Source organism: Talpa europaea (genome assembly GCF_964194135.1).
Source record: "Talpa europaea genome assembly, chromosome: 11".
Classification (NCBI taxonomy): domain Eukaryota; kingdom Metazoa; phylum Chordata; class Mammalia; order Eulipotyphla; family Talpidae; genus Talpa; species Talpa europaea.
In genome coordinates this window covers 42,018,125-42,090,213 of record NC_140078.1, presented here as the reverse complement: position 1 = coordinate 42,090,213, position 72,089 = coordinate 42,018,125, and the positions used below count along the sequence as shown (strand labels likewise).

General features: G+C 36.5%; 1 protein-coding gene across 3 annotated transcripts; it reads left to right on the top strand.

Annotated features, from left to right (window-relative positions):
- Nucleotides 1-21,420: 21,420 nt before the first annotated feature.
- Nucleotides 21,421-48,272, top strand: VSTM2A (V-set and transmembrane domain containing 2A; the record flags this gene model as incomplete). Of its 3 annotated transcripts, none has more annotated exons than XM_084248248.1 (5): nt 21,421-21,499; nt 23,341-23,507; nt 24,865-24,915; nt 29,555-29,891; nt 48,184-48,272. In XM_084248248.1, the coding sequence occupies 5 exons, from the start codon at nt 21,421-21,423 to the stop codon at nt 48,270-48,272; spliced, it is 723 nt and encodes a 240-aa protein (XP_084104374.1). The 3 variants fall into 3 exon arrangements, with proteins under 3 accessions (XP_084104374.1, XP_084104375.1, XP_084104376.1); XM_084248249.1 differs by lacking the exon at nt 48,184-48,272 and adding an exon at nt 48,062-48,138; XM_084248250.1 differs by lacking the exon at nt 48,184-48,272 and adding an exon at nt 47,924-47,970.
- Between the last annotated feature and the right edge of the window lie 23,817 nt (nt 48,273-72,089).

Sequence of the window (72,089 nt, the reverse complement as noted above, 5' to 3'; positions counted from 1 at the left end):
AATTCAATCTTTGTGGTTTTATTGACAGTTGTTTTGTGACCCAAGATGTGGTCTATTCTTGAAGATGATATATGTGCCTTTGAAAAACAAAATGGGTTTGCAGCTCTGAGTAAAGTGTTCAATAGTTGTCTACTAGACCTATTTGATGTAGCTGCTCTTTATAGTTGTTGATTATTTATACTTTGTCTTACTGATATTTCCTTTGTTGATAGTGAGGTATTAAGGTCCCCTTGTAAAACTGTGTTGTTATCAATATTACTTTTGTGCTCTGTTATTGACTTATGTAACTTTGGCATATTCACTCATTGCATATATATATATATATATATATATATATATATATATATATATATTTGTAAGTGTCATCCCTTCATGATGTATTAGACCTTTAATTATAATATAGTGTCTTTATGTATTTTTTTATGTTTCTTAATTAGAGACCTATTTTACCAGATTTAACTTTAGCTGTTTCTGATATATTTTTATTGCCATTTGCTTGTATAAAATTGGATTTCAACTTTTAATTCTATGTGTGGCTTTTTTGGTAAGGTTTTTTTAAACATCAAAAAGTTGAGCTTTGTTTGAAATTTATTCAGAGACTCTATATCTTTTGAGAGGTAAGTTCAAGTCATTTACATTTAAGGTGATTCTTGAAGTATGTGTTATTTTTTTGTTTTGTTTTGGGTTTGGTTTGTCTTGACTTTATTTGAGGTTGTCTTATATTTTGGTTAGGTTCAATTTCTCATGTCTTATTCATTTCTTGTTGAAGTTAGAATATGATGGAATATTTGCATGACCCAATGGACAGTCTGGCCTTTAGATAGTTCTGATGGGTCACATTGTTACATTCCTCCAACTCCTACTCCACATTAAATATTTTAGATTTAGATATTCTTTAAATTCTTCCCAAAATATCTGTAGTTTTCTGCACAGAAATACTGCACATTTTTCATCAGGTTATTCCTGGGTATTTGATAATTTTATTCTATTTTGAAGACACCATATATTATTAATAATGTGATCTTTGTTTCCAAAATCTGTAATACAATTGACTACATTGACTTCATCTCAAAAAGTTTTCCCAAAATTTGCTTATAAATTCTGATAACTCGTCTTCACTACTTTGTATTTTCTCCACATACAATCATATTAACTGCATATATTGATAGTTTTGTTTCAATTATTTTTATCCTTACATATGTTATTCATTTATTTTGATTTAATAAGTTAGTAATTCCAGTATAATGGGTAGTAGTAAAGATTAAGACCATCTATTTATAAATCTCAAACTCAGAAGCACATATATTCAGCTTGCTGTTAAATATGATATATAGGGGCATCCACAGCCAGGGCAACCACGGGCGCAGGAAAGTGCATTTCCAACTTGCCATTTTAGAATAGGGAATTTCACTTCAATAAAGACTGCTGGAAACTGGGAGAAAGCTCACCATACAGCCAGATGTGAGCTGGGAAGCACCCCCATACCAGCCCCACTCTGGCCAGCTGTCTGAGCCCAGAGGGGAAGCAGGCATCCATGGCCAGGGCAGACCACAGGTACAGGAAAGTGTGTTTCTGACTCATCATTTAAAATAGGGACCTTTGCTTCAACCAGGCTGCTTGGAAATGGGAGAGGGTTGCCCCCACAGCCAAAGGTGAGCTGAAGGCCCCCACAAGTCAGGTCCTGCTGGCAGGGAGTTGGAGCCCAGAAAGGGATCCAGCGATTTGGAGCCCTGTGAGCAATCCAGCCACCCCAATCCAGGGCAGTCTGTGGGACTTCAAGACACACCTTTGGAATTAAACAAACACAGAAGGAGGAGATATTCTGTGACAGCAACCATTAACATACTCATAGTACCACTGCCTCACTGGACTTCCAGCATAACAGTGTTTGACTTGATTGCACCACAAGTTTCTGAAATCCCAGAAAGAGCACACCAAAAACATGCCAGCCAGTACCAGTGACACAGTGTTCCAACACATAGGGCGTTTTAGAAAACAAGCAGCAGAGAGAGGAAAAACTACAAGCAACCTAGCAAGTCCTGAAGAAAAAGACACACCACAAAAAGAAAACCGCCCACCAGACTGCAATAACAGTGACTTGCAAGAACTTCTGAGCCTTCCAGAAAGAGAATTTAAAATTGCTGTGATTAAAAAATTGACAGAAATCATTAAGGAAAACAATGATCAGAAGAATGAAATTGAGTCCCTACAGAGGGAAGTGAAGGAAATGCAAGAGATCAAAGGATTAATGGAAGAGCTAAAGAACTCTGGGAAAAGCATGGTAACAGAATAGATGAAATGGAACAACAAATAAGTACTCTTGAAGACACAGACATAAAAAGAACCAAAACAGAATAGGAAAGAGAAGTACAAAGGAAAAAGAATGAAGAAAGACTTCGGGAACTATCTGACTCCATGAGGAAAGGAAATATAAGAGTTATAGGAGTTCCAGAATGAGAGGAGAGTGACATAGGAACAGAGAAAATATTCAAGGAAATAATTGAAGAGAACTTCCCAAACATGAAGAAGGACATGGAAATAGACATACAAGAAACATGAAGAATACCAAATTTCCATGATGAAAGGAAAAATACAGCAAGACACATAAGAGTAAAGCTACCAAGAATCCAAGACAAGGAAAAAATAATGAAGATGGCAAGAGGGAAGAAACAGATAACATACAAAGGAAAACCAACCAGGCTGACATCATACTTCTTCGCAGAAACACTATGGGCAAGGAGAGAGTGGATGGACATAGTCAACAGACTCGTTGACAACAAATGCCAACCAAGAATACTGTATCCCGCAAAGCTTTCCTTCCTCTATGAAGAAAGAATAAGGACCTTCCCAGACAAACAGAAACTCCAGAAATTCATTACAACTAAACCCCCACTCCAAAAAATACTACAAGGAATCCTAAAGTCAGAACCAACAGAGGGATGAAACAAGACATATATATTATATATATATACATATATATATAAAACAAAATAAATAAATAAATAACACCTGCGAAAACTCAAACAAAAAGGCAAATACAGATGCTAACGTATCAATATTAACCCTAATGTAAGTGGACAAAACTCTGCATTAAAAAAAACACAGAGTCACAGGCTGGATTAAGAAACAAAACCCAACCTTTCACTTTCTCCAGGAAACTCACTTAACTACAAAAGATAAAAATAGACTGAAAGCAAAAGGATGGAAAGCAATCCTACAAGCAAACAGGCCAAAAAAGAAGGCAGGAACAGCTATACTTATATCAGATAAAACAGATTTCAAACTCAAAAAGGTAAAAAGAGACCCAGAAGGTCACTACATTATGATCAAGGGAACAATATTCAAGAAGAAATAACACTCATTAACATATACTCACCAAATGAAGGAGCACCAAAATGTATCAACTATTATCATCTCTGAAAACAGACATCAGAGAAAACACACACATATTAGGAGACTTTAACACAACACTATCAACAATGGATAGATCAACAAGACAAAAAATAAGTAAGGACATTAAACCTCTAAATAAGGAACTAGAGCTCATGGGCTTAACAGACATCTATAGAACACTAAACCCAGAAAAATCTGAGTACACCTTTTTCTCAAGTGCTCCCAGATCATTCTCCAGGATCCATCACATACTGGGACACAAGACAAACATCAACAGATACACCAAGATTGAAATCATACCAACCATATTCTCTGACCGTGAAAACATCAGACTAGAAATAAAACATAAAAAGAAGGCAAGGAACTCTCGTACCTCATGGAGACTGAAACCCACACTACTAGAAGACCACTGGACTAATGTGGAGATCAAAGAAGAAATTAAAAATTAGTTTTACTTAAATGACAGAGAAGACACCAATTTCCTAAATGTATGGGATGCAGCAAAAGCAGTAATTAGGGGAAAATATATAGCAATAGAGGCTCACATCAAGAAACAAGAAAGTACTCAAAGAAACAACCTAATCTCTAAGCTCTAAGAACTAGAAAAAGCACAACAACAAAACCCCAAAACCAGTAGAATAAAAGAAATAATAAAAATCAAATCAGAAATAAATGAAATAGAAACTAAAAAAAAAAAAAAATTCCAAAAGATCAATGAAACCAAAAGCTGGTTCTTTGAAAAGATAAATAAAATAGATAAACCCCTAGCCAGGCTCACAAAGGAAAAATGGGAGAAGACACAAATAAATAAAATCAAAAATGAAAGAGAGGAAATCTTAACAGACACAGCAGAAATCAAAAGAATAATCAGAAACTACTATGAACAGTTATATGCAAATAAACTTAACAATCTAGAACAGATGGACAAATTCCTACAACTCTATATTCACCCAAACCTAGATAAAGAAGATACAGAACACCTAACCACCCCAATTACAAGCAGTGAAATTGAAATGGTAATCAAAACCCTTCCCAAAAACAAAAGCCCAGGACCAGACAGATTTACCAATGAATTCTACCAAACATTCAGAAATGAAGTAGTGTCTGTACTTTACAAACTCTTTCAAAATATTGAGAAGGAAGGAACAATACCAAACATGTTCTATGAAGCCAACATTACACTAACACCAAAACCAAACAGGACAACACAAAAAAAAGAAAACTACAGGCTAATGAACATGGATGCAAAAATCCTCAATAAAATTTTAGCTATCAGAATCCAACAATGTATCCATAAGATAATTTACCACGACCAAGTAGGATTTATTCCAGGGACACAAGGATGATTCAACATCTGAAAATCAATCAATGTAATCCAACACATTAACAAAAAGAAATATAAAAACCATATGATAATATCAATAGATGCTGAGACAGCTTTCAACAAAGTACAACACCCATTCATGATAAAGGCCCTTGAAATTGTCGGGATACAAGGAACACACCTCAACATTATAAAGGCCATATATGACAAGCCCAAGGCCAACATCATTCTCAATGGTGAAAAGCTGAACGCATTTCAATTAAGTTCTGGAAGAAGACAAGAATGTCCTTTCTCACCACTTCTTTTCAATATAATACTGGAAGTCTTAGCCAGAGCAATAAGACAAGAGAAAGATGTATAAGAAATCCAAATAGGCAAGGAAGAAGTCAAACTGTCACTATTTGCAGATGATATGATAATATACATAGAGAACCCCAAAAAGTCCACAGAAAAAATAATTTAACTAATCAATCAGTTTAGTAAAGTGGCAGGATACAAAATCAATGCACAAAAATCAGTAGCCTTCCTGTATACAAACAATAAATCTGAAGAAGAAGAAATTTTTTAAAAAACACCCCTTTTATTATTGAAACAAAAAAAAATATCAAATACTTGGGAATAAACCTAACAAAAGAAGTAAAGGGTCAATACAAAGAAAAATATAAAACACTGTTAAAAGAAATAGAAGAAGACATAAAGAAATGGAAAATCATGCCCTGCTCATGGATTGGAAGAATTAATATTATCAAAATGACCATCCTACCAAAAGCAATCTACAGATTCAATGCTATTCCAATAAAAATTTCAATGTCATTCTACAAAGAAATAGAACAAATATTGATGAAATTCATATGGAACCACCAAAAACCCCAAATAGCCAAAAACCCCTTGGAAAAAAAAGAAGGGAATGGAGGCCTCACTTGCCAGGATTTCAAACTATACTACAAAGCTATAATAATCAAAACTGCATGGTATTGGAACAAGACTAGACACATGGACCAATGGAACCAAATAGAAATTCCAGAAATAAACCCACAGATTTATGGTCAACTAATAAGCAAAGAAAGTTTGTTCCACAAATGTTGCTGGGAGAACTGGGTCACTACATGCAAAAGAATGAAACTTGACTACTACCTCGCACCATGCACAAAAACCAATTCAAAATGGATCAAAGAACTAGATATAAGACCTGAAACCATAAAATATATAGAAGGGAATATAGGCGAAACACTACATGACATACACCGCAAAGACATCTTTACAGACACATCACCCAAAGCAGTGATAGTGAAGGCAAAGATAAACAGCTGGGACTACATCAAATTAAAGAGCTGCTGTACAGCAAAAGAGATAATAACCAAAATGAGGAGAAACCCCACCCACTGGGAGAAAATTTTTGCACACCATACTAATGATAAAGGACTGATCACAAAAATCTACAGAGCAGATGAGACTCAACAAAAACAAAGAAAATAATCCAGTGAAAAATAGGGAAGAAGAACTAAAAAGAAACTTCTCTGAAGAGGAAATGCAAATGGTCAACAGGCATGTGATAAAATGTTCAACATCACTTGTAATCAGGGAAATGCAAATCAAAACTACAGTGAGATACCATCTTACACCAGTGAGAATGGCACATATTAAAATAATTAGAAACAACAAATGCTGGTGAGGATGTGGAGAAAAAGGAACTCTCCTGCACTGCTGGTGGGAGTGAAAACTGGTCAAACCACTATGTGTGGAGATTTCTTAACCTACTAAACATCGAGCTTCCATATGATCCAGCAATTCCACTCCTAGGTATTTACCCACAGGACACAGAAACATCAATTCCAAAGAGCACCTGCACCCCTATTTAATAGCAGCACTGTTTACAATAGCTAAGCTTTGGAAACAACCCAAATGCCCAAAAATAGATGACTGGATCAAAAAGACGTGGTACATATACACCATGGAATATTACTCAGCATTCAAAAAAGATAAACACATGCAATTTGCAGCAACATGGATGGAGCTGGAAGGGATCATGCTCAGCGAAATAAGTCAGAAAGAAAAAGAAAAATATTGGATGGTCTCACGCATATGTTTAGAAAACTTAAATAAGGGACCAGGAAAAAGACTAATTGCAATAAAGTGAAAATCAAAATCAACAAGCAACTATAGACCAGAGACACACTACTGGGGGCAGGGATGGGGAGAGGAGGGATTGGAGTCAAAATAAGTGGGGTACAATTTTATGGGAAATATAATCAAAATTAAAATGCATACATTGTACAAAAATGAAAAATGATGTAAGAAATATATAAAAAAATTTAAAAATTAAAAAAGAGGAAAGCAAAAGAGAAAAAAATATGATATATAATACAGAAATTTAATAGATGTCTTTATAAAATTAATGAAGTTGTCTTATATTCTTTCTGTACTGAGGGATTTTTTCAATAAAAGTGAATTAATATTTTATTTTATCACACTCATTAATTTATCAAGATTGCTTAATAATTAAGATTCAGGATTTAAGACAATGACTTATAAATTGAAAGTGACCTTAAGCATTCACTCCAGTAACTAAAACTTAAATTTAAAGATGGCCTGCTTTAAGAAATATTGAAATTTATGTGACTACAAAAGCAACCATAAGCTAAAAGGAAAGAAATGGAAGTATGATTCCTGACTTCAAACTTTACTATAAAGCAGCAGTCTTAAAAACAATGTGGATTTGACACCAAAAGACATACATGGACCAATGGAACAGAATCAAAAGTCAGAAATAAACCTATGCATATACCAATACCTAATCTATGAGAAAACATCCATGACAATAAAATGTGGAGAAGAAAAATGTGGTTTTACTGGAAAAGACCATAAAGCAGTACTGGGAAAATCAGTAAGCTATGCATAAAAAAATAAAGTTGGATTATTTCTTAATAACATACACAAAAACAATTTCCAAATGGATTAAAGATTTAGATATAAGACCTGCAACAATAAAAGACATAGAAGAAACTTTGGTGATACCTCCCATGATATTAATAACAGAAGGTAATTTGGGTGATTCAAACTCCATGGCAAGGGAATTAAAACCAAAAATAAATGATTATAATTACCTTAAGTTAATTTTTTTCTGTGTAACCAGCAAAGAAAAATATAAAATGATTAAATAGACACCCTTTTGAATGGAAAAAAAAAATATTTACACAATATATAACGGATAAGGTATTTATGTCCAAGATACAATAAAAAGAAACACAAAATTAAAAAAGGCCAATTAACAAATGGGCAGCAGATATGAACAGATAATTCAAATAAAGAGGGCATCTATAGGGCCAAAAAGCATATGAAAAAAAAATGTTCATTATCACTTCTAATAAGAGAGATGTAAATAAAAACTACACCCATAGGACCTCCCCAGTGGCGCAGCGGTTGAGCACTGGGTTGCGAAGCTGCCCGCGGCCTCTGTGGCGCCGGTTCGATCCCCGGCTGCTCCCTGGCCACCGGAGGAGGGTCCCACATGGCGCGCAGACCTCTCCTGCCGCCCGCTGCTCCCCTCAGCAGTGTACTTCGGTCCTTCTGCCTGTTCTGCTCCCTGCTCTGGCTCTGGTGAATTCTCTCACCCTCCCGCACTTCTGACTGTACCCAGTGCATGTATAAACAAACAAACAAACAAATAAATAAATAAATAAAACATGCCTCTATAAAAAAAAAGAAAGACTTGTTTAAAAAAAAAAAAACTACACCCATAAGAATAACATACATTGAATAACACATATAAGAATAACATATATAGAATCCAATAACAAATTCTGGAGAATATATGTAGATGGGAATGTGATGGGAATGTGAACTGTTGAAACAAACCATTAAGGAAAGCAATCTGGATTTACTTAAAATATTTAAACAGAAATACTGTATGACCTAACAATGCCATTCTTGTACATATATGCGTAGGAGTATCAACAAAAACCATCAACAAAGAAACCCATATGTTCTACAATATTTACAGCAGCATTATTTCCAATAGCTAGGATATAGAAGCAGCCTAAATCTCCTTCAACAGATGAATGGATCAAAAAGACGTGGTACATACATACCATGGAATATTACATAGCCATAAGAAATGATGAAATGCAGCCTTTTTCAACAAAATGTAGGGAATTTAAAAATAATGTATACAGCAGAACAAGTCAGAATTAAAAAAAAAAAATTGGACGTTTGTGTTACAGACAACTTGACAATGTATTTTCAGAAACTCCTGGGCAAACATTCTGAGAGTTCTGAGGTTAAGAAAGAGTAAGGAATGAATAGAATAAGGGAAAAACAGTTATTAAGAAGTGTTTGATAAAAAAAAAAAGGGTTAAAGTCTATTGTGCCCATTTCTGAGGTATGGAAACTGAAGCACAGAGGAATAAGCAGCTTGTCAAGTTTGATTTAGGTTTTCTGATTTTAGAAATCTTGTGTAATAATTAATAGAGAGATAAATAGATTAAATAAAAAAACACATAATAAACATAAAGATATCCTATATTTAATGAGGTCAAAATTATGAACTTCCATAAGGTGTTGTGAATGAAGACATCTGGACTCTTGGGAACATAAGAATGTTATACATGTTTACCTTCCCATTTTCCCCTAACGGGACATCACATTAACTAAGACATTGGCAAATGTAGAGCATCCACAGCTTCCATGCGAAAGAGTTATGGGATCAATCTTTTGTTGGGCACTGTCACCATGAACTTTTTATTTTTTATGGTAATGGTTGCTTAGTGGCAGCATTTAAACACAAAAGTACAATAATAAACTAAAGGGATGCCATGTCATGCCAATCAGAGTGTCTTGACCTTCATGTATCTTTGTGGCCAAGTTGATCAAGATGGTCCTAAAAGTTAAATAGATAACTATTTTCTCAAATTTATCAGTCAATACTTGGAAAAAATACACTTTATGTCTGATGAATAGAAACACAACTTAGGTCTTTACCAAAAAAATGAATAGTAATAATATTAATCTCACTAAGCTCCAAATGCAAGTGAAAGTCACAAAGGAGATCTCTGTATATATGGAAATTATACTGAAGCCTTTTCCCTCACATAATTCATGATAGATAGGGCATGGCTAAATCATATGTGAAACATTGGACTGCCTCTTCCCATATCTTTCTTATGACTTATAGCTTCAAGGTACTTCTATATTTTTATTTAATCTTATAATTTTAAACCAAATTTAGTTTTTCTCTCAAATATCAACTACTTACTCCCCCAGATTATAAACTCACAAAATCTCTTAATTGTAGAAGCCTCTGGATTCCATTGAGGGGGTCCCTTGACATAACAATGCTTTCAAATCATGTTCTAGTTTGAAAGTATGAAAACTAGATCACAAGTGGTATCTTGTATCTGATGAGTCAATGGACCAACCTTGGATTATTTCCCTTATTTCTGAATGAGTGTGAAGATAGATAATCCAGGAATTTGCAGAATCAGTATGTTGGTTTATTGATATAATAAATGAAATCAATGTCCTGACACGCGGGATTCGGAGGCACGAAAAGAGAAGGGCTGAGGATTGAAATGAGGGGCTTGACAAATTGACGCTAGCGTTTGCTTCTTTATTTTTCCTTTTTCCTTTTCCTACTTTTACATGTTTTTTCCTTTCCCTGTCCTACTACCTTCCCTGGCCTTCTCTATGCTCCTCTCTCAGTACGTTTCTCAGTATCCTCTCTCAAAGTCTCTACACAGTATCCTTTCCACAGTCTTCCTCTCGAGGTCTCCTCACCTCATCCTCTACGCAGTCTCTCTCCTTCTCCTCCACACAGTCTCTCTCCCTATCCTCTGCGCAGTCTCTCTCCTTCTCCTCCACGCAGTCTCTCTCCCTATCCTCTACGCAGTCTCTCCAGTCTCTCCCGTGGTTCCCTTCTTATTCCCCCTCGCTCCTCTCCTCGTACCTCCCAGTCCCACGTGATTTTCCAGAAGCGCAGTGGTTTCTCCAAAGGCGAAACAGAAACCGAAACCTAACTTGCGCGCATGCTCAACACGGTGCATGCTGTATGCGGCTCCGGACAATCAAGAGTGGCTAAATTACAACACAATGAATCTAATTGTGAGAGGGAAGTGAAAGCAAGACTAAAATGATATAGATAATCAATGTGAAAATGTCAAAAAAGACTGTAATGGATCTTATGGAACAGATGATCAACTGATAGGGGAGTAAAATAACTGAAAGAAGAAAAAGTTTGGATAAATGATGGGGTGTCTAAATTTGTTAATTCTAATACTTCTAGAAAATATCAAAATCAATGAGATTATGGAAATGTGTGTTTGAATTAGGGTGAACAATGATTTTATTTTCTGTGATGGTATATATGATACTACAAATCAGAGACATCAGTATTTTGAAAGCACCATCCAAGTGAAAGATGAAGTAACTACAGGATGAAGATGGGTCATAGGTTATATATCAAGAGATGAAGTGTTGAATCCTTAACAAATAAAGTAGGATATATAAAGGAGAAGAGACATTCTGAATTGACTAACAAGAGCATCAAAAGTATAAAGTTAAATTCAAAGTTGAAAAACCAGGTTGGGAAGTTCAGGTCTTCATTATATGAAGAATGAGAGTCAAAGTGTTCTCTGTAAGTGAGGAAGGTCCTGGGGTGATGTGTCAATTGGTGGCAACCAGTCTTTTATTAAAAATGGAATGTGTACAAGGGGAAAGTTGAAGAAAATGAAGATGTAGAAAAGTTTATTAATTTTAGAAGAAATAACTCTAAAGCACAATGAAAAGAACCACTGAAAACTGTTAGGAGAGCATGGGAATGAGGGCTTCCTAATGAGAAGCGGCTGGCATACATTGTCCTAGGGACTGAATATACCACATGCTGAATACAGCAAGTATTGTCCAGTAAAGGTATCTTGTTAAAACTTATCAGAAGAATGAATGTAAGTTGAGGTATTCCTTTTTATCTTATACTTATGGGGATAGGGTGGTAACAAGTATCTGAGGAGGTAGGAACATATTTCCCTAAGTCACATTAAGTGTTGTTAGCTTATGTTACCTTTATAAAGGAAGAGATAAATTTTCTAAAGAATAGAATGTTAAAAATAAATCTTGTATTTACTTCTCTATCCCATGTTCCATCCCCCCATTTCAGTATATTCTCCCAACCCACACACACGTACCTCTACTCTAAAAGTGGATTTGGGGGAGCAAGATTAAAGAACTAGACATAAGACCTGAAACCATAAAATATATAGAAGGAAATATAGGCGAAACACTACGTGATTTGCACATCAAAGACATCTTTACAGACACATCACCCAAAGCAGTGATAGTGAAGGCAAAGATAAACAGCTGGGACTACATCAAATTAAAGAGCTTTTGCACAGCAAAAGAGACAATAACAAAAACAAAGAGAAACCCCACCAACTGGGAGAACATTTTTGCACCCAACACTAATGATAAAGGACTGATCACAAAAATCTGCAAAGAGCTGATGAGACTCAACAACAACAAAGAAAATAATCCAGTCAAAAAATGGGCAGAAGAGCTTAAAAGAAACTTCTCTGAAGAGGAAATGCAAATGGCCAACAGGCATATGAAAAAATGTTCAACATCACTTGTCATCAGGGAAATGCAAATCAAAACTACCATGAGATACCATCTTACACCAGTGAGAATGGCACATATTAAAAAAACTAGCAACAACAAATGTTGGCGAGGGTGTGGAGAAAAAGGAACTCTTCTGCACTGTTGGTGGGAGTGCAAACTGGTCCAACCACTGTGGAAAGCTGTATGGAGATTTCTGGACCTACTAAACATAGAGCTTCCATGTGATCCAGCAATTCCACTCCTAGGTATTTACCCAAAGGACACAGAAACATCAATTCCAAAGAACACCTGCACCCCTATGTTTATAGCAGCACTGTTTACAATAGCTAAGCTTTGGAAATAACCCAAATGCCCAAAAATAGATGACTGGATCAAGAAGATGTGGTACATATATACCATGGAATATTACTCAGCATTCAAAAAAGATAAACACATGCAATTTGCTGCAACATGGATGGCGCTGGAAGGGATCATGCTCAGCGAAATAAGCCAAAAAGAAAAAGAAAAATACCGGATGGTCTCACTCATAGCAGGAATCTAGAAAACTTAAATAAGGGACCAGGAAAATGAATAACTATAAGAAAGTGAAAATCAAAATCAACAAAAAACTATGAACCAGAGACACTTTTAGGGGGGCGGGGGCGGGAGGGGAGGGATTGGGGTCAGAATGGGGGGCTGCAATTGTATGGGGAATATAACAATAAAATTTATAAAAAAAAAAAGTGGATTTGGGGAACACAACTTTCACTGTCAGTAAAAAGCAGTCCAAATATAGAAAAATTTTCAGGGGAGTCTAAAGACCTCCTTTATCTTTTTCTTTTCTCCTTCTGAAATTGCAAAGCATTTTTCCAAAAATGTAATTTCCTGTACTCAAGTTTCCTTAAATCTAAAGCTGTTTTTGCTCCTTCTTAGCAATTACCAAGACTAATTGATGATTCAGACTAGTCATCAGGGGCTACTCCCACAGGGCCCACTGGTCTCTCCAAGGAGAATGTGAGCTGACTCCTATTCTCTGAATTTAGAATACTCTGACTTGGGATCAAAATTTTCTTTCATTCAACTTCAAATAGCCTTAAAATTAAATCCCCATAGCAAAGGAGTCTTACATATTCCTTTATAAGTTACCCAATCATGAGCCAGAACTTGAGATTGAGTAAAGTCTTTATATTACTCCATAACTAGAGTGGGCATACCATTTATCATCCACCAAGGGTTGTTTTGAAAGCAAAAGTATATACTATTAATAATTAAGTTGAGACAACTGATATGGACCAAGATTATTTCAGTGTGATAATGAATTTCTAACCTAACCAACCAGGACTTACACAATGCTCCCTTACAAATCTGGGGATTATGAATTAATGAAATACACCCCAAGTTCTTACAATGACAGGAATCCCTTATCTAAGTCACTGAACCCTTCCCACTATAGTCAGACTAACTTCAGTTAAGTTTACTACCATACAGAATCACTTAATAACCATTTATTCCATACATGGTGTAGGTTACTTAGTGGTAGCTGGGACTTCTATACATCCTGGAGGTTGGTTACAGTCTTTTCCCTAGTTTAACTCCATGCTGTAACACAGCTAAATCAATTCTAAAACTCTGGATTCTTCTTTAAAATTTTTTTAAAGGTTAACAAAAGGTTTATTTACAAGGGAAGGGGAATGAGGAAATGTACAAGTCAGGGAGAAAAGGGGGAGAAAAATTCTTAAATGTGTCCTACCCGTCTTGCTGACCTGGAATCCCAAATAACTGGCCGAGACCAAACCTGCCTGACCAAGATCACAAGCCATGTGTGCCCGACCCCACCAACAGAGAAAATGGCTACTTAACTCTGCCCTTATGTCCTCGCCATTTCCCTTTGGGGATCCTGGGATTTGTAGTTCCTGGTGTCTTGATTGAGTGAGGGTGGCATCCACAAAGGCTGTATGGAATTAGCTTCACTTTTTGCCCTCATTTCCATGGTATTGAAGATCAAATGTGTGGATGCTGGGGTATAGTCTCAGATGAAATTTTTTCTCAGGGCTCCCATTGGAAAGCAAACCTCTCTCCAGGTATTGTCCATTGTGGAAAGCAAAAGTCCTCCATTCCTGGGAAATTGCTTATCAGTCCAAGCCAAAAAAAAATAAAAAAACAAAACAAAAAACAAAACATCTTGAAGCATTAGCCAAAACAAAACAGCAAAGATATCAAATCACAGGAAAAAATATTAAAATTGATTTAATTTATGCAAAAACAGTTTTTCTCAACCTTGACCCCAAATTGTTTCAACAGCATAGCAAAAGTTTGCAAACCAAATCTGTTTTTAAACCATATTACCAATTTTTGCATAAAATCACAGGGCAGAATAATTAAACAGCAATTTTAGCTGCTTTGTTGGAATATTCCATAAAGGATCAGAGCGAACTCTTGATATCCGGTCCACCTAGGCTTTAAGAAGATAGTTGGTCTCATCAGACTCCACCTGGGCTTCCTCTTCTTGAGGGTATCAGGGCTTTTTCTTTTTCCTGGTTGTCCAGTGCTGCCCATGGAAGCAGCTTCCCCTCCTCCCTTGGAGGTCTCTAGAGCTTATGAACAAAGCAATAGGTCAATAGGTCAATAGGTTCTCCTCTTCTTGGTCCAGCTCTGTTTCAACTTCCTTGTCGTTTCCACTGAAAGCCACACAATTAAACTCATGCCCAATTGTTTTAGTTTAAGCAGACAACATCCCAATGGAGGTTATGCAAAAATAGACTCTGAGATAAGTAGTAAAAAAATTACTACCACTATTTTCATTCTGTATTGGTATCAAGGGGAGAGAAAAATGTGAACACAAGTTAGCTTTGCTGGGGAAAAAAAAAAACAACATTGCTGCAGATCCTGGTCACTCAAAACAAGAAAACTTTGTGGGTTTGGAACAAAATGCAAAAAAAACAACAGCAGAAACAACAACATTCAATCTCTATGAAGTCACTGGCTTAGTTCAGTATTACAATGTTGACAATCAAAACATAACTTTTCTTTTTTTTTTCTTTTTTTTTTCCCTTCTGGCTTGACTTTATTATATTTTTCCCTTTTTTTCATCTTTTTTTTTAAAATTTTTTACATCATTGTTCATTTTTAAACAATATTTGGTTCCCCCACCCCCTTAAAACTCTGGATTCTTGCTTTGTCCTTTTCCCATAAAAATCTCATGAATATAGCCTCCAAGCCTTAGTGTTTTTCATTTACTTTTGTTGTTTTGAACTAACTGCAGTATTTCTTTGCAATATCACTTATTTATCCCCACCCATACAAATAATTGCTTTTTTCCACTGCTTGTCTCTGGAAAAGCCCAGAATACTCTCACATATTCCTCTGAAAATCACTGTAAGGTTTAATGAGACTTCCTTGTCCATTCAATCTGCATTTTACAAAATCTCAGATTCAATAGTCAAAAATAAGGATCAGGGAGAGGAAGGACTAGGGTCAAAATAAGGGGGAGGGGGAACAATTGTGTGGGGAATATAACCAAAATGAAAATGCATACATTGTGCAAAAATGAAACATTATGTAAGAATTATATAAAATTAAATATTAAAAAATTTAGATAACAGAAAAAACTTTGCAGCTAATATAGAGTTCCCTCATACCTCAGCCCTACTAGTAACATGTTACAGTAGCATGGAAATGTGTTACAATTAATCAACTGATATTAAAACATTGTTATTAACTCAACTCCAAAAAAAAAAAAATAGAGATAAGTGACAACAAAAATAGTATGTAGCTTTTATTGAGAATTTGCAGTATGCCCGACATTGTCCTCAAAATGTGTGAAACAGAAAGTGTTACTTGCAGGGAACTGACCGGGTCATGTTTAGGGAAGATAAGTCATTCTGTTAAGTGTCTTCTTCTTGGTTTCTGTTACCCAGCATCATTCGTGGTGTGAAAATACGATATAAGACAGGGGAAATTTGAACTTAGTAAAAAATTCAGTAATTGTGAAGCATGTATACTGAAAAATGTAGGTCTAGCTAAATGTTTATAAATTGCTTTGTTTCTTGAAAGATTTTCAACAGCATAAGTTATTATTTATTTTCATTTAGATTGTAAATATAGGCAGAGAGCCATGGACAGACTTGGAAATTATAGACTATCAAAAATCGCTGCTTTTCTTATATTTTAGCTTTCTTCCCTCAGATAATTATCTGTTGCACAAAAATAGGTGTAAAAGGTAGTTATTCATGTCTAATCAAACCCAATGAATTTTAAATGAAAAAATAATATATTGAAATTAATAAATATCACTAATGTTGAGTTTCAGCTATAGTTGAAGCAATCAAAATGTCCTGGAAATAGTAAATTCAGTTACAACATCCTCACCTTTTCTTACTTTGTGCCTTCAAGCCAGAGATTTTTTTCTAGGGGGTGGATACACAATTTTTATGTTAACATTTTTTAATGTCAAAACTAACAGAAACAGCATTTATTTGGTCACCAGAACTTTTTAATCTCTAATAAGAAGGGATGGGAAAATGAATGTGAAGTTCCATGAGTTTTGAATAGGGCACCTAAGCAGGTATTGCTATCTACTTTTACATTAAATATTATTTCCCTTTGCAGTATCTAGCAGTCTCCTCTAGGCCACGCATTATAGTTTTAAAAAGATATAACATGACCTCATGAATAACTTGAGTTCTAGCTTCATGAACTTCAATTACAAAAATTTATTGAATTCCACAGGATATAAGCTAGATCTAAGTCATTTGCATGTTAATCAAGTATGAAAGGAAAAGATGAAAAAGGAATGTAGTCTGGAAGATTGAAATGAACAACAGCTATAAAATGGAAGTGTAATGTCCTACATAGGGCACTTGTTAGTTAAAATGTGTGATCACTTCCAATGACCACCAGTTACTCTTCTTTGTGTTGTTTATAAGACACAAGATATAAGTCAGCAAGAAGTTGTGTGGAGAGATGCAAGCGCTATTCTGATGTTGGAATTTCTAATGATTTGTTTACTACGGTCTAAGAAAGATTTTGTGTGCAATTAATTTTGTTTTTAATGGTCACTTTTTCAGGATAATGAGTGTAAGTAGGCGCATGAACAAAAAGCTCATTTGTTTGCCTTAAAATAATTAATTCTTTATCCTCCATTTTGCGTATTTTGATCTTAACATTTTGAAGAAATAAAGCCTTGATTTACTAGTCTATCCCAGTGACTGGTGGACACTAGCAGCCCCTGGCTTGTCTGGTATAGAATGAGTAGTTTGGATTAATTATTTACTGAATTTCATTACAGTTTTGGAATCCAGTCATTTTATGAAGACATGTTGTTTACTTGTACAGAAAGATGATTCACTCATGATTATTACCTTTGATTTTGTGACATGTGGAATATTCTGTAAAGCCAGCACTACCAAGACATTAGCTTATATAATTTAGTGGAAAACAAGTTTCAAAAGCTTATTTTTATTTGATATGAGTGTCTTTATTTTGGATTCCTATTTTCTTCAGTTGAAATAGAGTTTTTCTGTTGATATTTTATTTTGATTCTATATTTAGAGGCTCTATAATATTTTTCTTTATTTCCCCAATTGCAAAAAATAATAATCCACACATGAAGTTACAGGTGAAAATTTTACTCAAACCCTATGCAGTTTTGAGTTTCTCAACAGAATGTGTCCAAAACCACATTAGGATGCTCCTCTAGTTGCAAATGCTGGAAAAGCTTGAGCAGTCAACTGCCCAGTAAGATTCCTGTGAAATGAAGAAGTGAAGTTTCTACCTCTGGAGCCAAAAGAATGCTCTCCCAATTTTCCTTAAATGGTTTTCTTTTAAAGGATATTTATAAATCAATTATCTAATTTTATGTGTTCTAATTATAAGGGGGGGAAACTAAGGCCCAATTCAGGAAAGATTGATTATGAAAGTATAAGATGGAAAGTCATTCTGTCATGAGCCTGTAAGAGAGGAAGATGCACACATGCCCGAGTCCCCTGAGGGGAAATGGAAGATGAAGTCTATCATCACAGAACTGGTGCCTCTTCCTTTCCAGTTGAGCTCTTAGATGGATCAGCGGTTTTGAAAGCTTATGTAAAAGCTTGCAGACATCACAAGGGCATTGACATAAGCTAATTTTTAAAAAACAAAAAATGACCAAAATGTGACTCAAAGGAACAAAAAATAATCAAAAAATGAGATCATGAGATTTTATTTTTTAAGCAATGGTTCATAAATAGGTATTTTTAAAAGATATTTACATTCATTGTTTTAGGATGAGGCACTAGTAATCATATTGGGGAGGGAGATATGTGCAAGAAATTCTCTCCTGTATTTGGATGCAGATTAGTTGTATTTGCTTATCAATGAATGCCCTCTAATCTTGTAGGACAATACAAGGTCTTACAAGACTTAGACAGTGTCTTATAAAAGACTTATTAAAAATAATGGAACTTGGTGTCAGAACTGTGTGATGCTCCAGATGTATTTACTTTTAATTATTTTTTTTCTTTTTATTTCTATTAATATAGAAATATTTTCTTTTTAATATGACACATATTCTAAAGGAGATAATGCAAATATGTTTACCAACACTATTTGCTATCCTTACATGATATATCAGATGTACAATATAATTATTTTAGTCTACACTGGCAAAACTGAAAATAACTTATCTATCAGGCACTTTTCATAAGAAAAAGAACATTGTCTTTTTGCATCTTACCTTTCTTTTTCATTTCTGCTTTCCTATTTTCTTCTCCCTCTCTTCCTTTCCTTCCTTCAGACCCCCCTCCTTTCATTGTCCTTCCCTTCCTTTCCTTTTCTTTTGTTTCTTAAATGCTTGTAACTATTTACTTTGATGGCTATCTGTCCTATACAAGCTTTCCTCACACTTTATATTTTCACAATTTTAAACTTATTTTACTTTTGTATTTATGTACTTCTGCAGTTACAGTAATCAAGTTTCCCATAAAAATAGCTAAAGTGCTTTGTTAAATTCATTCAGGAAGGATTCCCTTGTTTAAAGTGGATGCCCCTTTTCTTTATATTGGAAACTGTTCTACAGAAGATAATGTAGAAATCAGGTCATGTTGATGACATACCCATTTCATGTTTATGTTAAATGTTTAAATAACTGAAATTTTGTGATAAATACTGAATATACCCTGCTAGGAACACAATTTAAAGGTGGAGTTGGCAACCTCTGAGGTTCTAACACCTCCAAAGTTTTGTTTTGTTTTGTTTTCCCAAATAATGTTGAGTATGGTGTAGGTGTATTAACTTGGATATGCTTGTGTATTCTGAATACAATCTGATGAGAGAATGTTTGGGCATAAAGACACGTATTTTCTTGAAATGACATACTTGGCAATCCTTTACTCAGTCCAAGAAAGATACAGTCCTGTTGTCCTAGACTTGAACAGATGTTCTCTGAATCTTATATTCTGTGTCTACCCAGAGTAAAAAATAAAAATATATTCAGAAAGTAAGTAATGTCATGAATTTGTTGTATCTTATTTTTCTTTTTTTTTAATGGTTCAAGTTACAGCTGCATTCAGCAGTAGAAATATAAATGCTTTAAAAATCCAACAACTATGTTAAGGTTATTTCTTTCTGGTCAGTGCAGTGAAGGAATTCGCCAACTACAAATTCTTATCAGTGAAGTGAAAATATACACTGCATTGGTTTCCTGACAGCACTGTTAAGACTGAGTCATATTTCCAAATAATTCTAAAGATTTGTGGTGTCATTGTACAGAAATAATAATGAGAATAAAATATCTGGTTCCCTACTCAGATGGATACTGATTTAATTTTGTCAAAAAGATTTTAATTTATTGACTAATAGTTGGGTTTTATAAGGACAGAGTCTTTAATGTGATATATACTGTTTGTAGATTCTTAGTAAGAAATAGAATATACATCTCAAATTTTCTCCAGAGCAGATAACTATATTTGTTCCCAACTCAAAAACTTACTGGGCTTTTAGTTCATGAAACATTTTTTTCTTATACACATAATCCTAGAGAACATAAAATAATCACTGTTATGCAAAACAAAGGCAAATAAAACAAAACCCCATGAAATGTAGCCCTTAATGGTATTTGAAATCCCTCCCTCACTACAAAATAAAAGGGAGATGGAGGCAGGGACAGCAGAGAGTATGTGAATCTTAGAAACAAGTAAATGTAAACCTAGTCTGCTGTGCTGTTCTTCTGGAAAATTCTCTCAATATGTGACTTTTTGTACTTTTGTCTCTTCTGTTTGCCAGCTAAAGTGGTGTGTGTCGCCTGCATGAGCTGCTTCTCTCCTACTGGAGGCTGTTCAGCAATAAATTCGTGTGAAATAATAGCCTGTGCTCATTCTAGTTAGAGCAGTTAATAACTGGTTAAGCGACATTTCCTTCAAATGGCTGTTTTCATCGCCCAAAAGCAGCCTCTCTCACCCCATCCCCCTACCCCTTCTCCATCCAGGCCCCAACTTCCTCCTCCAATCTCCAGCCCCGAGCCCGGAAGACAGCGCCATCCTAGAGCAGTAGGGCCCTCTCAGCGACAGAGCTATCCCATCCGCTGAAAGAGAGAGATTCAGTCCATGGGGAGATAAAGCAAAATTGGGGGTGGGTTGGGGAGGGGGAAATAGACGTTCCATCTCTCTGGAGGGAGGACACTGTCGCCCAGTCCCGTGCCCTGGTGCTCACAGGGTTAAAGGGCCCTCGCTGCGGTCGGAGCAAAGTTGCGGCGGCGAAAGGGCTGAGCCCCCGGGCCCTCTGCCCACCCCACTGCCACCCCCATCCCCACGCGAGGCCGACTTGGCATGGGGGAGGCGAGCACGCAGCCGAGCGGCTGACGTGGACCAGCTGCAGGTACCGCGAGCGCGGCCGCGGAGACACTCCTCTCGCCGCAGCCGGGTCTGGACTCGACTAGCCGACTCGGAGCAGCTGTTCACCCTCCGGCGTTCGCACCCACCCCGCCCCCACCTGCCCCCAGCTTGTCCGAGCTGAGAGCAGCTGGGTGAGTGCAGCGACGCGCCCTGGGCTCTGGACCGGCCTCTGATAGATAGATGTGCATCCCTTTCTTTTAGGATTTTTGGCTCTTGGCTACACTGATGTGACCCCCTCCCCACCCTTTTGGAATGATGGGGATCTTTTTGGCGTATGTTGGATTTGTTTTCTTTTCGATTTTATATGTACAGCAAGGGCTTTCTTCTCAAGGTAAGTCTTACTGGTTGCCAAATATACATTTGCTTGTGGGGTGTGTGTCTGTGTGTGTGTGTATGCGTGTTCTCTACAAAGAATGGCCAGACAGATGTCATGAGGCTCCTAGCAAGTAGCAGTGGTTTAGGTTGTGCAAATAGTGTTCTGTTTGGCTTTTTCTTCAAAGTTTATTAAACAGCAGGCAAGCTAAATTTGAGAGCAAATTTAGTTGGTACCTTATAATGAGGTAGCTTCCTTGGTGAACACAAACACAGTGTGTGCGTGTGTGTTTGTGTGTGTGCGTGTATGTGTGCGCACACGCACGCTCGCCTTCTCTGTGTGTGTGTGTGTGCGCGCGCGCGCGCGCACACTGGGTAACCACTCATGCATACATAATCATCACACACACACAAAAAAAAAAACAAGAGCTGGGGATGGGGTCTCTCCATTACCAGTCCTCTCTGTGTAGACAGAATGAGTTTAGAATTTCCCTTTTTGGGTCCTTGTGACTTCGTTTGCATTGTGTGTTTATCAAAGAACAGACTCCTCTGAGACCCATAAACAGACAGGACTTGCATACAAAAGGCAGCAGCCTGCCGAATCCAGTTGTTCCGGACCTCGCAGGCTGCAGCAATCATTTCAGCACCACGAACAGATCACATCGCTGCTGCCGAACTGCATCATTTCTGCAAGAAATGCGTCCTCTTCCTTCCAGCAGGAAAAGTCCTTTTCGAAAGTCTTAACAGCTACCATCTTCTTGAAGTATAAATGCAGAACCATTTCAATAGAGATCATTTGGGATTTCATAATATGTTGAAAAGAGACGCTGATGGTGTTTCTCTAAAAACTGTCTGGGGTGGGGGGGCAGTGTGCAGCGTGGGGGGGGGGGGGCGGTGCGTGTTTGCATGCACCTTAAATCAGCCTTGCAGCCCCTTCGGTTGGTCTCCACACGTGTGCTTTGTAGCTGTGCACTTCCACCAGCAACTAATCTCTCCAAGGCTTGAGTGAATCATCGTTTACTTACAAAGTGTTCCTTAGTCAAGATAAGAACAACTATCCAAAGCATTCCATGTTAAAGAAATGCCTTTGGGAGAAAGGGAACACCTTGTTTTGTAAGCTTCACTGTGATTCCATGATCCTGCAAACTAGCAGTGTCAAGATTTGTCATGAAAAAGCTGGGAAAAAAATCTCTCTGGTGACTTCAAAATATTGTTTATCTGAACTAAACCCACGTGTGTGATTCTTAAATCCAATTGATATATGGTAACTTACAACACAGTAGTTTGATGGGAACAAATACGAATGTTAATTTGAAGAGAGAAATATTCCCAGCATTGGAGAATATGCAACTTGTGCTACTGCCTTAGTCTCCAAATAGCAATTGCTAATAATAGCTTTGATATAATCAGGAATGTGCATTTGATAGGTAATCATGGCCCATTCTCTTTTACATGCAACAGTCATAGATTGTTTAGCAACTTGGAGGAAAAGGGTCCTCTCATATATCAACTCTGCGGCTTTGCTTAAATTTTACATCACTGAATCCCTTAAGTTTTGGGAAATACTGCAATCTGAAAAGGTGTTTGTATCTAACTGTGGACAGCGTGGCTAGCAGGAGAGTTATCAGCAAACTTACTGGTCTCTCCATTTTCTGGATTTATCAACAACAAAGTGATGTAGACATTATACCAAAAATAAGACAAGAAGGGGGTTTGGGGAGTCAGGTGAAGCCAGAAATATGATAAAGAGATTTTTGTTCCTGTTTCCTTATGTCCAAGAATAATGTAGCAAGATGTTCAAGGAATGATGCTGACAAAAGTGGCGTGGATATTCCAAATGGATTCATTTCTGTTTTGCAGCAAAATTTACTGAGTTTCCGCGGAATGTGACTGCAACCGAAGGGCAGAACGTGGAGATGTCCTGTGCTTTCCAGAGCGGCTCTTCCTCGGTGTACTTGGAAATCCAGTGGTGGTTTCTGAGGGGGGCAGATGACTTGGAGCCTGGGGCTGAGGTGGCTGGCTCTCAGGTAGCTGAGATTCTTGGCTAGCAATTCCCTGGGTCTGTGGGATCTAGCCCTAGTCCTCCAAAGTCTGTTGGGGGTGGGGAAAATGCGCTTGTGTGCCCTTGGGGATATGTCAACACTCTTGGCCAGAGAATTGCCCAGGGATGCTAGGTAGTGAACAGGACTTTGCAGTTGTGGTTACACTAGGTTAAAATCCTGGTTAAAATTGGGAACTTCTCATCCATTTAATCCTGGTTTCTATCAAAGCAATCCTTGATAGTGCTCCTGCAGTGATGCATCAGGGAAGGTGGGGTGAGGGAACATAATTCTTTCAGTACCCCTATACCTGCTACTTACCCTCTGTAGCTATTTCTTTTCATGTCTGCATTCAGCTGGGAAGAGATTGCTGTGGCGGTTGGCGGGGGGTGGAGAGGGGGCTGGGAGAGAGGGATGGCAGGGGAGGAGGAAAGCAGAAGGGGTAGAGAGAGGGAGGAGGGGAAGAGGTCAGGATGAAAGAGCTGGAGGGGAGGAGGAAAGAAGTGAAAAGGAAGAAAAAAAGAGGGGAAGGGGGGAGTTAGGCAGAGTGGGAGCAGTGGGAAGGGTGATGGGAATAGGGAGTGAAGGAAGAGACCGGAGGCAACTTGAAAATAGATGAGAGAGGATGGAGAGGGGAGTAAAGCTGAGAGTGCTGGAGGGACAGCAGAAGGGAGCACTGGAGAGGCTGGGAAAGGAGGGTTAGAAAAAAAGGCGGAGACCTAAGGGAGAGGATGTCAAGGGAAGACTGAAAAAAAGTTCAGCTTGTCCTATTGAGAAAAGGAAAATCTGTTGCAGCAATCTAGGGCAAAGAGGCAGATTCTGGTACTCAGCGGACTTGCACCCACCTGGTACCACGCCCTCCTTCACTTAGCCCTGGTGATGCACACCGAGCATCCCCGGGAAGCCCTCTTGGGCAGTCCCCAGACCCCACTGAAATTTCACTCGGGCCTCTGAGTGCTGGGCTATGCAAGCAGCCCCACCCACCCTCTCTTAGTCTGCACCTTACCTAAGTCCCCATCCTTCAATCAGCCTCTATTTTCTCTGAGCCTCTAGCCTCTATTGAGCCCCATCTGGGAACCGCGCATGCGGCCATCCCTGAGTTTTGGACAAACCGACCATCACACCTTCCTACTCAGCCAGATGGAAGGCTGGGGAGAAGGTGGCCTCCTTCTGGCCTGAAAACCCCTAGCCAGTGTGGCCTCGACCCTCCCCTCCCACATCCACCACCCTCTGTTTCTGGTTTCTGAGTCACCCAACTGAACTATATAGAGGCTGGGGACACAAGGTGGGCTCAGTTAGTGTCGAACTCTAGCTGCTGCCCAGCGTGTGTCTACTTGTCACGCAGGTGGAGTTGGTGCCAGATCGCGACCCGGACAGCGAAGGGACTAAGATCAGCGTGAGTATCTCTCCAACAGCCACAGGGGTGGTGGCTCCTGCTAAGGCCAGGCAGGACCTGGGTGAAGAATGGTTCATTAATTTTAGGTTTATAAAATATTTTAATTTACTGTTGCTGAAAGAGGCGATTTTACAAACACAAGACTACTCCTGCCTAACTCATGGGGCACATAAAATTTGAAGCTGATTTAGAGCTGGTACAATGAAATTGTTTATTTTGATCATGCAATATTTAAACAATTACTTGAGCATCATTCTGCCATCCAAAGAGATGTGTGGCAATTTTTCCTTGCAATTTTTAACAGTTATGTAATTTTAAGTATAAAGGGCTGCAGTGTTATATATCCATTTGAAGTTACAGAAATTACATCTTTTAGTAATATGTAAAATATTAGCATGCAGAAATCTTCCTAGGCAGAAAAATTTAAAACATCTGACAATACCTTGAAATTGTAATGAAAACAACTCAATTTTCAATAGAATGCATACAATATATTTCTAATGCCAGTGCTCAAAATCATAAATATAAATATAGACATAAACATAAAGTCAAAATATATCTTTTTTGGCAAAATATTGATTTCAGGGAGTAGTTCTAGAGGTTGGATGGAGACTCCCCCCCAATAATGTTTATTGATGTAAAGTAGGTTTTCATCTTTATATATGCTCCAAAGTTTATAGGTTCAAACCTCTATAAATGTACACTTGTATACCCTGCCCACCACCAGCGCTCTAATAATCTTCAACCATGTTTGAGAGTTTGCTTTAAATATTTCTGTCTAAACTTCTTTCTGTAAGGGTCTCTCTCAGGCAGCTCTAAGGCTGCATATCTCTTTTCAATGAAGGAAGCAAAGTGAACTTTATTTTCCCCTGGTAAACACCGTTTCTTCTCTCAACCTCCCTTGTCCTCATGCACAATCTACTCAGTTACATTGTGTCTCCTCCACTTATATGAGAAGTATACATGTTATTATTAAACTTCTATACCCTGGTGCTTGTTTGATTGTCAGCCTAGATGAACCCAGAGGGGTTTTAGATTATTTCCTTTGCACCTTAACCATTGTTAATAAATTTCCATTACTAGAAATGAAATAGTTTCATAATAAAAAATAAATTTGTTAAATATGTGTTTGTATATATATATGTATATATATATATATGGAATCTAAAAAATGCCCAACATTGTTTTTATGTTATGTTATTTATGCTTAAATTGCTTAAAAAATAAATTTATTATGAGGCCTTTACAATAGGCTGGTAAAAATTTGAGATACATCATTTCCATAGTCAAAAATATATTTTACTAATAGAATAAAATATGGTCAAAATGTATAATCTCAATTGGAAGAAAAAATCAAACAAAAATAAGATATAAGTAAAGAAACTCCGATATATATTTATAGTCACTGATCTTTTCAGAATGTTTCAATTAAATTATTATATAGCAGAAACTGTTGTTTTCCTATATTGGTAGAGAAACTATTGGTAAGATAATTTGTTTATTAATATTTTTTGTGAAACATTTTATTTTTCATACACATATAAATGGCTAAATGTTTTAACTTTATTTAACTATTTGTCTTTCACTCAAGTACATGTCCTACAAAGATTAGTAATAAAAGTAGTCCCACACATCCTGACCTAGGTTAGTGTCCAATCAGGTGCATAATCACACTGTTACTCGTGCCAATAGTTCATAAAATCAATAGTTCATAAAGTTTTTAGAAAGTGAATTAGAAAGTTTTCTAAATACCAAATGAAGTAGAAAGTAGTTTGCCCTAGTCTACCCACTGTGTGAATTTGATCATATGTCCTATGTCAGCAGTTTTTATAATTCCTTTGATAACATACTGATATTAGTAAAGGTATGCTCTTAGCCCTCTAAATCATGTGTAGTATTGTAAATCAATGTTACCTCCATAAAATATTGAAAATAGATATCAAAGCTCCTTAGGGGATAAAATAAACTGTTATGAGCTTTGTCACCTACAGATGCAGTTACTAGTTCTTCATTAATCAAACTGAAAGTGTTATAGGGCAGGGAGAGGGGCAGCCCAAACCCCGCAAACCTGCCTGTTCTAAATGGGTTCTGCCATCCGCCGCATCAACACAAAACATATGAGACTTTAATGGGAAGGAACTTTAATACAATTAGGAAACAATACAGGAAAGGCAAATAGTACAGTTTCTAAATCAAGTACCCAAAGTTACCCGTCCCCTCATGGGTAAAACTCCATCCAAATGGGATTGGCCCAGAGCAAGGCCCCAAAGCCTGCCACAAATCTGAAGTACCTTTCAGTGGGGACCCACAGAAAAGGATCAGAAACAACCAGACAGGTCAGAAAGGAAAAGAGCAAAATTAAAATCAAGATAAAAGCTGTCATTATTACCTCCCCACAGGTCTCACCCACATCTGTGTCACCCAGTCCACGACCAAAAGACAAGCACAGTTTCTTCATGTGTCTCTAGGCTCCATCTTGCTTCCTTCCTCAGTCTCCTCTGCAGCTTCTCCTCTCCCTGCTCAGCTCCACCCTCCCTTGGGTGGGGCAGGGAAACTCCCCCCTTTCCTGGGGACCACCCTGTTACAAAACTATTTTCTAAGAGCATCCTAGATGATTCTATTGAGCACTTATTAAGACTCACTCATTCAGGGCTTCCCTGGTGGTGCAAGGGATTAAGCAAAGCACTGTGAAGCTATCTGCAGCCTCTGCAGCATGAGTTCTATACCAGGCTGGCCAGGGAGTTACCCACATGGCTCAGCAGACCTCTCCCGTCTTGCCTGCTGCTCCCCTCAGCAGTGTATTTCAGTAGATCTGCCTGTTCTGCTCCCCATTCTGTTTCTGGTGAATTCTCTTATTCCCAGCACCTCTGGCCTGAACCCCAGTTCTCCTATGCATAAATTAATACATCTTTAAAAAAAAATCAGTCACCCAAACCTCTAAGCTTCAGTTTACTCTACTGTAAAATGGGATAATAAAATATATAAGTACTCTGAATACCTCTAACTTTATTAGGAAATAGCATAATATATTTTAATCTGTTAATATAAATTATATTTGTAGTATTAGTATATTTATTTTTTAAAGATTTATTTATTTATGCATATAAGAACTGAGGTACAGAACAGAGGTATGGGTGGTAAGGGGATTCAGCAGAGACAGAGTGGGGAGCAGAACAGGCAGATCTACTGAAATACACTGCTGAGGGGAGCAGCAGGCAAGACAGGAGAGGTCTGCTGCACAATGTGGGTCACCTCCTGCTGGGGAGGGGGGCGGTCAACACTCTTGCTGCAGTAGCTGCTGCAGAGAGCTTCATAGTTCTGCGAAATAACCCCTTGCACCACCAGGGAAGCCCAGTAATATAATTTTGTATGTACATAAATATGTTCAAATATGACACATAGTTCAAATGTGATACTGTTTGTATAAACAGCTCTACATGTAAACACAAGTGAACAAGGACTTTGGGTGCTTTGGTTGTAGAAGAGATACAGTGACCACACCTGAGGGGAGAAATCTTACATCATCAAAATACTTACAAACATTTAAAACAATGGTGTTTCATCAGTAAAAAAAATAAATAAATAAATTTAAAAAGCAGATGTACACTTCCTAAAAGTTCTTAATTAGTTATGGTCATTTCAAAGTATAATGGCCAGTGGCAGTATATGTGCCTTCTTTACTTTTTTTGTCTCATTCAAAATAGCCAAGTCATTAAAGTCTAATCACCTTATGAAATCCATTATTCTTTTAGTCACTGATAATATACAACATATATTAAATCAAACTATTCTGATAAAAATGCTTATGGATATATATAATATTGTATATTATATAGAATTTTACTAATTACAAATACTCATAACTATATATAAAACTATATCAATATAATCTTACTATTAACCTAGCTTAAATTTATGGAGAGAAATAAGAGAGTTAATTTCAGTTTTTTAAAATCATTCAAATGTATAATTAATGACATCTCAAGGTCCAGTCATTATAATGAGATGCTATAATGGCAAGGTGTATGTATTTAATGAGCCATAAGATTTCAGGTCATATTATTCTGCACCTTGATCCACGCTAACCCATGACTATGGGTTAGACTGCACCAAATATATGAGAAGAAAATTCTTTAATAACCAAATCTACTTTATATCTTTAGTAGCCATCCCAGTGTGAGGATGACCTCACATTTTCACTTAAACTCAATATTGATCACATTGACCCACAAAATATTTTTGTCATCTTTCAGAGTTATAGCCTGCAGAGAAGAAAAGAAACATACAGACTAACTTGCCCTAACTAGGTTTGTGCCTAATTGAGCTTAGAATTAACAGTCAATCCATGATTAGAAAATGGCAAAGCAGCTACTGAAACCTGGGAAATAGTGACCACATGGCTAATGGAATTTGGCACTGGCTAGATTGAACTAATTATTCCATGAATTTGTGAAGCCAGTTGTTAGTGGATTAGGATAAATAAGACCTTCAGATTTGACTGCTGAGAAAATAAAAAGCTTTATGTCTATGGCCAGAAAGACCCTTTAATTTCCAACATTAGCAATCTCAGGACAAAGTATAAAAATGAAATCATTTGATGTAGCACTTCATTTTTTTCTTTTTACCTGCAATTTTTCAGACAGTGAAAGTCCAAGGCAATGACATCTCTCATAAGCTTCAAATTTCCAAAGTGAGGAAAAAGGATGAAGGTTTATATGAGTGCAGGGTGACAGATGCCAATTATGGAGAGCTCCAGGAACACAAGGCCCAGGCCTATTTGAAAGTCAACGCCAACAGTCATGCTCGCAGGATGCAGGCCTTCGAAGCCTCACCCATGTGGCTGCAAGACATGAAGCCCAGGAAGAATGTCTCTGCAGTAGCTCCCAGCAGCATCCACAGCTCTACCAACCAGCGAATTCACTCCACCTCCAGCCCGCAAGGGGTAGCCAAATTCCCCAAACAAAGTCCACAATCAGGTATGGAAACCCATTTTGAGCTGTCATTTACCACTCACCAGCCTTCCACAGGAAGATTGGTAAAGTATAGTAGACAGACTTACATATGATAGCTTAAGTTGGAGCCTAGTTCAGTTGAAGTAATGATACAATGGCAAGGGGAGCTCCAGGCTGGCCTTCACAGAGGATGCAAGTGGTCCCATTGGTCACTGGCAGTGTGTCATGTCCAAGGGCCCTAAGAGCTGGACTTTTGTTCTTCCTGTATTTACAGTTTATAAGAGCAATAAATCATGTCATGTTGGTTGCATTATAAATGCATGTTCATTTTCTCCACAGATTTATATATCGATAATAACCCAAATTAAGAGACTTTCACTTAATCAAAATGTAAATGAAAGAGACACACCACATTTTCAGTGACCCATAGCTTTAAGCAGGACTATTCTCCAAGGGCTTTTGATAGTGAAGGAGAAACTGCCTGTGATGAAAGTGATGATGATAATAAGAGGAAATGAAAGGCATTAAATGGTGCAGAGATAAGGCAAGTCCTGTAAATGTGCCTTCCATGCCAATTTAGAAGCTTAGTCACACATTTCCTAAGTCAGCTGTGCAAGTTAAAGCTGTTCTGAATAGCATTAATTTATGCAATCATTCAGCCAATGGAAATATACTGATATTTTAACCTTGATGTGGGATAAAGACTTCTTGGAATGCACAGTACCCTACATGAACCTTTGGTATTTCTCTATTTTCCTCAAATACTTTAATATCCTATTATAGGCTGTAGAAATCATAACAATATTTATCATTTTGTAAGTTTTTATTTTTCATCATTAAATGAATATTAATAATACTATCAATAATAGAAAATCATATTGCTAACATTGAATTGGGACTCTCTCTCTCTCTATATATATATATTTAACATATATATTTAAATCATTGCTTATGAACAACTCTTAAAATAATGACTGCCAACTTAGGTTTCCTCCTTGTATTTCACAAGTTAATGGATATGGTTTGTAGGGAGCTTGACTTAGAGTCTCTGTGAGTTTTCACTGCCTTTCAATGTAGTTTGAGTATTACCCCAGCATGCCTTGGTCATGGTCATTTATGTCAGCCTGATGAACAGGTGGCTTAGCTTCTCTGAAGTCAATTTGTGTGGCTTTGTCTTATTTGCCTCTTTATCATCTCTTTTGTTTCCCAAGTTATGTAACATTTATATATGTAACTATATCTACTAGGTGGTTCTAATTTTTGTGACCATTATTTGATAATATGATTGACAGGTTCTTGGAAACTGACTTTAGGGCCTCCCTGGTGGTGCAGGGGTTAAAGCCTCAGTGCTATAAAGCTATCTCTAGCCACTGCAGCATGAGTTCGATCCCCGCCTAGGGAGCTAACCCACATGGTCCAGCAAAATGCTCCTGTCTTACCCTCAGCAGTGTATTTCTGTAGATCTGCCTGTTCTGCTCCCCACTCTATTGCTGGTGAATCCTCTCACCACCACCACCCCCCACACCTCTGGCCTACACCTCAGTTTTTGTATGCATAAATAAAAATAAATCTTAAAAAAAAACTGTGACTATGACTATAACCTATAAGGAAACTATTTCCTCAAATAAAATCATTTTTTTAGTGTCAATCGGGATAGATTTTTTCTCATTAATGTTATAATCAAATGACATTGAAAAAAATGATGTTATTCAAAAATCTGCTATATAAAATACAGTATCTGAGATGAATATCACATTTAATAATAATAATCAATGCTGATTTATTATTTTGTTTTATAGTTTCCCAGGTTATAGTCAAATAAATCTGATTTCATACATATGCTTCAATTATTCACTCGTGCTCATTCTCCATTCTTTCAAGAATGTATATGCCATGCACAATGGCATAAAAATGGAAGACATATTTGGTGTCTTGCAAGAGCTTATGTTTCACTTTGTTAGAAAACAAAATATTTGTAAATTCTATTTATCATGCACTTTTATTTTCTCATTATGTTTAAAGGCAATACATGATAAAGTCAACAACATTAAAATTTTGTTTTTTCAGGCCAAGAGCTTTATGTGCCTTATTTATTTCACTAGACACAAAGAGGTTGCTTCGCCCAGGGCGCAGGTGACATTGGATGTCAGCCTATGTTACAAAGTACTGCTCTAGTTAACCTTTATTTTTATCACAGTTTATGGCTCAGTTGACTAGCTCATTTAGACTGAAATACTCAAATCTCAATCCATAGGTGTTCTATTGAATAAGTTTGTCTCTATAAAGGAAAAGTATTAGCTGGAAATAACACTCTACATATGTATATGTAATTCTTAAATTGTCATACAATTAATCAGTTTTTGTCTACAGCAGAGTTTACATGAAAAGAGGAGGTAGAAAAAGATAGTCTATTACTACCTACATACCTCAGAATAAAAGAATTAACTATCATTTCATGTAGTTTGTTCCATATTTTCTCAATTATTTTTCCAAAACATAATAAACACGTGACTGTTTTTTATCTTTGTGATATCTGCTTAAATTCTCTTAATTATACTTCTGTTTGATGATCAATAATTAGAACTGAAATGAAGAAATTGGTAAAGTAAACAAAACCTGACTTTTGTTTATTTTTTAAAAGATTTATCTATTTAGGCATACAAGAACTGGAATACAGGCCAGAGGTGTGGGGGGTTAGAGGATTCACCAGAGACAGTGGGGAGCAGAACAGGCAGACTGACTGAAATACACTGCTGAGGGGAGCAATGGGCAAGGCAGGAGAGGTCTGCTGCACCATGTGGGTAGCTCCCTGGCCGGGGATCGACCTTGTGCTGCAGTGGCTGCAGATGGCTTCTTAGGTTGAGACTTAATCCCTTGTGCCATCAGGGAGGCCCCAAAACCTGACTTTTGTAATCACTTTCTCCTTTCCAATTCTTTTGCACCTTGTCCATTTTTGTATGCCCATAATGTTCACATCAAATCTCATCTTCCTCCAAATTTTTCTTTTCTTTTCTTTTCTTTGCTCTATTATAGGAAACATAGAAAATGCTGGAAAATACTAATGAATTCTACATTTGCAGAAAATACATGGAGTTTGAAGTTGAGGGAATATCATAAAGATGTTCTGAGGATGAATTCCTGATTTTGACTGGTTGCATCAGAGAGGGTACCCTGGAAAAGGAACTTGAATATTGGAGAGTTTTAGAAACAAGCAAAACACAGAGAGTTTTCAGAGAAATGGAAGGTCATAAGTAGAGCTGCATGTGGGAAACCTCAGGCTCCTCAGAATGGTGTCCTATCTTCACAAAGCGCAGAGACAGACATCAGTTTTCCCCTCTTCACCCCTTTATGCCACATCATTCTCTACTGGTTTCTTCCTGTCTCAAGTATTTTCACTGTTGTCAGCACATCTCCTTCATACACCAATATCTCCATCCTTCCTTTGGTCCTCTGTCTTCATGCCTTTCAACTTGTCTCTTCCTTGTGCCCTTACAAACAAGCACACAAAACATTACACACAAATAACTTCTCCTGTCTCTCCCAGTCTGGCAGCCAAGTCCCTGCAATGAGTGCACCTATTCTTAGCTTCCCACAGAGGGGATGCTCCCCTTTCCCCTCTAATAATGCTGCCCCTGCCAGGATCTCTCCTTCTTTATCAGTCTTATTGGAAATCTCTCATACAGTATTCTAATTAAGAGCTTTCATGTCTGTCCTTGACCTCCTCAAGATAGCATGTGTACGTGGCTCCCCTGTTTGTTGACTTTTAACATCCCCCTTTCTCTTTGGTTGACTTCTCCCAAATTCCTCTTAAATGCAAAGCTTTTCTCATTCTCAACCTCTTGATCCTCATCCATTGTTTGACAGTTCATTTTTCAGTATAAAACTCACATTCACATTTCTAAAATCTGATTTTTTTTGAAGACCCACACAAAGGTTCACCAAGAATCTCCTAAACATTTCCACACTTCTGTCCCACAAGGACTGAGGTAGATCAAAGATGGTTGTACACTGTGCACTCCACCCATTAGAATGCAGGTCTCTTATCCCTCCCCTGGACCCTGGACTATCCTGTGACCATTGCTTTGACAATAGGTACAAAGAAGTAATGGCATGCAATTAATGCTATACCAATTGCAGACCTAGTCAGTAAGAGGACTGGCAGCTCTACAGGAGCAGCCACCACATAGCAAGGAGAAGGCATAGTGTTAAGTGTCATCTAAACCAGCCAGTCTTTAACTCCAGTTCCAACTGCTGTCACAGGCTTAGTGAGGGATTCCAGCATGTGTGCCCAGCTGATCTCAGTCAGGGCACAGTCACAAAAAAGAACAGAAAAACGTATTTTCATGAACTAGGTTGTAGGGTGATCTGCTTCACAGTAACAGATATCCAGTCCAAGCACCCAAACTCAAATATTTAAGACTAAATCTACTATCATTAGATTTCTCAACAAAAGGAATTGTTACTTCTTTGTTAACAAACTTTTTTAATATTGTTGTCACAATCACAGGTCTTGCAGAAATCTTGTAACTGTTATCTCCTCCTCCTCTGTAAGTTGCCACCTATACTAATTCAGTCTTATGAATTGTTTCTTCAAAATATTCTTGAAAAACCGCATCTTTTCTGTACCACCAATTCTATCTTGGTTCTCAGCATCAGCCTCTCCACATCCCTCCATTATTCCAATGGCTCCTCTTAGTTTCTCTGTTTCAGTTCTAATATCAAGAGCAGATCACAGTAGAGCAAATATTAATTGATTATTATTTCCAAAGCAACATCAGGGTCTGATTTCTAGCCACATTTCTCCGGAGTTCCTAACTGTCACATGAATTTCCCTGAGTACTTTCAGATTCTTCCTTACTTCTGTGACTTCATAAATGCTGTTTTCTTTGCATGAGTCTTTGTTGAGTTCCTACTAGAATATGAGTTCCTTCATGAAGTTTTCTCCTCTTGTCTCAGTGAGTTGGTATTTCCTCACTCAGTTTTGTTTACTCCTGCCTGTGAGCTGTCATTGTGCCATGTTGTCTGGGCTTTTCCTCCCTTTAATGTGAAGTTCCATATTCTGGGAAACCTTTCATTTCAGGTAAAAACATGTGACTGGTCACCCCAATGACAATTATTGGCTGCAAAGATTACACTTGGATCTTCACTCCTCAAAGTGCCCAGCACTAATGGAGCTCATGTTTGGGGAGAAAAAGAAAAGACAGAGAAACACTGTGTCTTTGTTTTTATCTTCTTTTTCTTAGGACTATATTTTCATAAATAGATACTCTCACCATGCCCCAAACTGAGCAAAATTCTTAAACTTTGTCAAAGTGTAGTTCAAACAACTTGCACCAAGTTCACAGGGAAACTTGTTAAAAATTCATAGTCTAGGACTTTACACAGAGCCTACTGAGTCATAACCTTTGAGTCTAGAACTATGAATAGACATTTTTATGTGCAGCAAATTATGAGAAAGAAGTGTTGTTCTGTGCAAAGGAAAACCTTTATCATTGCTATGAGATGTATGCATATGAGAGATGCTACCCATTTCAAATCTGTTATTTTGCTGCTATTTTTTTCTTGTATTGGAATGGACTTTTGTGAAAGTGTTCTCTTCTTTCCTGTGATGAACAGCTGGTACTTCCTAGAAAACTGGCTGCATTTTTAAGGTGTAGTTATGTTTCCACATGTGGAGTCTGTGGTCACTCAGCAGGAATGCTGGTTCTCTGGACTCCAAAATATGATTATTGTGGTTTTCCATGAAGTGAACCTGAGATTTCAGAGGCAGCTGCTGTGATAGCTGCTGGAAGCCAGGAGCTCACGGAAGCCCCTCTGCTGCTGATTAATGTGGCAATTTTCCAACATGGTCAGATTTAGCAGGAATGATATTAACAAGGAATTCAAAGCTGGGTAAAGTGCGATGCCGGCTTGAGGTCTTGCAAGAGGTGGTTTCCTGATTTGATATCTGAATAAATGGTGTTCTGTATCTGGGTAGATAGCCAATCATATAACTCAGCCCTTAATATTGATTTTGGTTTAAATGATCCAACTTGGCTGCTTATACAGGTTCAATTAATCTGAACATTGTAATTTTATCAGTTAAATAGCTTCTATGTAAATCAAGTGTGTATGAGTAAGATGAAAAATAGATTTAAGGCAATGCTTTGGATAATGGGAGCCAAAAAATCTGCTGCAGCTATGCTTCACATGGAATTATGTGGATGAAGTCTTTACTGACTAAATTCTCCTATAAACCATGGTTAACTTATTTCACTGAAAATTTTTCACTAGTTAGATCTATCAGCAAAGGCCTAGGTGTGCCTTGGAAGGTCTTTTTAAGGTATGACTGGTCATACTGGATTCACTTATAATTGCCAGGAGTCCCAAAACTAAGGAAACATGAAATAGAATGTGCCAGTGTCTAAGTTCTTATCTTTAATGATTTTACGATTCTTGAAAGATCTGGAAGCTACCATAGGAACAGCTTTCTGGATAAATGACCAAAGGATTAGAAGTTGCTAGAAGGATCTCACTCTGGTGGTCAAAGTAACATGTGTTCTAAAAGAGAAAAGAAGGACAAAGCCTCCTCAGAAGGACAGCTTGCCTTCTGCAGCCTGATCCTGCCTTCATCTCAGCTGCAAAGGCCAGAAGTGAGCAAGATGATACCTGGAGTCACCAGTAGAACAGTAAGCACAGCAGTGAAAAAGCCAGACTGTAATATTTCCCCTCCATCACTAATTTTTTTGCATATCACAGGCTTTCCATTTACTAAAAGGAGATTATAGTATAGTCTTCACAGAGTGTTAAGGATTAGGTGAAATTATATACATATAGGGTTTAGCAATGACAAGCCTTCAGAAGTAGCTAGTTGTATTTTTTTATATTACTATTACTGCATGTGTTTAAATATCGTTATCATTAGCAGTAATTAAATGATGATAATAAATGGTCTCTACCAGCTCATACCCTTAAGGTAAATAACTTCCTCGCTGGGTTTGTGTATGTGATAAGTTAAAGTAGGAAGATTGGGTCTTCATTCCTTCTTTATGTTCTGTAATTTATAATTTCAGAGTTTTCTTTTTTTGTTGGTCACAATGCCATTAATTAATGATAAAAATTCCTCTCTATACCCATACCATATTAGTCATCAACTGTCTTGCTGAAGGTTATAACTAGATCCGTTTTGTAAAATATAATAAAATTCCAAAGGATTTTTAAAAATTTGAACTGTGTGACCTGAATAAAGAGCATGTATTTGGAAACTGCAATTATTCAAACTGGTTGCCCTCTTAATTAAGTTCAAACTTAAAAAAAAAAGTGGAAATTTAAATATCAGGAAGTAATTATAGATATGTTGAAAACATAAACAAATGAGAATATTATTAAAAGAGAAAAATAAAATCAGTTTAGAAGTGTTTAACAGAAGGGCATATTTTGTGGCAATAGATAGATCCAGATTTGATTCCTTCTTCTACCAGTTTATTTGTTGAATGGGACTTGCATAGTCTCTAAACCTCTGAGTGCATATTTATAAAACTGAGGCAGTAACGCTAGACTGTACGGGTTATTTTTAGGATTAGAAGACATAATTTATTTTAAATACTTACTAGAGTAAATCTGCACATAAATGAGCTCAGCAATTGTTAGTTCTCTTCCTCTTTACCTATAAAATATTAAAATATTTTATTAAATAACCATGAGTATAATAAAGAAACATAGATAAAAAACTAAGAAGATGCCTTAACAGCTCTAAAATTATGTAAAAATTATATCTGATGAACTAAAATATAATTAAGGAAAGAAATGACAAAAGGAAGCATCACAATTTATGATATATATCCAGATTATTCTGATTAATTAAAGAGGTAAGCAGAAGAGAAAATAAGATATAGGACGATTACCAAAAAGTCAGAGACCTGAGGCTTTTGAGCTTTAAAATTATGAAATATACAAAAACAAAAATAACATTTTACTATAAAAAATTTACAATGTTTGTTTAATTAAATCAAAGGTAACTAAAAAGTAAAATTACAAGGAAATGTGTATATCTAAAACTTAGTAGAATAATGAAAAAAAGTCAATTTTTAGATGCTATGATTACGTACTCTACTCCATGTGACTTAGAGATTTAAAAAATAAATTTGTAATGTGGATAAAGGCAAAATAGAGATATAAACAGATAAATTCTTACACTACAGCGATATCCAAAAAGAAAACATTTGGTGGGCCTCCCCTGTGGTGCAGCAGTTGAGCCCTGGGTTGGGAAGCTGCCTGCAGACTCTGCAGCACTGGTTCAATCCCCTGCTGCTCCCCGGCCACCTGAGGAGGGTACCACATGGTGTGCAGACCTCTCCTGCCACCTGCTGCTCCCCTCAGCAGTGTACTTCGGTCCTTCTGCCTGTTCTGCTCCCCACTCTGGCTCTGGTGAGTTCTCTCACCCTCCTGCGCTTCTGACTGTACCCAGTGCTTGTATAAATAAATAAATAAATCTTTAAAAAATAAGAAAAAAAAAGAAAAAGAAAACATTTAGTGCATAATATATAATTGCCAGTTGTAACAACAAGAAAAGATGTAAAATATTTAAGTTTTTAAAAAGACAATAACAAATAAATAGTATAAATATGAAGATCAGTAGAATGCTTTTTGAAAAGTGTTTCTGGCTGAATAAATGAATAAACATGCTCTACCTTTGGATGGACAATCTCAGTATTGTAAAAATGTCAGGTTTCTAAAAATATTTATAGACTTGATGCAGTCCTGATGTAAACCCTAATCATTTTATTAAATTTAATATGTAGAGTCTGAGTGAAGAGTTTTAAAATCAGACAAGTCAAGGTGACACTAATCAGACACTGCTGTATGATACTTAAGCTGTGAATTAGCACTTCTCTTCAGGAGGACAAGTCGGCAGAAACTTGAGTCACAGATTATGTGGCCCATTTGTCCCTGTAGCGATACTTATGAGAGGAAACTTTAAGGAAACTAGTAGTGAGGCAGACCCAGACCCATGAAAGAGATGCTTATCACAGTCTCCCTGTAATTGAAAAAAACTCAGTGACCAAGAATAGGGAAGTCATAAAATAAATGTGTCACAACTGGGCAATGAATATCAAGCAGCTTCTAGAATCATATTTTCAAAGAATGTTAAGTGACAGTAGAAAAGACTCACCACATATTATAAGGTGAAAAAAATAACAAGTTCAGAAATTTAAGGAAATCTGATATATGTGCATAGTAAAAATATCAAAAAGAAAATTTATTAAAAATATACATAAAAGTTAGGGCTTTCCTGGTGGTTCAAGGAGTTAAGTCTCAGCACTAACAAGATATTGCCAGCCACTGCAGCATGAGTTCAATCCCCAGCCAGGAAGCTGACCCACATGGTGCAGCAGACCTTTCCTATCTTGCCCACTGCTCCCCTCAGCAGTATATTTCAGTCAATCTGCTTGTTCTGCTCCCCACTCTGTCTCTGATGAATCCTCTCACCTCTGGCCTATAACCGAACTCTTATATGCATAAATAAATAAAAATAAATCTTAAATATATATAAACCAAGAAAAGCCATAATTTTTAATTATTTGATTATTTTGCTATATCACTAATATTTCTATAAGGATTCTTTATTATTTTGGTTATATTAAAAAAGTCATAATTTAAAAAGAGAGCAAACACTGGTTATGAAGTAGAAAATACATTAGCAAACATATAAAACATATTCAATAAATGAAACCAAAGTAAAATAATGGCGTTATATGATTGTGAAACTCATGATAAATTTCAAAATAGCTACACATTTCCATTCATGTGTGCACACACTTAAGTGCGTGCATGTGCACATGGCTGCATATGTAGAAAGTACTGTGTAAAGGTGGTATACTTAAAATTGAATTTTGGAATGTTACATCTTATTTCCTAGAAGCTATGTGGACAATTTGGCTATCAAATCATTCCTTTGACTTTCCTAAATATGCTGGGTATGGTCTTGGTGAATTCATATTGATTAAACAAATCAAGCACAATAATAAAATCCATTAAAAAAAAAAGTCATGTAATCACATTCCCCTTCATCAGTATAACTCAAATGGCCTCTGGTTCAGAGAAATATCAAAGTGATGAGTAAAATGAGTATAGTGTCAAGGAAATCCAATGTTTTGAAAGATTTATAGATGATACTTTTCTTTAATTTATTACGATTGCTTTTAAAAAGTCTGAGAGAATATTTCTGAATTCAGAATTCCATATGTGTAAATCAGACCAAATATAGGCTAAACATTTAGAGGTTGAATTAAACAAATTATAAAAGCTAGGAGTTGTGATTCCACATTCTATGAAGATTATATTTTATAAACTATTTTATAAATGATAGGGTCTATTATGGGACAGTTTATTAATCTTATATTTTAGAAACATGTCTTCTATTTTTAAATTATCTTAACAAATGTATTATCTATGAAAGAAAGTTTTTCTCTTCTCTTAGCATTGCAAATAGTAATTTGAAATATACTACATTTAGAGAGCAAAATAATATAACCACTAAATAGAAAAAAATCAAATTAAAAAAATTAAAAACTCATTCTATCCTGAATGTTATAAAAATATCACTTTAAGGATATGAACTCTGCATTGATAGTTTTGGTTTTATTGGAGCAACTATCTCTGTGCTTAACATGTAATTAGAAATAAATGTCAGGGGATTTAATATTATGTTTTAGTTTATGTATGCTACAAAACACTAACCAGGATAATACCACTGCTAAGAAGCCAGAGTGGGGAGCAGAACAGGCAGAAGGACCGAAGTACACTGCTGAGGGGAGCAGCAGGTGGCAGGAGAGGTCTGGGCACCATGTGGTACCCTCCTCAGGTGGCCGGGGAGCAGCCTGGGATAGAACCGGCGCTGCAGAGGCTTGGGGCAGCTTCGCAACCCAGCGCTCAACCTCTGTGCCACTGGGGAGGCCCTAAATAAATAAATCTTAAAAAAAAAAAAAAATAGAACTTGGGCCCATGGTAACAATAAGCATTTATATTGAATAAACAATTATGTCTGGGATGTCTGATGAACAGTCCCCAGTATCTACTTACTTGCATCATTTAATTTGCATGTCTTGATAACTAAAATATGGATAAACAACCTTGCTTCAGATAGCTTTGTTAATAACTTGATTGTGATAGTTACGAAGGTAATTTCAGTTATTGAGATAATTTATAAAACATTCTAATTCAGATAATTTTTAAAAAGCTGGATTAAAGAAAAGGGAAAACTATTGGCTCAAACTTGGAAAGTGTATGGGTAGGAGTGTAAGACACTTCTATTGAAACAAATGTTTTCTAAAGCTATATAACTGATGTTTTTATATATCTTGCTGGCACTGGGTCCCCCAATATTTTTTTTCTGAAAAGCAGACATTGCTGAACAATTAAAACAAATTTTTCAATTTAGGTGAATTACTGTATACAATACAGTGGTATCTTTAATTTGTCATGCAGAAAGAGTGAGGGCAGGATAGTTAGTCTTTATTTCACTGATCAGTGAGTGATTACTCAACTATGAAGCTGCATCTTTTTTATCTCTTCACTTTGTAGTCAACATGGTATCTGTGGTGCACTTTTCTCAGCTTCTTTTCCTAGGACAAGTTCTTGGAGCCTGTTCTGGGCTAGCACACTGGGAACCCAGTCTGCCACAACACTGTCCCACATTGATACCAAAGTCTTCATTTTCTTTTCTCTACTCTCCAACTGGACCATTTAAGCCCTGAGTTAAATCAGGCATTTTTTGACAGTGTTGTCAGTGCAAAAAACTACACATGTAAGCAATCCCTAATACGGAATTTGTGATCATTCCAACAAGGTATGAATATAAATATACCTTTACAACATGAATAAAGAGTTTGGTAATTAAAAATGAAAACGAACACGCAGGAGGCATAGTTAAACACCACTAGTGAATAGTTTCAAACAATGTTAGCAGCAATTACTTATATACTGGTAAATGTAGTGCTAATTATAAATCATCTTTATGCATTATAGCCATTATTAAATATGTGTGGTATTAAAATTTTATTCTTTGATCATTTTATTTGTTTTCCTTTCATTTATATTGCTCTCTTCCAGTATTCAAAAACCACTGCTATTTCTATATTTTCAAATAAGCCAAATTGAGAAAGTGTAGTGTTTTCAGGTATGAAGAATCACCAGGTGACATTATGAGGGAAATTAGGTTGTAGAGTCCAAAAGAACAGGTTTCGAGTCTCAGATATCCCACCTATTACCTGAGTAAACTTAAATATGCTGGCTAAATAACTTCCTCACTACATAATTTTGGAAAAAATGATTATGTTAACCTCATTAGATTATGGTCAGAGGTAAAAGGAATAATAAACAAATATGTTTTCAAAAGTATTAACTGCTGCTCTTGTAACCATCATCTCTAAACCAGTTCTTCCCTAGATGAGTGAATTACCAAGAAATGTACTTTTTCAGGAGCACGTTGGGCTTAATATGTAGGAGGACACTTTTATGTGTTCATGCTTTAGTCACCATAAAAGGAAAAGACTCTGAAGGCTCGTGGTGACTAGTTGAGAGACCAAGAATCTGGAACATGCCATTAGAATGAGGCATCATCTGAATGCCCTATTGCTCACATGTTGTTTGTTTGGGTAAGCCAGACTTTTACCCTCAGTTGCAATAAGAGCTCTCATGACTAGAATAGAGGTGTAGATTTGCTGACTATTGGAGAACTGAAAAAGAAGTTTAAGCAGCTGCTGCCAACATGTCTGGGCACAGTAAAACAGGCATTTTATTTATTAGGTCAAATGAAGCACATTTCTTTTTTAAAAAGGATTTCTGGTAGAAATTGGCACTATCCATAAGAATTCTAATAAAAAGATATTCTTTTAAAAAATTACAGGATAAAATTGTCCTATTATTTGACCTCTCTCCTCAAATAGTGATTTAGAATTTGCAAGCCTGAATAAAAACGGCATTAAAAGATAGCCCGAATTTTCTCACACAGCTCTTTTCGTTTCAGAAGGCTGGTATCAACAATAAAAGAGAAGCATGTCAAAGGGAGCTCCATTCTGGAGCTGAAATGGACACTCCATTCTTTATAAGACTGATTTCTTCACGGATAAAAAAAGTTGTTTTACTGTTGCTTCTTTTATTATTGGAGAATTTCCATTTTTAGGTTTGTTCATATGATAAGCATCATATGATATTTTCATTCACAAATTAAAAATTTTGGAATCAGACCATGGAGACACAACAAGAAAGAAATTGTTTGTTCTCTATTTTGTTTCTGTCTTTATTCTACTAGCTATTCAAACAAGGAAGGAAAGGAAAACTTATGTAGGATCACACCTGTATGCCCTGAATTGTGACTACTCCCCTTATCTGAACCAACTAAAAGTATCAGTCATCTAAGAAGTTACTCCAACAGAAAATACTCAAAGCCAAGAGAAAGTGGCTATTTGAAGCTGGTAAAGTTTTTATGCATAGTTGCCTTAATGCGCCACTTAATCTTGAAATGAAATACCCAGATCTTCTTATCATCTTTCCAAGTAGTCAAGTGCTCTGTGCACTACTTTTCTTCAGAGAAAATACACTGATGTAATATGACTTAGAGAAAAATAAATATTTGATATAAAGCTTCCATTCTCAACTCTGAACTGATAAATATTGGATATGAAGACATCAGCCTCTCAGGTTTCCTAAACATTAATAAGTAACATTTCTCATGCACCACATAGTGTACCAAATACATTATGATATAACAACAAGCAACTATAAACCAGAGGCACACTGAAGCGGGCAGGAAGGGGGAGTAGGATCAAAACAAGGGGGGGTGGGAATTGTATGGGGACTATAACCAAGATGAAAATGCATACATTGTGCAAAAATAAAAAATGATGTAAAAATATATAAAATAAAAAAGGAAAAGTAGTATACATTTGAACATCCTGATTTAATAAAAGTGGGGATGGGATATTTTGGAAGGCTTGCTGGATAAATAAGAGCATTGTTGTCCTAATGGTCTCACTGCATTGCCCTTCCTCATTTCTGTGCCTTCCATTTACCACCTGTCACTCATGTAACGTGGGCCAGTTATTCCATGTCACTGGGATGCATTCTCCTGATCTGTATATCGACTGAGCAGGGTTACTGAAAGGATGACCTGACAATGCATGCAATGTGTCTACTGAATACTCCTAGCACACCATAGACACTCAACACATTCCAGTCATTTTGGAGATTGACATGGACAAGGAGAGCCAGGTGGCATTGTGAAACTTGTCTTCCAGTCTCCCAATTGCAAGCACAGAGACAAAAGGACAATTAAAAATGGTTTTGAGAGGAGCCTAACTTCTTCTGTCAAGCATGCAGATTTGGGGCTGGGCTGACTATTCAGTGGGAAGTTGTGCTCAGTTTAATAAGGCCAGGTGATGGGGACCCAGCTCTCTGTGGCTATGACTCTAATGATGTAGTGGTATACTAACACACCTCACCACCCGATCGCTGAACAAGCCAGATCTTGGGCATGGTGATTTAATTTTTTTTTTTTTTGGTTAAGATTTATTTTTAAAGATTGATTTATACAAGAACCAGGGTACAGGCCAGATACGCGGGAAGGTGAGAGGATTCACCAGAGACAGAGTGGGGAACAGAACAGGCAGACAGAAGAAATACACTGCTGAGGGGAGCAGCAGGTGAGACAGGAGAGGTCTGCTGCGCCATATGGGTTTCTCTCCTGCTGGCCGGGATTGAGTCTGTGCTGCAGAGGCTGCGGACAGCTTCACAGTGCAGCGCTCAACGGCCTGTGCCACCAGGGAGGCCCTGTTTTGTTTTTTTTTATAGAAAAAAATGAATGTTTATGTTATTCTCTGAAATGATAACTATGGTGAAGAGAAAATATTTTAAGCATTTTTTTTTTATATTTCTCTTAGGTCAAACTCATTTAGAAATGTTTGCTTATCCACATCTCAGTGAAAGTGAGATGGCACTGACTATTACATGAGGTGTAAAATGGCTGATCAATGGTAGCACAGTTTCTGCACTTAGACTTCTATGAAGATTTCTTAGACTTTTCCATTTGCAAAATGGAGAAAATACTGCCTCTGCCTTTCAAAGACATAGGCAATTACATCTGAGAGAGTACTATGGAATCCTTGAGGCATAAAAACAAATGAAAGCATCATTATTAAATGGAAGGAAAAGCCCATCACAAAATGGCTTTCTGAGTAAGAGAAATATCTATTAGGCTATTTTTCAACTAGGCCTGCTGCCTGTACTTTCTTTGAACTATTTAGATATAACATCTCTTTTCTTATTTACAGGATATTTCACTTTAGGGGCAAAGGAATTGTTAAGATACTGAGAGCAACTAAAAAATGCTGAAATTTTACATTTTTAATAAACTTTAGAATATAATCAGTGAGATATGAATGTAATGAATTACAAGTAAACATAGATCATATTGAGACCATAAGAGAAGCAACACCAAAATACTGCTGAAGGTTAGAGAAGAGAGCAATTACAACTAGCTGGTGTGATTGGACAAAGTGGGCAGCAGTTTATTCGAAGACAATGATTTTTCAATGAGTAGTTGTAAGAGGAGGATAACAGTTATCCTACTTGGGCTGAACATGGAGTAAAAGAAGCCAAATCAAACAAAACAGGTGATCTGATCCCAACACAAAGATTTATACAATAATATGGGAAAGAAGAAGATAATACACTGACAGTCTGTATGCTTATTTGAGAAAACATAGGAGAAATGTGTCTTATTTGAGATCTCAGACATGCCTAGCTGAAAAGGAACTTAGAACTTAGGACTCTTGAATGCAATTCTGGATCTCACTGTCACAAATATAAAATTCTTTTATCTATAAAAATGACAATGAAACATGATTAGCCAAAGTTTGCTTTTTTGAAAAAAAAAAAAACTGCTTTAACTTTCTAAAAATAAACCATAACAGATATTGTAAAAATGTAATGCTATAGTAGCAATAGACTACATCTGAAAATTATTATGATAGTTACATGGAAAATTATTGCAGCGCAAATTACAGCATTTTAGATTCTCAGATTTCACTAAATCTTCAGGACAGCAAATGTAATGGCAAACATCTTTTTATTTATGATATAAATAAAACATAGAAAAAAGAAAAAATCAATGATTTGATGATGAAACAAGTTTACTTTAGAACTTACTGTACAGAAAAAATAAAATTGACTTAACAGAAATGAATTTTACTTACATAAAAATACAGAAGGGAATTCACAAACCTAGAGTGGATGAATGACTATAATCTGAGAAAAAAAGTTCTGTATTTCAATGTTATATTGTATATTAAACAGTAGTTCGATATTGGTAACTTTAAAATATTCTTTATAACATAAAATTGGTTTTATTTCCAATTATTATGCTCATGTAAATTCTGTTTTAACTTGCACATGCTGGACATTGCACAATAGGAAATGTTGGGTCAAAGTGAAGCAGCTGTTCCCTAAGGAATGATGGGGTCAGGCACTGCCTATGAAGGATTGATTATTTGAGCAAGGGTCAGTTTCAGTAAGTTTGAGCCAATCTGCAGTGCACATGCTATAAAAGAGACAATTATTTCTTAAAAAATCTTTTTTGAAGAGGGAATCATTTTACTTAGTTTCATTGTCTTCGGCAATTTTTAAACTGGCATTCACAATCAGACATATTTTATGTCAATTGCCATTGGCTATTTAAAGACCCATGTGATCACTTTTTTTTTTTCATTAAATGAAACCCAAAGGATCTCTCTTCAAAAGATAACAAGAGCATGAATTCAATTTTGGGAAGCTCTGATGCTAGTGATTCTAAGAGAGTGCATACATTTTCTTTGCATGAACTTTTTGCTTAAAGCTGCATGTGCACTATCTATCACTGTTACATTTTGAGCTTTGCCATGCATCTTGATGAAGAACATCCTCCAGAGACCCAACACTACCTGCTGGGTCTTCAGTCATAGGTGAAGGAACATTGATTTTGTTAGCTATAGGTCTCTCTTACCAATAAGGCAAATCCATGACAACACTGAAGTAACTATACTGAATAACCACTTCAAAGCCCCAAAATTTATATTATAGTGACACTCTGAATGATTATATTTTACTTCAATTTTTATCGCTGCCAGTACTGACCTGAGTGTAATTATTTGACATATTTAAAAGGCTGAATTCCCCTACCTTTTTTCTATTCAAACCTTTTTTTTTTAAATTTTTCTCCAATTAAAAAAAAAGCAAGAAATGCTTTGAGCCTTATCATACTTTTGTTTTTTTCATTAATAAAGGTGTTTAATATGCATTTGTAGCTAGAAGCTTATTGGATAACATAGGAGGAAAATGTGAAAATATAATTTAATTTAGAGATCTCCTAAAACCGCCAATTCTTTTTTCTTTTAAGATTTTATTTATTCATGCTTACAAGAACTGGCGTACAGGCCAGATGTGCAGGATGGTGAGAGGATTCACCAGAGACAGAGTGGGGAACACAACAGGCAGACTGACGAAATACACTGCTGAGGGTAGCAGCAAGCAAAGCAGGAGAGGTCTGCTGGGCCATGTGGCCCAGCCAATCTCCCTGGCCAGCCGGGAATCGAACCGCGCTGCAGAGGCCGCGGACAGCTTCACAGCCCTGTGCTCAACTACCTGCACATCAGGGGTCCCTAAAACTATCAATTCTTGGCATCACTAACTTTTCCTATGATTTCAATGATAGAATGTTAAGAATGACGTACTCTAAAAGAAAATGCCCCAAAGCACTCATCCTACAAGTTGTCCTATCTTGGGGAAGCCTGCATTCTCAAAATTGGTTCTGCTTCCTATAAGTTAGTTCTTATGAGGGAGTGAAACAGGGGCTGTGTTATTAGCTACCAATATAGGAACAACCAATGACTTTAGGGACTGTCCTAAAAAACTTAGTTGAGGTGAAGTATCTAGATTTGTTCCTCTCAGTGGTCCAGACGGTAGGCTGGCATTGTTTGAAAACAGACAAATCAAACAAGACCGACTTCCTGGGACTGAAACACTCTGTATGTTGTTATTTGCAGTGCATGCCAAGACATTCATGAGCACCAGAGCCAAGCTGGCGAGCTAATTAAATATATATGTGTATGTGTTTAAAACAGCCTAATAAGGAGCATTGGAAATCTTCAAGATGAGCGAATATCTTATAACTTCTTCCGCAGGTGCGAGGATAGCTACAAGCCATGGACTTTCTGTCCTGCTTCTTGTTTGTGGCTTTGTGAAGGGTGCTTTGCTTTAATCTAAAGTGCTGACTTTTTTCCAATATCACTTTCTCTTCTTAAAGCAAAGAGCAAATCGCCTGTAAAATCTACGGAGCGGACAGCAAAGTTGACCCTAAACTCCAAGCACCATTCTTCACCCACTGTACTCTAGTTACCTACCCAAGGAGCACCTGCTTTCGGAAGCATAAATGAAGAGGCTATCACACGCTTTGTTCATATTACGTTCTTTAAATCACTGATCTTTCATTTCAAGACAATTAGTGTGAAAATGATAGGACATTTTCTAATAGCAAGATCTATTTCCCCCCTTCTTTTTGCTACTTAAAGCGTCATCTCGCTGACCGTCAGGGGTTGGGCTGAAAGTCATCAGGATAGTAAACATTTACCATGGATACTACTGGTTTCCTACTAAAAGACCATTTTCTGCAGGAAACCAAGATCTAAAAGCTATGAAACACAAGCTATCATCAAAAAGAAGCCCTGTTTTGGGATGAGAACAAAATTACCAACACTACAAGTCAACAAGGAGAACATTATTTTAAATAAGAAATAACAAAACAATTTCTTTATTTTCCCTTTTTTTCTTGATTTTTTTCTCCTTTTTATTGATTATAGTTCCTGCTCAATGATGGCAAGTGTTGATTATAGCCAATCCCTGTCAATCCTAGGAAGTCATATAAACACATTATAAGTGTTCTATATTTCAATGTATTTTAATTCCTTTTGCAATTCCTGTATATGCAAACTTGACACATTCTGTAAATTGCTTATAGTATGTGTGATATAACTTCAAAGTAGATGGACTATGACCCTCATGCAAGCTGATTTTTATTATTATATATAAAAATACACATATAAATATCTATGTGTTGGGTCATTGACCAACTTTTTTGAGAAGGCATTTGTTTTTCACTTATACTTCATATATTATGTGAATTTCATAATTCATTGTTTCATTTCCACAGGTTAGACAGCAACAGAGAGTTTCTGTTGCCCTCTGCTTCCTTCTGGAAAATGCATATTATGCATTTTCAAAATTGTATCAGTCTCTGATAAATGAATTAATTTTATGTGTGTGTGCTGTATTGGAATTTACTGTTTTCATATATATATATATATATATATATACACATATGTGTGTGTATATATATATATATATCACTTTATTGAGGGTCTCTTGGTTCTGAAGAATGTTGCAGTCTGGTTTTGATAGTTATGCCTGTATTATTATTGTTGTTGTTATTATTATTATTGTCTAAAAGCAATGTTAATGCTAGAAAATTTGCCTAGGAGATGAATGTGGGGAAGGTAAAGAGGACCATGATTCCCTAAATTCATGGACTAACACTTCTTGCTATGGCTAAAAAGGCTGCTTCCTTTGCCCTTTATAAGTTTTTGTAGCTTTGTCATTTTCTTATTTGCTGCTAATTATACTTAAATCTTAATTAAAAATTAAAGTGTGGTTGGAAAAATATAATATACAAGAGATGGCTTCAAATCCCTGACTAAAGAGGAGAATGACCTCTGTTTTCACTACTAGTGAGTTACAATTTCAAATATTCCATTCTTACTTTTGGTTTTATGACATTTTCAGAATTTTTTAAAACTGATTCTCTACTCTTGTGAAGACTGGCAGGCAGAATTATTAATGTGTCTAATGGATAGACACTGTGGAATAGATACATGTTGAGATAGAAATGACCTAAGTTTTCCTTCTAGAAAGACTCTTCATTTTCTTTCTTAACAAAATCAGTGGATCACCTCTGTAGGATCATCAGGTCCCACTCCTAACTGAAGCTTGAAGGCAATGAGTATCTCTGCTTTTCAAAGGTAAATGCATTGATTTTCTGCAATTCAAGTACATACAATGTGCATATAATCACAATATTCTTGACATTACCTTCTGAGAAAAAAATGTTTCATGCTGAATCTTTCATTGACATTTTTCTTGTTCATTTGATTTATTATTTCAGTATAATGAAAAGAAATAAAGGATTTAATTGTGTTATTTTATCAATCTAGAAATTTATTTTATTTCAAAGTTAAATACTTAAAATGCATAAAAACAACATGAATACACTCAAACATAAACATATTTGAATAATATACTTATTCAAATTCAGTCAGGCTGGAAAAATTCAACATGTGTATTACTTTCACCCAAAGTTCAGAACATGAGATTGGTCAGTTCTATAGCAAGACAGACTTGTGCCTATTTCAACAATATTTACCACACTCCTCACTGATGTCACATGCTAACATTAAAAGAACTATCAGTGGACTCTTTGTGCCAACATCCAAAATGAAGAAGATATTGTCAGTATGGTACCAAAGTCCAATACATTGGTATCTTTAAGAAAGAGAATGGCATATTCCTCCAAACTCAAAAAGTTAATGTTGAACCTAAAATATTGGAACAGGAGTATAAGAAATTAAGGAGAGCTTCTTGTGGTTTCCACAGTTTATCTATCCTTCTGGGACTATTACTTTGTATGTAACCATATCTATTGAAACAAAGATTGAACTATTAGTTACCCAACTTCTTCCAAAGTTACATATACTTTTTATGAGGGAATCATAAAAAATTTAAATTGCTTACCTGAATCCAAGTCAAATTCATTAGTTCTTTCTTAAAAGTTTACTACAAATGAAAACTCTTGAGGAAAAAGTAACAAAACCCATTGAGTTAGTAGGCAAACTTGGTGGAGTCCATGAACACACTGAAATTACATGCATAGTTTTTCATATTCATATTGATTTTTATGGAGATGGATCTTCACATTCATTGATTCTGATAATGACTTGATTATGATTTGTTGGCCCAAAAGAAAGAATGTTTTCATGTTTGTGAACACCTAAGAAGACCTGATTAGTATAATTTTGAATTAGTTAAGTTAAAGTTCTTGGAAGCAAAATATATTCAAGTAAATATATTAATTACACATATATATTTATCAGATACAATTTGGAATAATGGATATGGGATGATGTTTAGGAAATTTTTTAGAACCATTGCTAATAGCACAGAAATACTTTTATAAAATATACAGATGTTATTCAAGTAAGTGGTCCTGGTATTGATTTTATATCAAAGAGAAAATGTTAAATGTAACTTAATTGTTGTTTCTGTATGAAAAAAATAATTGCAAAAGGCAAATGCAATTTGTCTGAAATAATGCATAAACTTTGATGAATGTATCTTGAAATTAAGACAGCTACTGAATTAAGCTTCAGCTATAAAATATGTGTGCATGCAATTTTAAATATTAAGCCTAAATAATTTTCATTTTAGTACTGCTCATTAATTAGAGAAAACAGCCAATTGTTCTAAAGTATTATAGACTTTAGAGTTTCAAAGATGAATTAAATAAGGTCCTTTCCTGTATCTAGGGAAAGACAGACAGTAAACTTTCAAAAACAAGAAAATTAAGACATAAGGTTCTAAGAAGAAAATCCAGTAGAACAATATAAAGAGATATGATTAGCAGTGGTCAGAGGTGTAACTAGGAGTGATCAGGGATGTTGCACTGAGGAAATGACATTTCAGCAAAACTAGAACCATGAGAAACAAGCCAAGAGAGTATCTGGGAGCAGAGTCTTCCAGGGAAGGGAAACAATGTGCAAAATTCCTAATGCATTAGGCTTCTTTATGAACTAGAAGAGGACAGGGGTTTAGTAAGTGAGGAAGAGAATAGCATAAAAGAACATGATGCAAGGGGTAACCAGACAACACTAAGCCAATAACAGAGAAACAAACAGATGGCGTTTATGAAAATTGCAAGGTTAGCAACTATTCCTGTATAAAGAAACAGAGTCTTTTTTTAACTCTAATTTCTTTTTTAATTAAAAAAAAAGTCTGATACTTTTATCTGAAATCATGGTTAATTTTTGAACAAAATACAATTTCTCGCATCAAGTGTGATCACTGTAGTTTTCCCACCACCAAGCACCCATAGTCTATCACCATATTTCCTTGTGCTCTTTCCCCCTCCCTGTCCAAGACCTACCTCATCCCTCCTGGATGCCTCATATCTATGGGCAGCTTTCAAGATTTGGCATTGTCTGACCGTTGTCTATATTCCATATACAAGTGATACTGTCCGAATATTTATCTTTTTCCTTTTGACTTATTTTGCTTAGCATCAACACTTCCAGCTCCATCCAGACTTTGGCAAATGGCATGAATTTAACTTATTTGATTGTTGACTAGTATTCCATTGAGAACACAGAATATCTTTGGATCCTGGCTTCTTATGTTTATGGATTACTTCCTATTAAAGACCCCCTCATGGAAAAGAAGAAAGTTGCCATAAAAGAGGACCAGAAGGGAGGGAAGCACAGAACCCTGCTCCCCTCCCCCGCCCACAGAGGCGGCACTCTCTGACCGGAAGAGAGGAGGGAAACAACAAACCAAAACGGCCAACAAGAAAAACGGACGCAGCAAGTGGGACTGTGAGTGGAAAGGAACTATTTCAGCCACCACACCCCGTGAACGGGAGCTGTGGAGAACACTGCAGGATCCGCCGCGCGGAGGTGAGCTCCAGGCGCCATTAAAGAGAGCCCGGCCCCCCAGGAGGAGACCAGCACCAGCACACAGCCCCAGCCGCCAGGTAAGCTTGCGCGGACAGCGGTGCGCTGATCCGGATCTGATCGCAGCTGCCCAGGTCCCCGTGCCTGCGACCTAGGCTTGCGGGGAGACCGCAGAGGCCCTCCCTGAGTGAGCAGGAACAAGGCGCCCAGGCAGGGGAGCGGGATTCAAAAGGCGCCATTCCCGCGCCACTGATCTGGGCTACAACCCGCGTCCTGGAACTGAGGGCTTTGGAACTGAGACCTGGGGCACGAAATTAGGGGCGTGGGTTCCCCACGACGGTGGGGCACAAGGCAGACACAGCACCCCAAAGCCGTTGAGGTGTACCCTACCATCCCCGCTCTGCTCCCTGTCCCACGGGGTGGAAAATCAGCTCCCCAAGGGCTCTAGGAGAGATCTCTGGCGCCACCTAGCGACTTGAAGCCAGCAGAGGCTCCTGAAGGAGCTAGTGGCCAGCTGGGGAGTCAGCCCACACCGGGTCCCTTCCGAACAAGTAGTCTGAGCCCACAGGGAGAGCGAGCACCCACAGCCGGGACAGACCAGGCCCGCAGAAGAGTGTGCCTGAGACCAGACGCGCAGGGAGTGTGTCCCACATCACCATTTTAGAACAGGGACATTTCTTCAGTAAAGACTACCTGCAGAAGGCTTCCTCAGGAGCCAGAGGTGAGCGGGGGAAGTTCGCCCACGCCAGACCCCCTCTGGCCTGCAGTCCAAGCCCAGAGGGGGAGCAGGAACCCACCGCCGGGGCAGACCAGGCGCACAGGGGAGTGTGTCCCCACATCGGCATTTTAGAACAGGGACCTTTCTACAGTAAAGACTGCTTGAAACTGACAGATGACTCCTGGAGGAACCAGAGGGGAGCAGAGAAGCCCACCCAAGATGCCGGCCAGTCCCAACAACACAGTGTCCCAACGCATACGGCAAATTAGAAAACAGACAGTAGGGAGGAGAAGAACCACACGCAACCTAGCAACTCTCCAGAGAAAAAGCACACCACAAAAAGAAAACCAGCCCCCAGATTGCAACGACAATAACTTGGAAGAATTTCTGAGCCTTCCAGAAAGAGAATTTAAAATTGCCGTGATTAAAAAACTGACAGAAGTCATAAAGGAAAACAATGATAAGGGAAAAATAATCAATGATCAGAAGAATGCAATTGAGTCCCTAAAGAGGGAAAACGATGGTCAGAAGAAAGAAATTGAGTCCCTAAAGAGGGAAGTAAAAGAAATGCAGGAGATCAAAGAATTAATGGAAGAACTAAAGAATTCTGGGAAAAGCAATGAAAGCAGAATAGATGAAATGGAAGAATGAATAAGTAATCTTGAAGACACAGAAATAAAAAGAACCAAAACAGAAAAGGAAAGAGAAGTACGAAGGAAAAAGAACGAGGAAAGACTTCGGGAACTATCTGACTCCATGAGGAAAGGAAATATAAGAGTTATAGGAATACCAGAAGGAGAGGAGAGAGATGTAGGAACAGAGAAAATATTCAAAGATATAATTGAAGAGAACGTCCCAAATGTGAAGAAGGAGCTGAAAATTGATATACAAGAAGCAAGAAGAACACCAAACTTCCACGACGAAAGGAAAAATACAGCAAGACACATATTAGTAAAGCTCCCAAGAATCCAGGACAAGGAAAAAATAATGAAGCTGGCAAGAGGGAAGAAACAGATAACATTCAAAGGAAAACCAATCAGGCTGACATCAGACTTCTCCAAAAAAACACTACGGGCAAGGAGAGAGGGGAGGGACATAGTCAACAGACTCCAAGAAAACAGATGCCAACCAAGAATACTCTATCCCGCAAAGCTCTCCTTCCTCTTTGAAGAAAGAATATGGACCTTCCCAGACAAACAGAAACTCCGGAATTTCATTGCAACTAAACCCCCACTCCAAAAAATACTACAAGGAGTCCTAAAGCCAGAATATCAGAGGGATGAAAAACAATGAAAGAAGGCCAAAAAAAAAAAAGTTATTACAAGAATAAATAAATAAAATCAAAGGAAAGACAAACACAATGGCAAATACAGATGCTAACATATCAATATTAACTCTAAATGTAAATGGACTAAACTCTTCAATAAAAAGACACAGAGTTGCAGCCTGGATTAAGAAACAAAACCCAACCTTTTGCTGTCTCCAGGAAACACATTTAGCTACAAAAGATAAAAATAGGCTCAAAGTTAAAGGATGGAAAACAATCCTACAAGCAAATGGACCAAAAAAGAAAGCAGGAACAGCTATACTTATATCAGATAAAACAGATTTCAAACTCAAAAAAATAAAAAGAGACCCCAATGGTCACTACATTAAGATCAAGGGGACAATACTTCAAGAAGAAATAACACTCATTAACATATACTCACCAAACGAAGGAGCACCAAAATACATCAGACAACTGTTGTCCTCTCTGAAAACAAACATCAGAGAAAACACATACGTAGTGGGAGACTTCAACACACCACTATCAACAATGGATAGATCAACAAGACAAAAAATAAGTAAAGAAACCAAAGCTCTAAATAAGGACCTAGAGCAATTGGGCTTAACAGACATCTATAGAACACTAAACCCCAAAAAAACGGAGTACACATTTTTCTCAAGCGCACACGGATCATTCTCCAGGATCGATCACATACTGGGGCACAAGACAAACATCAACAGATACACCAAGATTGAAATCATATCAACCATCTTTTCTGACCATGAAGGCATCAAACTAGAAATAAACCATAAAAAGAAGGCAAGGAACTTTCCTACCTCATGGAGATTAAAAACCACACTACTGGAAGACCATTGGACTAATGAGGAGATCAAAGAAGAAATTAAAAAATTTTTTGAATTGAACGACAAGGAGGACACCAATATCCTAAATGTATGGGATGCAGCAAAAGCAGTAATAAGAGGAAAATATATAGCAATAGAAGCTCACATCAAGAAACAAGAAAGAACGCAAAGAAACAACCTAATCTCGAAGCTCAAAGATCTAGAAAAAGAACAACAAAAAAACCCCAAAACCAGTAGAAGAAAAGAAATAATAAAAACCAAAGCAGAAATAAATGAAATTGAAACTAAAAAAACAATCCAAAAGATCAATGAAACCAAGAGCTGGTTCTTTGAAAAAATCAATAAAATAGACAAACCCCTAGCCAGGCTCACAATGGAAAAAAGGGAGAAAGCACAAATAAACAGGATCATCAATGAAAGAGGAGAAATCACAACGGACACAGCAGAAATCAAAAGAATTATCAGTAACTACTATGAAAAGTTATATGGAAACAAGTTTAACAATCTAGAGGAGATGGACAAATTCCTACAACTCTACAATCACCCAAAGCTAGATAAAGAAGAAATAGAACACCTAAACAGACCAATTACAATTAGCGAAATTGAAATGGTAATCAAAAACCTCCCCAAAAACAAAAGCCCAGGACCTGATGGATTTACAAATGAATTCTACCAAACATTCAGAGACGAATTAGTGCCTATCCTTCACAAACTCTTCCAAAAAATTGAGAAGGAAGGGACAATACCAAACACGTTTTATGAAGCCAACATTACACTAATACAAAAACTGAACAAGGACAACACAAAAAAGGAAAACTACAGGCCAATCTCCTTAATGAACACTGATGCAAAATTCCTCAATAAAATTTTAGCTATCAGAATCCAACAATGTATCCATAAGATAATTCACCACGACCAAGTAGGATTCATTCCAGGGACACAAGGATGGTTTAACATCCGAAAATCAATCAACGTTATCCAACACATCAACAAAAAGAAATATAAAAACCATATGATAATATCAATAGATGCTGAGAAAGCTTTCGACAAAGTGCAACACCATTCATGATAAAAGCCCTTGAAATTCTTGGGATACAAGGAACATACCTCAACATCATAAAGGCCATCTATGACAAGCCAACAGCCAGTATCATTCTCAATGGTGAAAAGCTGAAAGCAATTCCATTAAGATCTGGAACAAGACAAGGATGTCCACTCTCACCACTGCTTTTCAATATAATACTGGAAGTCCTAGCCAGGGCAATAAGACAAGAGAAAGACATCCAAGGAATCCAAATAGGAAAAGAAGAAGTCTAACTATCACTATTTGCAGACGATATGATATTATACATAGAGAACCCCAAAAACTCCACAGAAAAGCTAATTCAACTCATCAATCAGCTCAGTAAAGTGGCAGGATACAAAATCAACACGCAAAAGTCAGTAGCCTTCCTATACACAAACAATAAATCTGAAGAAGAAGAAATCAAAAAAACCATCCCTTTTGTTATTGAAACAAAAAAAAATCAAATATTTGGGAATAAATCTAACAAAAGAGGTAAAGGACCTATACAAAGAAAACTATAAAACACTGTAAAAAGAAATAGAAGAAGACACAAAGAAATGGAGAGACATCCCCTGCTCATGGATTGGAAGAATAAACATTATTAAAATGGCCATCCTTCCAAAAGCAATATACAGATTCAATGCTATTCCAATCAAAATTTCAATGTCATTCTTCAAAGAAATAGAACAATTATTGATGAAATTCATATGGAATCACAAAAAAACCCCGAATAGCCAAAGCTCTCCTGAAAAAAAAGAAGGGAATGGAGGCATCACATGCCCAAACTTCAAACTATACTACAAAGCCATAATCATCAAAACTGCATGGTATTGGAACAAGAACAGACATACAGACCAATGGAATCGAATAGAAAATCCAGAAATAAACCCACAGATTTATGGTCAACTAATCTTTGACAAAGGAGCAAAGACTATACATTGGAGCAAAGAAAGTTTGTTCAATAAATGGTGCTGGGAAAACTGGGTCGCTACATGCAAAAGAATGAAGCTTGACCACTACCTCACACCATACACAAAAATCAACTCAAAATGGATTAAAGAACTAGACATAAGACCTGAAACCATAAAATATATAGAAGGAAATATAGGCAAAACACTACGTGATTTGCACATCAAAGACATCTTTACAGACACATCACCCAAAGCAGTGATAGTGAAGGCAAAGATAAACAGCTGGGACTACATCAAATTAAAGAGCTTTTGCACAGCAAAAGAGACAATAACAAAAACAAAGAGAAACCCCACCAACTGGGAGAACATTTTTGCACCCAACACTAATTATAAAGGACTGATCACAAAAATCTGCAAAGAGCTGATGAGACTCAACAACAACAAAGAAAATAATCCAGTCAAAAAATGGGCAGAAGAGCTAAAAAGAAACTTCTCTGAAGAGGAAATGCAAATGGCCAACATGCATATGAAAAAATGTTCAACATCACTTGTCATCAGGGAAATGCAAATCAAAACTACCATGAGATACCATCTTACACCAGTGAGAATGGCACATATTAAAAAAACTAGCAACAACAAATGTTGGCGAGGGTGTGGAGAAAAAGGAACTCTTCTGCACTGTTGGTGGGAGTGCAAACTGGTCCAACCACTGTGGAAAGCTGTGTGGAGATTTCTGGACCTACTAAACATAGAGCTTCCATATGATCCAGCAATTCCACTCCTAGGTATTTACCCAAAGGACACAGAAACATCAATTGCAAAGAGCACCTGCACCCCTATGTTTATAGCAGCACTGTTTACAATAGCTAAGCTTTGGAAACAACCCAAATGCCCAAAAATAGATGACTGGATCAAGAAGATGTGGTACATATATACCATGGAATATTACTCAGCATTCAAAAAAGATAAACACATGCAATTTGCAGCAACATGGATGGCGCTGGAAGGGATCATGCTCAGCGAAATAAGCCAAAAAGAAAAAGAAAAATACCGGATGGTCTCACTCATAGCAGGAATCTAGAAAACTTAAATAAGGGACCAGGAAAATGAATAACTATAAGAAAGTGAAAATCAAAATCAACAAAAAACTATGAACCAGAGACACTTTTAGGGGGGCGGGGGCGGGAGGGGAGGGATTGGGGTCAGAATGGGGGGGGCTGCAATTGTATGGGGAATATAACAATAAAATTTATTAAAAAAAAAAAAAGACCCCCTCATGAAAAGCACTGAATCTTTCTTCTTTTTTTTTTTGCAGCTTTTTTTTTTTTTTAAGTAACACGGTATATGGTTTAAAGGAATAAGCTCACATGTCTTCAGATGTATCTTACCAGACCAATCAACCACCATGGCACCTATAATCCACAATGGAGCATCTTCCCTTATTAGTTTCCACCCTACTCCTCTAGTAATCTCAATTCTACAGTCAGATTTCTACAGATTATTTTGGTTTACTTTTGCAATTAGTGAAATTGTAATTTTGAACAGGAGCTTCAGGTATACATTAAACATGAGAGAATGTAACTCATCACTTTAATATTAAGTAACTAATTTAACAATTATTATTACTAAATAATAATTTGGGGAGCAAAAGGAAAACTTGAAAGATCATCAGTGCTGTTTTTAGGGTACCACTGAACTAATTGTAAAATTACAAATATGGGCACAGCTACACCACGGACTTTTGTGGTGGACTATGGGTGATTTGGTAATGAGAGTATTACAGAAACCATACCTGAAGGATGATGCTGTATTTCCAAAATACCAACAATAATGTAAACCAATGTCACCCCAATTGAAAAATAAATATAAACAAAGAAATTGCAAATATACTTTGAAATAAAAGCATGATTATATAAATTGAAAGGGCAGGCAGATTAAAAAGAAGAGACTCCTAGACACCCCTGGAAAAACCTTGCAATTTAAAAAGGTAAAGGGAAGGAGAAATATCTACATGACCACAGAAGTATTGGATAAGATCTTGGAGTTTTACACAATACTACACTCAGAAAACAATACCTTAAAGAGAACAGTGGGAAAGACTATGAAAAAATAATTTTATACTTAGTTAAGTTATATTTTCATTGTTAAGAAGTAAATAAAATCACTTTGAGGTAGACAAAGATCATTTTAAAAATAGCACATAGCTACTATTCTTGAAAGTTATGCTTGCCTATATACCCCAACTGAGATAAGAATCATATGGTGTTAAAAATAATTAAGCATAATATAAACTATCTACCATATGAGCTTTGCATTTGGGTTAAAAATCTAAAGAATCACTGAATATCGTTCTTTACTGTATATGAAAAGAAACAAAGTTTTCACAAAACAATATTTCCCTTATTTTGTACATGCAATGCACTGATATTTTCTATTTTGTTCTCTTTCATTTTTGGTAATGACTGTCACACACTATTAAATTGATTTTACAACCCAAAATTTGAAAAATATTATGGGTGTATTTTATTCCAAAATATAATACATATAGCAAATATGATTAAATAACTATATTCTATGAAACAATACCAAGTTTTATACTTCTGTTGTGTTTTTGAAAACCAGGACGGCAGAGATTACACAAGGAAGAAAAAGATTTCTTTGCCTTCTACTAAAGATTTCTTTTGCCTTCTTCTATGTTGTGGTGGGAAAATAGGGACATTAAACATGTTTGTGGTTTTTGTGTTTGCATTAGGTTACCCCTTTCCATGTCTAATATATACTTGAACCTTCTTAAAACCAATGAGATCCTCCTGAACATTTAAGAAATGTGGGAGAGATGAGCATGCCAGCATATCTGAAGTCACTTACATGGCTGTCTCCAGATACAGAGAAGTGATAGGAGCCTTTGAATTAGTGACATTTAATCACTAAAGGGAATGCATGGTAACTGTAATAAGAAACGACCTCCAGAAAGTCATCACAATTATCTAACTTAGTCTTTGATGGTTGATTGATGAAGAAGAATGGCTGATTTCTCCAAAAAGTAAATAGAAGGACAAACTTTGTGAAGTCATACTTCATCTGTGTGATAAGAAATATCCTCATTTTCTGAAAAAAGTTTGAACTACCTTGTTAAAATCTCACCCTTTATTCAAATTATCATTATAGTCATTCCACAGACCTAGTACCCTTTCACTGAAGGAATCCCTGATCCCAATTATAATTTTTCCAGTACTGTTATTCCCAGTCTCCGCCAATGGAAACTGAGACCATTTGAAGAGTAACTGTTTATCAAAGAAACAGAAATACCTAAATGTTGCTATGATATCAGCCAATGACTTGGAATTTATTAGTCCTTAGGCTAATACTGAGGGGATAGGTAATTTATGAATAGTTAAAGAATAGTTTTCATAATCCACTGTCCACCCATGAAACTTCTATGTTTATTTGTAATTAATTCCTCAGCTCCTGAAGACATAGTGGAAATGTATACCTATAGCAGTGGATGAAACTCTATATTGGCCTTCTGGTCTATAAGGTAATATCTATAAATATAAATGAAGCCCTGGAGATCTTCTCTTTACCAAAATAGTCAATGAGAAACAATGAATGACAGAAAAAGTGACACTATTAAAGTCGTGGAAAAAAATTGATCTTTTTCTTTGCTACTATAGAAGACAACTAAGTCTTGAGTCTGGGTTATTATTAGAACAATTAGTTGCTAAGTGCAGTTGTAGCTACTGGTTCAAATATAGGTCACTTACTGGAGTAAATTAATAGTTTCAAGTACCCATTATGGCATTACCAACTTGGTAATTTTCTAGTTTATTACAATGACAGTAAATAAGGAGATTTTTTTTTAATTGGTAAGAGTGAAATATCCCTTTACCAAATTGTCTCAGATTCACATTGACTCTCCAGGTCTGAGTCATAATTTATTTTTCCTTTCCACACCTGAGACATCTTATTGATTTATTACATTGATGACATCATGCGGACAAGAATAAGAGAAAAGAAGAAACAGTGTTCTACAGGCCTTATAATATACACTCCACAGGATAAAATATAAACTGTAAGAACGTCAGACCATGGATGACTTCAAGTATATCTTTAAAAGTCTATGGAAATAATTCCAATCTTTTACAAATTATTCTAATCAATAGAAATATATGGGATGTTCTCTAATTAAATTCATAAGATTATTATTATTTTGCTAGAAAACCTGACAAAATCCCTGAAAGAAAGAGTAATCACAGGCTAATCTACATAAGTGGAAAAATAATTCACATGAACATAAGTGGAAAAATAATTCACAGCATAGGAACAAAATAAACCCACAAATATGTAGCACATCACATGGAATAAATATGGTTTGTTCTAAGAATACAAAGTTGAAAAAAGCACTAAGATTCCCAAACTCTTAGATTGTAGTACTTCAGAAGCAGAGTTGAGAACAGAATTTTAGCCTAATAGATATAGTTGAGAGGTTTAAGAACCTTAAATTGAGAAGGAGGAATTAAAACAAAGAAAAGAAGACAGGGTATGATATCAAGCCAGCTAACACCGTGAACACCTTGAGTCTAATCATGCAGGGTTGGGGTGAGGGGGTGTGGGGAAGCTAAACAAACGGTGTGAAACAAATGCCTCGGAGTTATTCACACCCAAAGAAGAAGTTGGAATATTTAAAAAACAAATCCTTCCAGTCATGGTTGAGGGTGGCTGCCATGTGGCGAGGAAGTGGGAAAGATGAATTTCCAAGTATGTTTAGACTTCCTTGTGTAGGAGTAGAACAGTCTTCTGCAGTTTTCAAGACAATCATCAAAGAACTGCATATATTGACAGCTAGAAATTTGTTTAAACACACTAAAATGCTGAGCACCATTTTATATGTACACAACAGCTCCTGTTACAACAATCATTAACAGAATAAAGGATAAAAGCATGCACACATATCAGAGGATGAAACAATGGCATTGTGGTGACATTAAACATTCATTCATGATTTAACACTAAGAAAACTAGGAATAAAAAAGGATCTTCTTACCTGGGTAAAGTGTCTTTTCAAAAACATAGCAAACACCAAACTCAATTATAATACATTGAATATTTACCCTTTATAGTCAATGGACAATCAATGGATGACCCCACGTATATCTACCAAGTAAGAATGTTCTTAGAAGTTTGTGAATAATCTATGATTATGCAAAACTCATACAACCATTAATAGTAGAATATATAACTAACTGGTCTATTCATAAAAAAATACAATGGATGGCAAATTAACCAAGAATATTCAAAAATATGGAAAGTTGTGTCAAGTTCTGGAACATACTAAAAATTTCCTTCCAAAATAGAAAAAAAATGTTAAAATTTATACTTCCTAACACCAAGAAAGAGATTCATACACATTTTATAGTCAGGTGTGCTCTGATTCATTGATTGTTTTAGGTAAAATTGACATGCAACATTATATTATTTTCAGGTATATAGCATAATGATTATTTGTATACATTATGAAATAATCACCACAAATGTCTAGTTATGATCCATCCCAATAACTTCTCTTTTCTTAAAGTTTTATTTATTTTTTTAAGATTTATTTATTTATTTATACAAGAGCTGGGGTGCAGGTCAGAAGTGCGAGAGGGTGAGAGGATTCACCAGAGACAGAGAGGGGAACAGAACAGGCAGATTGACAAAATACACAGCTGAAGGGAGCTGCAAGTGAGACAGGAGAGGTCCGAGCCATGTGGGACCCTTGCCAGCCAGGCAGGATCGATCGAACCAGCGCTGCAGAGACAGCAGACAGCTTCACAGTGCTGAACTCAACCACCTGCACCACCAGGGGAGGTCCCCATCTCAACAACTTCTAACAACTACTCTCATAGCAATGTTCAATGTTCAAATATGCAGTACAGTATCATTAACTATAGTCATGCTATACATTACATCCCAGACTGGAATGTAATGTACTGCCACTTCATGCAACCACCAGTCTTTATCTATGAATTGATGAGTTTATGTTTTGGTGGTTTTTTTTTTTTTTTTTTTTTTAGTTTCTGCATATAAGCAAGATTTTTTGATACTTTCCTTTCCCCAACTTATTTTAATTCACAAAAATGCCATCAAATTCCATCCATGTTATCACAAATGACAGAACTCCATACTCTATAATTCATTAATGAATGGCCTGAAATCTGCCATATTTGAGTGCAAACCAGAGGAAAAAACTTTTATCAGTCTACATTATGATGGAAAGAGCTCTATCCCCTGTTATAAACCTACAGGTCCAATGGTGTTGGAAGTATCCTCTTAATTTCAGGATTGTTTATAATGCCACTGAAAATCTTGCTAGGAGAATCATTGTGAAGATCACTGGATTTTTGTAAGATATCTGTGCCTTCTATGGTAAGTTATTCATTTACTTTTAGGGAGCCATTATACATTGTTTCCCAGTAGAGATTATGTAAAAAAAAGGACAGCAAGCATTATGCAAACTATTGGCCCTTTGTGTTATGTAAATATTCTAGTACACCACAAGGTCCACCACCATCAAGTAGATGAAAAGGAGTTTCTGATTAGATCCTGAAGGTAAAAGCAATTGCATAAAAATGTCAAACTTTCAGTTTCCCCTGCTTATAATCAATCCTCAATCCTTGCACAAAAGTAATATGAGAAATTAGTGAAAGAGAAAGCTTAAATTTCACTTGTGGATGATTTTGCAACAGAAATTGTGTTTAAGTTATCTAGAGGAAATAAAATCTTGACTTGAAATATCCAACAATGGGTCACTGCCTATCAAAATTGTGTGTGTGTGTGCATGTGTATATCAGTTAGCAAAAAATTAAAAACACTTCAAGTCACTAGGGAAAGAATTGTTCTATAACCCATCTTAAAATAATAATGTAAATAGTCAACATACATGAAATATTCAGTCTCACTTAAAAGAATTCAGTAACAAGTCCAATGCTTTATAAACATAAATTTAATTTTGAGAAAAAATGTTATTTAAATATTTTATTGTAAAACAAATCATAAATTGTATAAATTAACTAAATTATCATTTAGATTAACTAGTGCATAATAAGAAATAATAAACATAAATAATGGACTATATTATAGAAAAAATCTTAAAAATCAGATATAGCATATGGTTATTTGAACAAGAAACAAAATAGGAAAATTTATGAGTGATAGACTCAAGAATAAGTGAGAAAAAATAAAGAAAATATTAAATAGTAACAGGAGACAATGAAATTTACTCAAGACTATAATGTGCATGTTAATATAATCTATAGTAGATTTAGATCATGAAAATTCAAAAATAGCCATGTATTAATCTCAAATTCCAAGTCAGTGAAAACACTGTATGTCACCTGCTGGAGGTGCCTTACCCTTATAAATTAATACATCCAAAAAAAATTTGAAGGGATGAGAAGGAAATTTTCAATGAAGAGTAATTATGTGCAAGAGTATGAGGAGCCACTCCCACATCTATCCTTGGATCTGGTACCTATGTGTACCAAATTTGGAAGAATCAACAGATTCCAATTAAGAGCATTAGGGCATAACTGAGTATTCTGTAGCCATGTCTTTGTTTTCTCAATCCACCCCATCTGTACTTAATCACCACAGTGCACACCATGAGCTTTTATTCTTTGTCACCCTTCTGCTATGGAATGATTCCTTGGCCATTGTTGAAATGGTAATGCTGGCAAAAACAGCATTTTGGTAAGAAAAAATGATATGTCCACTATTTATATGTTACAGACAGAAAAATTGGTCATCCCCTTCATGATAAAAAGTATCCAGTGGAATTCAACCTTCAACCCATAGGCCATGTGTGTGCCAACCCCTCGGTTCTGCTGTAGGCAGTTGGCTACTCAGCAGCAGAGCCAGAACAGTCTTTGCATGGGGAAGTGTAGTCATTGAGCCCAATGATATGCAGTAAAATAGATGGAATAAAATAGCATAAGATTGTAATATGGCTAAGAAAATAATAACCACCTCTACAGACAACAAATTGCATTTAATAAACATTTTTAAAAATAAAACTTTTTTGTAAACCTGAATTTGATAGATGTTTTCTCTGCAGAATGAATAAAATCCATCTTTACAACAAACTATGTTATTAACATTTAAACATTATAAACACATTAATTAAGCTTAGAAACACAACCAGGATCCCTGTTAATATTATTTGATATTAAACATTAATCTGATAATCTAGCTAGTGCAAAATACAAAAATGACAACCAAATACTGGAAAGAAGAATATAATTACCTTAATTTAGAGCTAAGTAATGATCAGTTCCAGTTCAAGACAGGAGGGCTACTAATTGACTCTGATGTAATAAAAGAAATATTAACATGCAAAAACATCTTTTCCTCTATTCCAGTTAGAAAAACGTAAGAAAGAAATGCATTCACATTGAGAATAAATTAAATAAAAATAATAATATTAAGAAAAATGCCATCCTCTAAATGAAGGAAATTAAAAATGTATATTGAAGATGCAGAAGAAAATTAATCATTGAAGCCATAGAACATTCTAGAATAGGTCATTATAAAGATGACAGTCTTTATCAATTCGTGCATTTTCAAACATATTACTGTTAGGTTTTTTTTTTTTTGGTTTTTTTTTTTTTTTTTGCAATTTTGCCAAATCACTTTAAACTTGATCTTGGATATATAATAAGGGAAGATGGCCAAGGAAAATTTAGAAGAGTAATGAAAGGAGAGTTAACCTCCCAGATAATGAAAGTACAATAATTAAAATAATGTTGTTTAGGTCCAAACATTGATAGGGAGATAAATGTAACAAAATGAATGTTTCTAAACAATTGTATACATGATACATGTGATATTGTAAACAGATCCCTGTGGGTGCAGTGGGGCAAGATGGCTTTGCTGGCATGGAGGCTTGCTGGCCTCAGCCCACAGCCTGTGGATGTTCCCTTTCCCTGGGCCCCAGCAAGACCAACTCTAGCCATTGCTCCCCGGAGTCCACAGGCCAATAAGACTGACATGACCTGAGTGCAAGATGGTCTGGGCAATTTTATCTTCCTTTTATATATAGTTCTAAATAAATCAGGTGCAAGCTAAATGGACCAATCATGTGTGAGCTAAGTGGACCAGTCAGGTTCAAGCTCAGTTCATTAGTTAATTATTTGGATTGAAAAATGGAAATGAGTGATGAGTGCTAAACAGTCCAATCAGATGCTTAGAATTGAAAATGGTCCAATCAAGTTTGCATAATGGGGAGGTAAGGTAAAAGAAGAATCAGTTTTATTCGTTCTGCTCCCAGGCTCAGAAGAAAAATAGATCCTGGTCCTGACTTCTGAAGAAAGAAGGATTCAGCAGACAGACACTGAAGAATTCAGCCAGTACCCAGCTTTCAAAGAGAAAGCATTCGTCAGACCACCTTCAACGCAAAAGGATTCTGCACCCAGCTGCTGAAGAAAGAAGCATCGAGCTCCATGGGATTCAGTGGATCTCCAAAGATTTCTAGATGACTCCCACACCTGCAGACCTCCACATCTACATAGACTCTTTTTTTTTTTTTTTAAGATTCATTTATGTACACATGCAAGACCTGAGGCACAGGCCAGAGGTGTGGGAGGGAGTGGGAGGAGAGGATTCACCAGAGACAGAGTGAGGAACAGAACAGGCAGATTGACTGAAATGCACTGCTGAGGGGAGCATCGGCAAGACAGGAAAAGGCTGCTGCACCATGTGGGTCACCTCCCTGGTCAGGGAAGAACTCGTGCTGCAGTGGCTGCAGATAGTGCTGTGTCTTAACCCCTTGTACCATCAGAGAGGCTCCTCCATAGACTTCTTGCAGAGATTTGGCCACTAAACCTGCCTCCAGCCCTGCCACTGACATGGTCTTCAAGGAGCACTGTCAGGCTTGGTCCAGTGTGTCAAAGAGCTGACTATGGCCTCTGGTTCTCTGGCACTGGCTCCTGGAGCTGTTGAGACCATTGCTGTCTGGTCCAGTGTACAGCCCAGCCTTCAGATTGTGCTGTGGACTGTTGCAGTGCCACCTCATCTCCCACAAGTGGCCTTTATTTGGCATTTCTGGACACAGTGTGACACTATCTGGGGTTATATAGTCATCTACTTGTGGCTTTAACCTCTCTTTTTTATTCCCCAATCTCCATGTGTTAAATAAATGCTGTTGTTGCACCCAGAGCCTGAGTGGTCTTGCAGTTGTGCACATGGATGAGACCCCAATGACAGTGATCTGTCTCCACACCTTGAGCACTGATATTTGACCCTTCTTTAGCACTGTTTTGTGTGTATTTTAAGTGTCTGCACTGTTTCAGTATGAATGAACAAATGATAAACTAGAATTATACAGTCAATAATGATGCATTGATCAAAAGATGGTTGCATAGTCATTGTTCACCATAAATCCATGAATACTCTATGAGAATTAGATAGTTAATGGAAAAAGGCAGATAAAAATTGGTTTAAAAACTAAGCATAAAACATTAGAAATGTACAACTATAAGGAAAGTAATCAACACATAAAATACATAGAAATATAAAATCTGTTAGTAAAATATTTTTTGAATGGCAATAACTCAAAAAGAATAAAATGCAAAACAAACTCAGATAAGTGAATTATAACCTTAAAATTTAAGGAGAACCTAAAATATAAAAATAAGGCATTGATACCCCAGATTAAAAACTGGCTAAGAATATAAAAACTATTTGTCAAAGTGGAAAAATGTACATAATATATCATCTTTTCATTTACTCAATAAATACCCTGTAGATAAATATTTTCCAAGAGATTTTTGGCATTTAATATCGTGGAGTAAAGAGCTGACTAAATTTTCTCTCTGGCTTTGTCAACTGTTTTATCCCCAGAAACTTTTAGAGCCATTTTTTTTAAACTTTTAAGTTAAGTTTTTTGCATGAAGATGTTTCTTTTCCACCTGAATTACTTGTTTGTTCAGCTTTTGTTCAATTGTCACTACTCTGTCATTTTTTATTTCCAGAAAATTTAATGGACATTTTGAAACCCTTCTGTGGCAAAAACTGCTTTTATTTACGAGTTACCAAGTTTATAAGAACTTACATGACTAAGCCATATTGCCAAAGTGTTCAGCGCCTGGCAACAAACAGTTCATAGACTAGACCCTTTAACCTGCTTCCATACAAGCTTCCAATAATAACATATCCAGGTGCTAGAATATATTAAATGAAAAATAAATGTTTCTTCCTATTGCTACTCTGGATAGAAAAGTCATTTCATAGAAAGGCCCAGATTTCCATTTCTTTTTTTTTTTTTTTTATAGAGGCATGTTTTATTTTATTTTTTTTTTATTTATTTATTTGTTTGTTTGTTTTGTTTATACATGCACTGGGTACAGTCAGAAGCGCGGGAGGGTGAGAGAATTCACCAGAGCCAGAGCGGGGAGCAGAGCAGGCAGAAGGACCGAAGTACACTGCTGAGGGGAGCAGCGGGCGGCAGGAGAGGTCTGTGCGCCATGTGGGACCCTCCTCCGGTGGCCGGGCAGCAGCCGGGGATCGAACCGGTGCCGCAGAGGCCGCGGGCAGCTTCGCAACCCAGCGCTCAACCACTGCGCCACCGGGGAGGCCCCAGATTTCCATTTCTTTTTCATCAGCATGAGGTTTATCTTTTGATAGTGATTAATCTACATATAGGGAAACAAATAAGTGATAAAAAGGAGGACTCAAGTCAATATTGTACTGAAGAACAAAATTGGAAGACTAGCAATCCCTCAAGACTCAGTATAAAACTAAAATCAAAGAGTGTTATTGGAAAATTAAAAGACAAATAGATTGATGGAACAAAATTAATAGCCCAGGATTGGACCCACAGAGATATATTAATGATATTTGACCAATGAGCATTGGTAATTCTATGGAAAAAAGATATTCTTTTCAATAAATAGTCTGGAACATGAGAACATCCACCTACAAAACATCAAACCAAGGCACTGATTTTTTACCTTTCACAAAAATTCACTCAAAAGGATTTAAATTTAGGACCTATATATAAAACCCAAATTTATAAAGTCCCTAGAAGAAAGCATAGGAGAAAATCTAGATGACTAGAGAAAATCCATATACAATAAATTTTTACATAAAACATCAAAAGCATACTCCATGAAAGGAAAAAAAAATCAATAAATTGAATTTTATCAAAATTATAAACTTATTTATATGAAAGGCACAGTTAAAAGAATATAAAGAGAAGGCATAGGCAAGGAGAAAATATTTGTAAAGCACATCTGGCAAATCACTTGTAACCAAATACACAAAGAAGTTTTAACACTTAATAAAAGTAAAACAGCCAATTTTAAAAATGGATAAAAGATCTAACAGACACTTCACCAAATAAAATAAAGCATTAAGCATATGAAAAGAAGTTCAACACCATATGTCACTGGAGAATTTCAATTAAAATGATGATTCACCACTACATAGCTACTTGAATAACTAAAATCCAAAACACTGACAACACCAAATGTTGATGAGGATATGGAACAACAGAAACTCTCATTAATTACTCATAGAAAAGCAAAATGGTACTGCCACTTTGAAAATTTGGCAGTTTCTTACAAAGCTAAATACAGTCTTATATGATCCATCAATTACATTCCTGAGTACCCAAATAAAATGAAAATTTATGGCCACACAAAACCCAGTACATAAATATTTATACCAGCATAATCTGTGGTTGCCCAAAAGAGGATGTAACCAAGATGTACTTTAAAAAGTGAATGGAGGGCCTCCCGGTGGCACAGCGGTTGAGCGCTGGGTTGCGAAGCTGCCCGCAGCCTCTGCAGCGCGGGTTCGATCCCTGGCTGCAACCTGGCCACCTGAGGAGGGTCTCACATGGCACGCAGACCTCTCCTGCCCCGCGCTGCTGCTCAGCAGTGTACTTCGTCCTTCTGCCTGTTCTGCTCCCCGATCTGGCTCTGGTGAATTCTCTCACCCTCCTGCGCTTCTGACTGTACCCAGTGCTTGTATGTATAAATAAATAAATAAATCTTAAAAAAAAAAAGTGAATGGACCTTCCCTCCCACGCCTCTGGCCTGTACCCCAGTTCTTATATTAAAAAAAAAGTGAATGGACCTTATGCCATGGAGTGTTTTGCCTTTGTCTTCTTTTATGTACTTTATAGTTCAGGTTACATTCAAGTTTTTTTTAATCCATTTTGAGTTGATTTTTTTGTGTACATGGTGTGGGATAGTGATCTAATTTCATTCTTTTGGTTGCAGCGGTCCAAATTTCCCCATACCATTTTTTTTAAAGACACTTTCCTTGTAAGAACGTACATTCTTCTCTCCTTTGTCATAGATCAACTCTCCATGTATTCACGGGTATATTTCTGTACTATCAATTCTATTTCATTGATTTGTGTGACTGTTTTTGTTCCAGTACCATGTTGTTTTGATTATTATGGATCTGTAGTATAGATTGAAGTCTGTACATGTAACACCACCATTTCCCACCCTTTTTTGTAAGGATTGCTTTGGCTACTTGGGTTGTTTTACATCTTCATGTGAATTTCAGTTATGTTTGTTCACAAAACATTAACAAGAATGTAAAATAATGATTCTTCAATTAAAAAAAAAGACAAGAGAAAAAATACAAACAAATAAACCAAAATGGGTAAACAACTGTGGTACATTCATTCATTCAATGGAATATAATTCAGTGTGGTACATATACACAATGGGCTATTAGTCAGCAATCAAAAAAAGATAAATTCATGCAATTTGTAGCAACATGGATGGAACTAGAAGGGATCATGCTCAGTGAAATAAGCCAGAAAGAACAAGAAAAATACCAGATGGTCTCACTCATAGCAGGAATTTAGAAAACCTAAATAAGGAACCAGGAAAAAGACTAATTATAATAAAGTAAAAATCAAAATCAATAAACAACTATAAACCAGAGACACACTATTGGGGGTGAGGGGATAGGATAGGAGGGAGTAGGATCAAAACAAGGCGGGGTGGGAATTGTATGGGGACTATAACCAAGATGAAAATGCATACATTGTGCAAAAATGAAAAATGATGTAAAAATACGTAAAATTAAAAAAAAAAAAATAAATAATATCTCATGCTAAAATTATGAATTAAATTATGAGGTCACTACATTGAACAGAAATCCAAGCCAAACAATAACTAAATCTTTTCATGACAAGATGCAAAATATACTTTGAAATCTTATACTTCTTTAAATTTTATGATGATAACCATGCAAAGGAAACTATAATACAACGAACCCTTGACACACAACACCATATTATTTTCAACATAATGTGTAGTTAGGAACTCCTTTATTATAAGATTTCATACTGCATGCATCTCAAATTCAAAAGTGTGAAAATGTGAATTACAGATCTTTAGGTAGAAGCTACTGGGACTCTTCATAAACTTCTATGAGTTGTGCCTCCATAACCCAAAGCATTGCAGGCTTTAACCTAAAGTAGAAATGTAATATGCATATATTAAAATAGGGAAAAGAAAGAAATGAGCAACATAAGGTAATGAAAATATGACAATTCATTAATTAGTTTGTTTATGCAAATGCCTAGATCCATTGTCCAAGCTTGACCTG